The sequence below is a fragment of the Sorex araneus genome, chromosome 6 (genome assembly GCF_027595985.1).
Source record: "Sorex araneus isolate mSorAra2 chromosome 6, mSorAra2.pri, whole genome shotgun sequence".
Taxonomy (NCBI): domain Eukaryota; kingdom Metazoa; phylum Chordata; class Mammalia; order Eulipotyphla; family Soricidae; genus Sorex; species Sorex araneus.
Genome location: NC_073307.1, coordinates 161,327,128 through 161,397,143, shown reverse-complemented (window position 1 = coordinate 161,397,143; position 70,016 = coordinate 161,327,128). Strand labels below are relative to the sequence as shown.

Below are 70,016 nucleotides of genomic sequence, written 5' to 3'. Positions count from 1 at the left end.
TCGGGCCCCCTGGCAGCCACTTCAAAGGGCCCAGCACAGGGGTGAGGCTGGAACAGCGTGTTCCAGCATGAGTAATCAGCCTGTGGAAGAGGAGCTGAACCGTCACACTCCGAAGCTCATCTCCTAGGAGATGAAGCCTCCATATGGCCCTGCTAAATATAATAAGATGCTAATAAGGCAAAGCAAAGTTTTTCATTATGCTCACAGACCAGATTCAGTCTCTTCATGATGACAGGGCACCAGCCACGGAGGATGTTCTAGAACAACATCCCTGGGGAGGCTCCAGGTTGTAAAGCCTGAAAGATCTACTCGACACAACAAATAAATTTATAAAGAAGGAAGCTATGGGGCCAGCGCAATAGTCCGGCGGGGAGGGTGTTAGCCTTGCACGCGGATGACCCAGGTTCCGTCCTGGGTGGACCATCCTGGTCCCCTGAGCACCGCCAGGAGTGACCTTTCAGTGAGGAGCTAGTAAGCCCTGAGTATCACCAGCTGTGGCCCAGAAAGGGGAAAAAAAAAAAGGAACTAAACCTATTAGCCCCAGAACTTGGGTTCAAGTTTGCTTGGAAATCTTCGACTTCCTGAAGAAAATGCAGTTCATTTATCTCTGACTCAGATTCCTTAACCTCGGCTGCTTTGAGGAGTTGCTCCTGGAACTGCTAGTTAACATCTAGAATCCATTTTTGCATCTTCGTAACAGAATGTTGACTTCCCAGAGAAATGCTCCAAAACAAGATAAAGGGGAGAAAGAAGGAAAAACATAATCTGTTCTTTTTTATTATTATTTATTTAAACACTGAGACTCACTAAGTTGTTTGCAATTGGGTTTCAGGCATAATATAGTGTCCCCACCTTCAGTCAAGAAATCTAAATTCTTGGGGGTTGGAGGATAGCGGGTAGGGCGCTTGCCTTGCACACAGCCACTCAGGTTACATCCCGGTGTCTAAGACAGTCCCCTGAGCACTGCCAGGAGTGGTTCCTGGGTGCAGTCAGGAGTAATCCTTGAGCATCACTGGGTGTAGCAAAAGGAAAGAAGGAAGGGAAGGAGAGAGGAAGGGAGAGAGGAAAGAAGGAAGGATGGGAGGGAGGGAGGGATGGACAGACGGACAGAGGGAGGGAGGGAGGGGGAGGGAAGGAAGGGAGAGAGGAGGGAAGGATGGGAGGGAAGGAAGGAAGGAAGGAAGGAAGGAAGGAAGGAAGGAAGGAAGGAAGGAAGGAAGGAAGGAAGGAAGGAAGGAAGGAAGGAAGGAAGGAAGGGAGGGAGGGAGGGAGGGAGGGAGGGAGGGAGGGAGGGAGGGAGGGAGGAGGGAGGGAGGAGGGAAGGAAGGGAGAGAGGAGGGAAGGGAGGGAGGGAGGGAGGGAGGGAGGGAGGGAGGGAGGGAGGGAGGGAGGGAGAAATCTGAATTCTTAAGCCTCCAGCTCTTTTTGCTGCTTCGCCACAGGTTCTAGCTTGCTCTTCCGCAATCCTGCAGGTATTGCTTTCAGCACATTCAACTTCCTGATACCAGGTGATTCACCCTCCGCTATTTGCATCCCCTCTAGGGGTGGGGAGGGAAAGAGACTGCGGGCGGGGAGGGGGGGGCGGGGGTCACCTTCCGGTCCCCAACGCCGCGCTCTACTGCCTTCTGGTGGGATGACCGGGTCCTGGGCGCTACCTGTCTGGGCCAGGCAGAGGCTGCAGTGTGGGGAAATGACCACCAGAGGTCAGTGTGGGACCAGCACAACCTGGGGAGCCCCCAAAGCAAAAACCTAGGAAGGGGTGAACTGGGGCTCACTCAGGGCTGGGTTTCTGACTCAGGCTTTTCACTAAGGCTTGAATGAGCAGGACTGAAAGCGCGAGTCGGAATCGAGTAAGAATAAGCTTGGTGTGGTGCCAGGATCTGCTTCAGACGTGCCCACCGTGGACGGGGCACAGACGAAGCCCCTGCCTCAAATATTGTCAAGAATTCAGCTAACAGGGCTGTAGCGACAGCGCAGGGGTGGGGGTGGGGGCACATGTTCTCTGCCCCTCTCTCGGCGCCTGTGCTCTAGGGGGCCAGGTTAAGCCTCTAAACTGAGCCCGGATGGGAGCCCACCCACTGAGCAGAGGTGGGAGGAGCCTGAGTGGGAAGAGCCGGGGCTGGACCAAGGGTCTGAGCCCACCCACCTTCTCCGCGGGTAACTCCTGCTCTGTGCATCCACGGCACCGCAGCGCTGGCGGCTGCCTGAGCTCACCTTCAGTTGGAGAGTTAATATAGTGATGTGATGGTTAACACATGTGATGGTTAACACAGTCGGGCGGTAGTTTATACAGCTGTATGATAGGTAACACGTTCCATTTGCTCTCAGTGGAACGAACGTCTCCGAATGCAGCAGCTATGTGTACCTGGGTCCAGGAGCAGGAGGAAGAGAGCAGCGTGGAACGCCTTCAAGAGCGTCAACGAAGTGGTTAAGAGAACGAAGAATCTCCGACTCCAGGCACATCTTTTCGATTCCACCATTCTTCCTGCACTAACATACGCCTCAGAGACCTGGGCCCTATGCAAACAGGATGAGAATGTCATTTGGGTATCCCAAAGAGGAATGGAAAGAGCTGTGCTAGGAGTATCACGTTTCACTCGAGAGAAGGAATCCGGATTTCCGACTTCCCTCGACAGTCAAGAATCAGGGACACTGTCTCGTTTGCCAAGGCGTCGAAAGTCAGATGGGCCAGACACATAACGCGATTCAGAGACGACCGCTGGGCTACAGCTGTTACCGACTGGATTCCACGGGATGTCAAAAGACCGTGTGGACGCCCACCAACGAGATGGTCAGACGTCTTCGTCAAAACCCTGAACGAACGAGTTGAGGCTCTTCCTGTTCCTGGAGCGAGCAGATATCATTGGGCTACACTAGCACACGACAGGGACAAATGGAGACGTTACTGGCACCGGCTCGAGCAAATCAAAGATGACGAGTGATACAAGTGATAGCTAATATAGTTACATGATAGTTAACATGATGATACTGCCCAGCCCTCCCCCAGCTCCTCGCCACATCTACAGAGACTTCCTGAGTCCATACAGGGGTCCACACTTCCTGCCCTTGCAGTTCTTTGCCGAGACACCCAGAGCCCTTAGCCACGGCCCCTGGCGTAGACAGCAAACCAGTCCCCCTGCTGCTGCCTCTATGGAAACAAGTGCAAAGGGTTGTCCCCACTGAGAGCTTATCCCTGGAGAAGGGTCACCTCGGAGGAAGGGAATGGTATTCGCACATGCTCCCGCCCCCCCCAAACACCCACTCGTCCAACCAGATGAGGGAGGCAGGGGCCTGCCTTGGGGTGCTGCCTGTGGCCACGGGGCTCCTCTCACCCCACCCTCATGTCCCCCGGTGCTGGCTGAGCTGCTGACCCCAGGAACCTAGCACTGCTGCCGCAGGTGGGAGAGGAGAGAGCAGGGAGGAGAAGGGGAAATGGGGGACAGGCAGAAATGGGGACCAGGCTCAACCTTGCAGACCGAAGAGGAGACGCCTGTGGACGTGGCCAGAGCAGACCCACTCGGGGTTGCCTGCCCGCCTGCGGAGCCTGAGGACCAGAGCAGGGGTGTGGGCCGTGGCGAGTGAGGTGCAGGCAGAGTTCTTTCTTGTCCACAGTTTTCTAAGACTTTTTTTTTTTTGAGAATTCATCTTTAGGTTCTAATTTCTTTTTCTTTTATTTTTATTTTTATTTTATTAATTACCGTGAGATAGTTACAAGCTTTCATGTTTGGGTCACAATCACACAATGATCAAACACCCATCCCTCCACCAGTGCACATTCCCCACCACCAATATACCTGGTATACCCCCACCTTTCCAACCCTCCCCCTGCCTCTAAGGCAGACAATATTCCCCTCTCTCTCTCTCTCTCTCTCTCTCTCTCTCTCTCTCTCTCTCTCTCTCTCTCTCTCTCTCTCTCTCTCTCTCTCTCTCCTTTTGGGCATTATGGCTTGCAACACAGACACTGTGTTTGGTCCATTATCTACTTTCGGCACACATCTCCCATCCTGACCGATTCCACCAGCCATCATTTTCTTAGTGATCCCTTCTTTATTCCATCTCCCTTCTCCCCTCCACTCATGAAACAGACTTCCAGCCATGGGGCAATCCTCCTGGCCCTTGTATGTACTGTCCTTGGGTGTCAGCCTCATGTGATGTTATTCTATGCTCCACATATGAGTACATTCAAAGTGGCCCTGACTCAATTGGTAAAGCATCTGCCTCAGGGCCATGTGCCAAGTGCAAACCCAGGGCACTCCTGTTTGAGACTCTGGGAACTGCAGAAACCTGCCAAAATAGCTACCTCTAGCGCCATGTAAGCTCACCTATCGACCTTGCTCCAGAGACTCTAAAAAAAAAATCTCGAAAAAGATCAACAAGCCACAGAAAATATTTTTGGGCACCTGTGCATGGCTGAGACATCCAGGCATCCCAAAGGGGGTGGGTGGGTCAGCCTGGTGCCTGCCCAAACAGATTCCCAGCAGCCTCTTGCTCCCACAATCCAAAATCGCCACCATGGCCGCCCCCTCCCCTCCCCAACCGGAATCCATCATCTCAGGATAAACCTCGTGGAGAAATTAACCTGCTGAAAATTCAGGTGCTCAGGTTTTGTGACTGAAATCTCCAGGCTTATTCGGAGTTGGAATAGGCTACCTCCCCCTCCTCCCTGTACTTCTGGAAGCCCCAACAGTCACATCCCCACCACAAAGCCACCACCCAGTTAAAAATTTAACTCCAGGGCTGAAGTGATAGCACAGCGGGTACAGCGTTTGTCTTGCACTTGGCTGACGCTGGTTTGATTCCCACCATCCCATATGGTCCCCTGTGCACCACCAGGATTAATTCCTGAGTGCAGAGCCAGGATTAACCCCTGTGCATCGCTGGGTATGACACGCAAAAAAAAAAAAAAATTAACTCCAGCTGTATCACTCTAACAATTCCTCACAATCTAAACTGTACAATACTGATAAACCAAGATAGCACACCTGATTGGATGGGATGTAATGTAGAAAGCAATCAATATCCATCAACAAAACATTAACACAGAAGACTTGATCTGTTACAAAACCTTACTAGTAATCTTACTAGTAATACAAAATTACTAGTAATCTTAGTAATCAGGTTACTTCTTAAACCTTAGGAACCTTAATAATCTCTTACATAGGATTTAATGTTTCCATGGTTAGATACAACAATTTACTCTAATTTTCTTCTAAAGAAACATCTTTTGATCATTCTGTTAGCAAATTATTGGTAATAAGCAATATTGAATAAATTATTGAGGGTCTGCCTAAGAGCAGGCATAAGAAGAGGTTGGGAAAACTGGAGACAATGGCGGAGGGTTGGTGTAATGGTGGTGGGGTTGGTGTTGGAATAGTGAACGCCTGTAACAAATCTTCATGAACAACTTTGGTTTTTTGGTTTTTTTTTTTTTTTTTTTTTTGGTTTTTTTTTTTTTTTTTTTTTTTTGGTTTTTGGGTCACACCCGGCGATGCACAGGGGTTACTCCTGGCTCTTCACTCAGGAATTACCCCTGGCGGTACTCAGGGGACCATATGGGATGCTGGGATTAGAACCCGGGTCGGCCGCGTGCAAGGCAAACGCCTTACCCGCTGTGCTATCGCTCCAGCCCCTCATGAACAACTTTGGAAGCCACAGGGCTTATATAAAGTGTAGGGGGAAATTTTATATGCACAGGCCTTACCTATTTTATTCATGTAAACTCCACAATATATTAGCACGGAATTGTTTTGAACGTTTTACTAATGACAGGTAAGACACGATAATTACCATTAGGAGATCCAAATATAAAATTAAATTTAATATAATATATTTTGGATTCCAGAGTTAAGAACTTATGCATGCAAATAAGAAGCCTATATGTAAATGAGAATAGGCATTCTATCATATTGTATTAAATGGTTTTAATTTTCTTATTTGCATAGGTCAAAATCATACAGTAATCATAAATTGGCTCTTACTGATTTATTTTTCTGATCCATTCTATTTGCTATTTCTTAAATTTTTGTTGGAATGAGCAATATAAAGTAAATTTGTTAAGTGCCTAAGGAACAGGTTGGGATTGGGAGGGCAGCTGGGGATACTGATGGAAGGAAGTTCACACTGGTAGTGTTGGAACACTAAACTGTATAATGGACAACTTTGTAAATCATAGTGTTTTTAATAAGAATTATTTTTAAAAAATAAATAAAAGTTTAAAAAATCTGACCCCCCTCTCAAAAAAAAAAAAAAGACATTGAAATAATTGTGCAATAAACACCTAGTTTCAAAAATCACCAAAGGCCATGAAGAGAGCTCAGTGATCTGGAATGCAGGGGGCAGCCCAGGTTCAATCCCTGATACAGAAGAGTCCCCCGCGCATCACCAGGAGGGACCCCGAGCCTGCTTGAATAGCCCCAAAGTGCCACCTGGAATGATCCAAAAGCAAGCAAAGACAAGTAAAGAAAAATTGTTGGTGTGTGTTTGGTCCTCGGTACCCCATATGGTTCCCTGAACCCCACCAGGAGAGAACCATGAGCAAGGAGCAGGAAGGAAGAAGGAAGGAAGGAAGGAAGGAAGGAAGGAAGGAAGGAAGGAAGGAAGGAAGGAAGGAAGGAAGGAAGGAAGGAAGGAAGGAAGGAAGGAAGGAAGGAAGGAAGGAAGGAAGGAAGGAAGGAAGGAGGAAGGGAAGGAAGGAGGGAGGGAAGGAAGGAGGGAAGCAGGGAAGGAAGGAAGGAAGGAAGGAAGGAAGGAAGGAAGGAAGGAAGGAAGGAAGGAAGGAAGGAAGGAAGGAAGGAAGGAAGGAAGGAAGGAGGAAGGGAAGGAAGGAGGGAGGGAAGGAAGGAGGGAAGCAGGGAAGGAAGGAAGGAAGGAAGGAAGGAAGGAAGGAAGGAAGGAAGGAAGGAAGGAAGGAAGGAAGGAAGGAAGGAAGGAAGGAAGGAAGGAAGGAAGGAAGGAAGGGAGGGAGGGAGGGAAGGAGGGAGGAAGGGGGGGCACAGAGTGATAGTACAGGAGGAAGGCGGGCGCCCCAGGTTCAATCCTGAGCCCCTGCGTGGGGCGAGTCCCTGAGTGCGGAACCAGGAGTAAGCCCTGAGCCCCTCCAGGTGTGGCCCCAAACAAACAAACAAATAGATAAAGAGCCAGTCCAGGTGGGATCCCATGCAAGGGCTGCAGCTCCCCTAGTGCCCAGAGAGCCTGCAGGGTGAGTCCCAACAACGCAGCAAGGCCACACAGCCTGCAGGCAGGAGGGCGGGGTCCGGGTGCCCAGAGGAGCCCTCCAGAGCCCCATCTAGAAAGACACAGGGGAGGAATTCAGGGAGAATTCTCACGCAAGAGGGATTTGACCTGACTCTGGCTGCTTCCATTGAAAAGAGGCTTGGGGGGCTGGAACGATAGCACAGCGGGTAGGGCGTTTGCCTTGCACGCGGCGGACCCCGGTTCTAATCCCAGCATCCCATATGGTCCCCTGAGCACTGCCAGGGGTAATTCCTGAGTGAAGAGCCAGGAGTAACCCCTGTGCATCACCGGGTGTGACCCAAAAACCAAAAAAAAAAAGAAAGAAAAGAGGCTTGGAGGGGAGGATGAGAAGGACCCCAAGATCATCCGGGGTCTGTTTACCGGGCTCCACCGAGAGAGGCTGGTGGGGGCTTGGCGCTGGGGGTGGAAGTGAGGCATGATCATCCCCTGCTTACATTTTACAGATGAGAAAACTGAGGTTCGAGGAGTTTCATGCCGCCTTAGCCAAGGTCTCAGGTCCAGGATGGGGGCAGGGGGGCGGGTGGGGGGGGGGGGGTTACTCTATTTAATCATGGTAAAATGGGCCAGGGGAGAAGCTCAGAGGGAGAGCGCTGGCCTCGTGTGTGAGGTCCTGAGTTTGATCCCCAGCACCAGGCGAGTTTTTCGGTTGTATGTAACAGAGGCCCCGTTACACATACTCCCACACCCGCAGGAAGCAGCAGGGCGTGTCCCTGCGCGGGGCTGAGCCCAGCCTACAGGCTGACACTAGAGAGAGGCTCAGAGGTGGGCGCGAGTCGGCCCCTGCTGCACCTTCAGGCTCTGGCTGAGTTGCGTGAATGATGTTTATCCCGTGGCTAGATCTTTCTGCCATCTTAAACAGGAGCTCCGTACCCACTGAACACAGCTCTCCCATCCCCCGTACACCTTGTTCCTGGCAACTGCCCCTCTGCTCTCTGTGTGCTGTTCGCCTGCTCCAGGGGCTGTCTGGAACTGCATGGGATCATACAGCAGTGGCTGTTGTGTAACCAGCTCATGTCTTCAGTGTTCATTCGTGTTGTACCCCGTGTTAGAATTTCAATCCTTTCTAAGGCTCTGTAAGCGTGAATGTGTGTGCACGTATGTGTGAATGTGTGTGCATGTGTATGCATGTGTGTGTGTGCGCATGTGCGTGTGTGTGACTGTGTGAGCGTGTGTGCCTGTGTGAGTGAACATGTGTGTGCATGTGTGAGCGTGTGCATGTGTGTGCGTGTGTGTGCGTGCGTATGTGTGTGTGCGCGCGGGCGATACGAACGTGCGTGTGTGTGCGTGTGGCACCTGGTTTGTTCCTCCTTTCCTCAGCGGGAAAGGTCCAGGATTTTTACCAAGCGGCCACTCCGGCTGGTTCTGCAAGGAAACTCTAGGGAGGCCTGCGCAGTACTGCCTACGGCCACGAGAGGGCGCCGCGGACAGCTCGCGCGGGCTGCAGGCACAGGGCTGGGCGCAGGAGGTGGAACCAGGAGCCCAGACCTTTGCACTAACTCTCACAGTCTACACCCAGAAACGTGCAATCGGGGAGCAAGCTGAGTGCAGGGAAGACAGACTCCAGGATCAGCCCCCTGCGAAAAAAGAGAGGCAAAGTCACCGCTGTAATCTTGGGGACTGTCAGCGCCCCCTGACGGCACACACACACACACACACACACACACACACACACACACACACACACTTCACACATGCTGAGGGACCGGAAAGCCCAGCAGTGCCCATCCCATCTACGTAACACTCCAGCCCGTGACAGGCATGTGGTACTGATGAAGAAATTGACGCTCAATTATCAGATCAAGCATTGATTATTTAATTTTTTTGCTTGCTTTATTTTTTTTTCTTTTTGCTTTTTGGGGTCACACCCGGCAATGCACAGGGGTTACTCCTGGCTCTGCACTCAGGAATTACCCCTGGCGGTCGGTGCTCAGGGGACCCTATGGGATGCTGGGAATCGAACCTGGGTCGGCTGCGTGCAAGGTAAACGCCCTCCCCACTGTGCTATTGCTCCAGCCCCCTTGCTTGTTTTTTTTTGTTTTTTTTTTTTTCCTGAGGCCACACCCGGTGGTGCTCAGGGCTTGCCCCTGGCTCTGAGCTCGGGGCCGTCTGGAACTGCACGGGATCATACAGTAGTGGCTGTTGTGTAACCAGCCTTCAGTATTCATTCATGTTGTACCCCGTGTTAGAATTTCAGTCCCTTTCTAAGGCTCTGTACGCGTGTGTGTGCATACAGAGTGTGTGTGTGTGTGCACGTACGCGTGAAACTTGGGGCTGGAACCCAAGTCAGCCGCATGCAAGACAAGCCCCCTCCCCGACACGCTGTCTCTCTGGCCCCTTGCACCAGTGATCTGGTACAAAGGGAAGAGACCAGATCTGAAACGCCCCACCTGGCCCGAGAGGACATCTCTTCTGTAGGCTGGGGGACTGGATTTCTCCAACAGACATCATGAGGAGTGACGTCAACACACACACACACACACACACACACACACACACACACACACACACACACACACCATCCCTGGGGCTCGGGCCATCCAGAATGATAGGAGGCTTCTGAGGCTGCTCCACCACCCTGGCCTCCCTCCTTGCAAGCACCAGGTTTCCAATAACGTCGCCGAGGCGGGGTCGGGGCTGTCTCGGGAGCCGCCTGGCGTGGACCAGACTCCCACCGCGGGCGCTGGCTCTCCTTTCCCCCGCATGCCCCGTTCCTGGCTCGTCCCTTCCCCCCCACGGCAGCCGCGTGCAGCTGGGCCTTTGGCTCCGAGTCCAGGAACTGACATTTATCCCCATCAAATTTCATCTTGTTCATTCATCTGACAAACATTTGTTCCGTGCCCACGCCGTTCCCGGGCTGGGGATGCAGCTCGCGCGGCCGGTCCCTGCCCTCGGGAGCCCGCTCCTCCCGCACGGCTCCTCCCCCAGCCCCCGCGGGTGGGTGTGGTCTCCAGGACCCTCCCGAGGTGGCACCCGTCTTGCAGGCGGAGAAACGGCGGCGGGGTACAAAAGCTCCCGCGGGGACCGTGGGATGTGGCTGTGGCCGAGCTACTGCCTGCAAAGCACCAGCCCCCACAAACCGACTGTGCTCCCCGCAACACTGGGTGTTGGTCTGTGATCCCCGCACACCACAAAGTGTGTGGTCCCGGGACCGGGCAACCGTGCTAACCTTCAAGGGGAAGGAAAGAACGGCAGCGGGTGGGCTGCAGGTGATGAGAAGTGCCTCAGCTCTCGGTTGGTCCTCGGATTCTTTTGGAATCAGAGTCTTCCCCTCCCTGAATGGGGCCTCCAGGGCCGGAGCGATAGGACAGCAGGGAGGGCGTTTGCCTTGCACACGGCTGACCCAAGTTCGATCCCCGGCATCCCATAGGGTCCCCTGAGCACCGCCAGGGGTAATTCCTGAGTGCAGAGCCAGGCGTGAGCCCTGAGCATCACAGGCTGTGACCTCAACAAAGCAAAGAAGAGACCCTCCATCCGAGGGTCTCAAGCAACGTGGCCGACTTTGCCCTCCAAGTTTTATCCCGCTGGGCAGCAGAGACTGCAACAAAGGCGGCGCCCTCGCCTCCACACCCCCGTCGGGTGTGAGCTGCACCCGGGTGGAGCAGATATCAGAGCCCCCCCCTCCGAGAAGCCATTGGCCGTTCTTCACCGGTCCCAGATCCGTCCCCCGCCCAAGGCGCTCGGCGACTAGAGTTTGCCAACCAACCGGGTGCTTCCCTGTAAGGTTCTCTCTGCCCATCTGCCTCCCCAGAAGGAGGCTGGAGGCCCAGGGCCCGAGAGGGCAGGTGAGGTGGGGGGGCTCCCACCACCCCCCCGGCGCCCTCTTGCATTTCTGTTTTCTCTCCCAGCCATCTGCTCCCCGGGGGCTCAGCCCACCTCTCCCGGGGGCTCTCCTGCCAAACAGAAGGAGATTGTTCAGGTGGGGGGCAGGATGTTGGAAGAGGCCACACCACCAGACGCAGTGGGGGAGCCCACCTCCAGGGCCATGGGGGGCCCACCCTCCTCCGCCTCCCTGCATTTGGAGCTAGGATCATTATGACATCTTGCTAGTGAGGGGTGGGTAGCTCTGCTGGGGGGGTCGGCAGGGGGCCCAGGGCGGGGCCAGCTAGCCCTGTTTCCTGGCAGAGACCGCGGCCCAACCTGAGCGCAGTGCCCTGTGGCCAGCGGCCAGTGGCAAGTGCGTCTAGATCACCAGCAAGGGCATGACCTCAGGCCCATGATCCACATGCTAAAGAGCAAAAGGCTGCGTAGAGGAGGCATTCGGAGAGCGGGGGTGGGGGGATTATCTGGGAAGGCCTCTCAGAGGAGGTGACCTTTTGAGGAAGAGCTGACTTTGGGAGCTGCAACCGCCCAGGGGCTCAAAGACCAGGAGTGTGAAGCAGCCCCCAGTCCATCCACCAGCTCACACTGCACGGAGCAGGCCAGGGGGACGCCAGGGGCTCTGCCGAAGCCCCCTGTAAGAAAGCTCGAGGTCAGCTGTCCTCTCCCTTCGGCTGGCCTCCTCACGACCCGTGCCGTGGGATCTTCATTTCCTTCCTCTCTGCCACGGCTTTCCACAAGCGGCCCAGCCCTCAGGAGCTAGCAAACCACAAAGGCCCTGCTTGCTCAAGCCTGGGGGCCAGGCTGGAGGAGGTGTGAGGACAGCCGCAAGGAACTCCCCCCTTTGCTCCCTCCGGAATCTCTGTGGTGGGGTTTGGGTCTCCCATAGGTGGTGGAAGCAGCAGAGACAAAGAGATTCCAGAAGGTGGGAGGAGGGGGTCGCCTACACAATTGGGAAACATCGCATGAAAGTCCAGATTTCAAGCTATTTTTAAAATATCTGAAAATCTGGCAACCCCCGGAGCCTGTACATCCCCATGGCAACGGGGCTGCTGCGAGCGGCCCCTGCCCGCCCGGCGCTGGACATGCGCTCTGCAGTCTCCGAGGACCCTGCCACACCTGGCGCCTCCGCCTCTGGGCCTCGGAGTCCAGCCACCCCCGTGAAGGCATCTGATGCGCAGAAAGCCAAGTCTGGGGACCAGGACATTGTCCGCCCTCAGCTGGTGGCCAGACTGAGCTCCCCACCCCCACCCTCAAGACCTCAGGACAGTTGCCCAGCGCGGGGGAGTCGCTGGACTCGCATCAAATGTTGTTTGCGCGGGTGGGTGGGGGGGTGCCTGGGATGCAGGGGCGGGGAGGGGGCGGACGCGCAGAAACTCCTGGTCCACAGGTGGCGGTGGTGCAGCTCCAGCTGTGACCAGCAGGGGGAGCCTGTCCCCGCCGTTCCCTTGGAGATGCTCTCAGGGCCTGGCCAGGCCTCCTCTGCCCTTCGCCTGTGTCCCCTGCCCTTCCCGACCTGGGACCGCGGAGGGACCAGCCTTCCTGGCAGGATTGCCAGGCAGCGATTGCCAAGATCAGAGCATTTTCCAGAGGCTCAAGGAGAGCCTCAAAAGGCCAGGAACCAGGGGAGGAGAAGGGGGCGCGTGCAGGGCAAGAGGACCCGCTAGACCTCTGAGCACAGAGGGGCAGCCCTGGAGTCTTCGAGCACCTCCAGGCCCTCCTCTGCGGGCCCCCCGAATCCTGAGCACTACTTGAGAGAGCCCTCAAAGTAATAATAATAATAATTTATTTTAATGCATTTGCTTTTGTTTGGGGGGTTGGGGGAGGGGGCGGGAGGTGTCACACCTGGCTGTGCTTAGGACTTACTCCCGGTTCTGTGCTCAGGGGTCACTCCTGGTGGAGCTCGGGGGACCATGTGGGGCGCCAGGGATTGAACCCAAGTTGGCTGTTTGCAAGGCAAATGCCCTCCCTTCTGTACTATCTATCCCACCCCTAATACTTTTTAAAAAAATCATTGAATCACTGTGAGATAGTTACAAGCTTTCATGTTTGAGTCACAATCACACAATGATCAAACACCCATCCCTCCACCAGTGCACATTCCCCAACACCAATATCCCTGGTATAACCCCCCCTTTCCCGCCCTCCCCCTGCCTCTATGGCAGACAATATTCCCCATTCTCTCTCTCTCTACTTTTGGGCATTATGACTTGCAACACAGACACTCAGAAGTCATCATGTTTGGCCCATTATCTACTTTCGGCATGCATCTCCCATCCCAACTGGTTCCTCCAGCCATCATTTTCTTTTTGATCCCTTCTCTATTCCATCTGCCTTCTCCCCTCCGCTCATGAAGCAGGCTTCCAGCTATGGGGCAGTCCCCCTGGCCCTTGTATCTACTGTCCTTGGGTGTCAGCCTCATGTGATGTTATTCTATACTCCATGGATGAGTGCAGTCCCTCTATGATACTATCCATGTCCCTGCGGGGGACAGGAATTGAGGCACACGGCGCACGCACCCCAAGCTGCAACGTGCCGGGCACCCTCTGCTCATCCCATTCAGGTATCCGGCCCGTGTCAGGGCTTCTTCCCGGAGCCGCGATTCTAACTGGGCCAATACTTTATTTTTAAAGGCCAGAGACCCATCTTTTGTCCTGGGGCAAAAGACACCGCTTCCGGTCCTCCTTCTCCCAGCCCCCTCATTCCCTGGCTTCCTCCTCTTCTTCTGGGGTGGCTTCGGAGTGTACACCTGACCCCTCAGGGCAGACCCTCCAGTTGAGTGTCATGTGTTCTGGCTACAGAGAAGGACAGGGACTAAGGTTCCTGCCCCCACCTCATGTGGTCCCTCTGCACCTCCAGGAGTGACCGCATAGCCCAGAGCCAGAGAAAGCCCTGAGCACTGCAGGATGTGATTCAGACCACACCGCCTCCCTTGCGCCTGCCCCCCACAAAAAAAAGGGGGAAAGAAAAAAAGGCACGTATTGTGTACTTACTTGGCTCTTAAAACTGTTGAAACTTGCTAGGCCCCACTGGAACCAGGCTGTTCCATCCCGGCTCCCAACCCGCCCCTGGTGCCGGAAATCACTCCTTCAACCTGCCCCCGGTGCCATCTTGCCACACACACAGCAGTTAAGAGTCCCGGCGGGCACCACGATACCGGAGAATTCTCCAGGCCCCAGACCGAGCCGATATCACCAGGTCACCCCAGATGGAGCAGATGCAGTCTCCCCGTCTTCTCCAGAAGGAATCCCGGCGACCATGAGCTTCTACAAGCATGGCTCCAGTTTGTGGGTATCAGGACTATTCCTAATCAACCTTTCCTGATACGCAAAGTGAGCAATGGAAAATAAATGATCTAGCAGCTGACCCTGGAAGACAGGCTTGAACGGTGGTGGGAATATCCGAGCAAAATAGAATGCCCCAAAAAGAGAGAGAGAGGATCTGAGCAATGGTCTGCCATAGAGGAGGGTAAGCACTGGGATGGAAGTGGAGGGGGTAATGGGGATATTGGCGGTGGAAAGTTTGCACTGGTGGAGGGACGGGTGATCGATCATTGTATAGCTGAATATCAAACATTTTTTAAAAATTTTGTAACTACATCTCACGATGGCTCAATTAAAAAATTTGAAAAAGGAAAAGAAGTTTGCTAGACCCTGCAAGTCAACTTTAGAAGTCTTGTTTTATTTTTGTGTTCTGGGGGGAGATCCATACACAGATCAGGGCTTACTCCTGGCTCTGTGCTCAATCATTCCTGCTGGGTCTGGGGGATCACCTGGGATGTCCAGGATCAAACCCTGGTCAGCTGCATGCAAGGCAAGTGCCGTCCCCACTGGCCCGGGGCCTGGATGCTTTGTTTGAAATCCCAGAAAATGCCTCCTCCCACCTATGTGTTCATTGCAGCACTGTTCACAATAGCCAAAATCTGGAAACAACCCAAGTGCCCTAGAACACTTGGTTAAAGAAACTTTGGTACATCTACACAATGGAATACTATGCAGCTGTTAAGAGTTAAGAGAGATGAAGTTATGAAATTTGCTTGTAAATGAATAGACATGGAGAGATGCTAAGTGAAATGAGTCAAAAAGAGAGGGACAGACATAGAAGGACTGTACTCATTTGTGTACATATAGAATAACATCACATGAGGCTGACACCCAAGGACAGTAGGTACAAGGGCCAAGGGGATTGCCCCATAGCTGGAAGCCTGCTTCATGAGTGGAGGGGAGAAGGCAGATGGAATAGAGAAGGGATCACTAAGAAAATGGTGGCTGGAGGAATCAGTCGGGATGGGAGATATGTGCCAAAAGTAGATAGCGGACCAAACATGATGACTTCTGAGTGTCAGTGTTGCAAGTCATAATGCCCAAAAGTAGAGAGAGAGTATGGGGAATATTGTCTGCCATGGAGGCAGGGGGAGGGTGGGAAAGGAGGGGGTATACAGGGGATATTGGTGGTGGGGAATGTGCACTGGTGGAGGAATGGGTGTTTGATCATTGTGTGATTGTAACCCGAACATGAAAGCTTGTAACTATCTCACAGTGATTCAATAAATTTTTTTTAAAAAAAAAGATAGCACTAAAAAAAGAAAAAGAAGAAGAAAATACCTCCTTCCTAGAGCCCAGCTCTTAGTCCCCGTTACACTGAGGTGTTCACAGGCACCATCACCTGCCCATGACCACAAGGCCAGAAAATTGGGGATTAAAGCTGCAACCCCAGGCTCAGAGGACCTCCCTGCTCCGCCCACAACATGGAGACACACTGTCCTGTGAATAACAGTGACTTGGGCCCAGGAGATTGGCCTCGGAGGACATAAGGTATCCCTTACTTGAGTCGAGTCTAAAATCACACACACACACACACACACACACACACACACACGCTGACCACCACCACCCATTCGGTGAGCACTAACCGAAGACTGGAGCACTAACTGAATCCAGCCTCCTAAACGGGTCCAGGGAGGTGAGCTGCTGGCCCGTGGAAACCCTCCATTCTCCCCTGGATCCCTCCCCACCCTCGAATGCTGCAGCCTCCGGCAGTAGCCCCCACGGGGGGCCATGGCAGGACAGGAGGCAGCCATAGGAAGCCGGGATCCTGCAGGGCTCCGGGGCCCACTCAGCTGGACAGGACCTCCGTGAGGGGCAAGAGAGCAGTAAGTTCGGGCCCCCGAGGGCATGGCTCTCTTGGCCACCCCAGGGCTCAGGGGTTCTGACTGCCGGCAGTGGTCCAGCACAGAGACCACCCTGGGGGAGAGGCCCCGCTAGGCTGTTCCAGCCAATCTGCTTCCCACCAGCCCACCAGTCCATGCATGCCCTCCCCTGGTCCTCCTGATGTTCCTCCCAGATCACCAAGTCCCATTATAAATGCCACCTGCTGGGTGCCAGCCATAGTGGCCTGATCCCTCGCACCTGAGCATTCTCTCCCTCTTCTGAGAATACTGGAGCTGTGTGATAAGCAGGTGCTCATCCAGGTCACCCCTTCTCTATGCACAGAATGAGCCAGTGCACTGAAGTAGACTTTATGACGTAATTATTTGGGGGTACCGTCCTCTCTAATAAGTAGACCAGAGATGGAACAAACACCCTAGCTCCCAGCAAGGGACCCTGTACAAATGAAGGATGAGACACATGGATGGATGGATGGATGGATGGATGGATGGATGGATGGATGGATGGATGGATGGATGGGTGGATGGATGTGTGGATGGATGGATGGATGGGTGGATGGGTGGGTGGATGGATGGATGGGTGGATGGATAGATGTGTGGATGGATGGATGGGTGGATGGGTGGATGGATGGATGGGTGGATGGATGATGGATGTGTGGATAGATGGATGGATGGGTGGATGGATGGATGGATGGATGGATGGATGGATGGATGGATGGATGTGTGGATGGATGGATGGATGGGTGGATGGGTGGGTGGATGGATGGATGGGTGGATGGGTGGATGGATGGATGGATGGATGGATGGATGATGGATGTGTGGATAGATGGATGGATGGGTGGATGGATGGATGGATGGATGGATGGATGGATGATGGATGTGTGGATAGATGGATGGATGGGTGGATGGATGGATGATGGATGTGTGGATAGATGGATGGATGGGTGGATGGATGGATGGGTGGATGGATGGATGGGTGGATGGGTAGATGGATGGATGGATGGATGGATGGATGGATGGATGGATGGATGGATGTGTGGATGGATGGATGGGTGGGTGGGTGGGTGGGTGGGTGGATGGATGGATGGATGATGGATGTGTGGATAGATGGATGGATGGGTGGATGGATGGATGGATGGATGTGTGGATGGATGGATGGATGGATGGGTGGATGGGTGGGTGGATGGATGGATGGGTGGATGGATAGATGTGTGGATGGATGGATGGGTGGATGGGTGGATGGGTGGATGGATGGATGGGTGGATGGGTGGATGGATGGATGGATGGATGGATGATGGATGTGTGGATAGATGGATGGATGGGTGGATGGATGGATGGATGGATGGATGATGGATGTGTGGATAGATGGATGGATGGGTGGATGGATGGATGGATGGATGGATGGGTGGATGGATGGATGGGTGGATGGGTAGATGGATGGATGGATGGATGGATGGATGGATGGATGGATGGATGGATGGATGGATGGATGGATGGATGGATGGATGTGTGGATGGATGGATGGGTGGGTGGGTGGGTGGGTGGGTGGGTGGATGGATGGATGGATGTGTTGATGGATGGATGGGTGGATGGGTGGATGGTGGGTGGATGGATGGATGGATGGATGGATGGATGTGTGGATGGATGGATGGGTGGATGGGTGGATGGATGGATGGATGGATGGATGGATGGATGGATGGATGTGTGGATGGATGGATGGGTGGGTGGGTGGGTGGATGGATGGATGGATGTGTTGATGGATGGATGGGTGGATGGGTGGATGGGTGGGTGGATGGATGGATGGATGGATGGATGGATGTGTGGATGGATGGATGGGTGGATGGGTGGATGGATGGATGGATGGATGGATGGATGGATGTGTGGATGGATGGATGGATGGGTGGATGGGTGGATGGATGGGTGGAAAGATGGGTGGAAATATGGGTGGATGGATGGGTGGATGTGTGGGTGGGGGATGGATGGATGGGTGGGTGGACAGATGGGAGATAGATGGATGGGTGGATGGATGGATGTGTGGGTAGATGAATAGGTTGGTAGATAAATGGATGATGAATACATGGACAGATGAGTAGATAAGTAGATGGATTATGTGTGGGTGGACAGGTGGGTGGGTAGGTGGATGGTGATTGCATAGATAGATGGAGGAATGGGTGTATGGATGAATAGATAGATGGGTGGATTTGTGGATGGTGGGTGGATGGGTAGATAGATGGGGGTATGGATAGATGGATGGTGGTATGGATGAATGGGTGGATGGATGGATGGGTGGATGGATGGATGGATGGACGGACGGATGGATGGATGGATGACGTGTGGATGGATGGGTAGGTTGTTGAATGGAATAAAGGAAGGAGAGATTTATTATTAGAGAACATGCTTGGTGAGACCATAGAGAAGGGGGGCTGGATGAGTACCTGCTTACCTGTAAACCTCAAGGAAAAGAAGAAAGCACCTGGCGAGCTGCTAGTCCCACACGGATGTCCACTACTCTGCTGACCTGGGAGGCAAATCCTCCTCCAACTGAAAAGAGAGCATCGGGAAGGGATTCCATGCAAAGAACCAGGTCCTCTGTCTTCCTGACGGAAGGAATTGTCAGGAGACTAAATTACCACAAGGAGATACTGGGACAGGGAGGTGGATGTGGAGTCCCTTTGTGCTCAGGTTCTTTATCTTTGTGGGAGAAAGAATTCGAGGACAAGACAGAGCAGGTAAAACTAGATGTACGAAGCCACAGTGCCCCACGGTGCCCCACGGTGCATGAGTGAGAGATGTATGAAGGGACAGTGCATGGGTATTGGGTGAGAGATATATGAAGGGACTGTGCGTGGGAGCACAGGTGAGGGATATGTGAAGGGACAGCCCCCCGCGCCATGGGCGAGAGTCATGCACTGGGTGCAGGGCTGTTTGTAAGGAGGGAGATACCTAAGGCAGGAACAGGCTAAGGAGGTGGACCTGAGCTGCCCACTTGGGCCGGGGCTTGAGATTTGCACATGGGTAAGGACCAATCTTGCTCAGGCAAAGCACCGTTAGCAGCTGGGGGCGGTGAGTTAATATGTCTTTCGAGCTTAATAAGGAGAAGAGTAAAGTAGAGTCAGGGTTCCAGCAGGGTTCCACCGCGCATGCCACAGCTCTGCAAAGTCCTCTCTCGATCAGTAGCTGGTGGCCATGAGTCCATCTTGGTTGAAGTGCCAAGGCCCCCGATTTTTCTTTAGACACATCTCAGTCCGTTCTGTTTCTCCTAGCGTTTTGTGTGCTGCCTCTTCTGTCCCACGAGGAACAGACAAACAGACGAGCAGACCCGGAGCAGGGACAGTGACTGGCTGTTGCAGGGAAAGGTCAGTGAATCCCCTATCATTGTTCAAAGCACCCAGACTCCCTTGTGGCCCCAAGGGATCAGCTGAGCGCCTTTAGAACCGTTGCTTTCTTGGACCCTTCCCGCTCAAGCCCTGTGTCTGGGCTGGGACCCAGCACAGAATCGAGGAAATGGATGAGTCTAGACAAAAGATGAAAAAAAAGAAAGAGGAAGGCCAGAGTCATAGCACAGTTGGTTAGGGCATTTGCCTTGCATACCACCAACCCGGGTTCAATCCCTGGCATCTCACATGCCAGGACCCAAGGTATAGTTCCAGAATATAGAGTCAGGACTAAGCCCTGAGCATCGTGTGGTGAAGAAGAGGAAGAGGAAGAAAGAAGAAGAAGAAGAAGAAGAAGAAGAAGAAGAAGAAGAAGAAGAAGAAGAAGAAGAAGAAGAAGAAGAAGAAGAAGAACCAGAAGAAGAAGAAGAAGAAGAAGAAGAAGAAGAAGAAGAAGAAGAAGAAGAAGAAGAAGAAGAAGAAGAAGAAGAAGAAGAAGAAGAAGGAGAAGGAGGAGGAGGAGGAGGAGGGGGGGGAGGGGGAGGAAGAGGGGGAGGGGGAGAAGGGGGAGGGGGAGGGGAGGAGGAAGGGGAGGAGGGGGAGGAGGAGGGGGAGGAAGAGGAGGAGGGAGCAGAGGAGGAGGGGAGGAGGGGGAGGGGGAGGAGGAGGAGAGTAGGAGGGGGAGGAGGAGGAGGAGAGGGAGGAGGAAGAGGAGGGGAGGGGGAAGAGGGGAGGAGTGGGAGCGGCGAGGGGGAGGAGGGCCAGAGTGATGGTATATTGGGTAAGGCTCTCGTCTTCCACACACCCACCCGAGACCGAGCTCCAGCACACATAATGGTCTCCCGCGTCTCGCCGGGAGTGATTCCTGAGCACAGAGCCAGGAACAAGCCCCCTGGAAACAGCCAGATGTGAGCTCCCCCCAAAAAAAAGTGGAAAAGAGAGAAAGGAGGGGGAAATGTGGAAAAATGGAAAAGTGGGAGAAAACAGAAAAGGAAGGAAGAAAATCTATGTCCATATCTCGAACTCTAAAGTGCATCTTAGCCTGTAAAATAATCCAAATGTACCATTTGCATCAAAATAAAATGTTCCTTTCAGCATACAGGATTTAGGATCTGGCGAGTTTAAATGTGGTGGATCCTCGTCTGAGGTGCCTCTGCACATGGGTCCTGGTCCCGGTACCAGAGGGCAGGATGAGGGCAGGGGAGGGTGGTGGGGCGGGGGGAGGGGGGAGATGCTGGCCGCGTTCTCTCAAGCCCCTTGCCCCTTCAGCCAGAGCCTGCCTTATATAACCGTCTCCTGGCCCCACGGCACTGTGCGAGGCGGTTTCTGGTGTTTGACTTGTTTGTTTTCTAAGCCACTTAACTCACGAAGAGAAACAGCGAGCTCGGAGGGAGGTGGTTTGCCCCCAGCCTGGCCGGCAGAATTCCTCAGTGATGATCCGGGGGTGCAAGCCCAGCCTCCAGGGCCCTGGGGGCACGGCCCCCCACTGGGCAGCTTGCAGGGCTCCAAGCCTAGGGGGGAGGGCAGAGAGGGGAGGGGGGGCACCAGCAGGGTCCTCTGAACCACATTCCTCCAGCACAGAAACAGACCCTTTGCCCAGGCCCAGTTAGAAAGCGGGGGACCAAGGGGGCTGGGGCTGGGGGGCAGCCGCCCAGCTCCTCTGCAAGCCTCACAGTCGAAAAAAAAAAAAACCAAAAACTTCGTAAAACAACCCCTTGGCTGCCCGGGAGCATAACTGCATCTGCCTTTGATGATGACTCTGATCTCCTGGCCTCGGGCGGCCCTGAGAACATCAGTTACTGCTGGGTTCAGGTGGGAGCAGAGAGAAGGCGCCGGATGCCCCTCCCGCCTCCCCCTGCCCTGCAGTGGGGCGCTGGGGGAGGTATATACGGGAAAGGGGGAGGCGAGGGGGGAGCAGAGGAGGCTTCGGGGGCCGGCTGGACTCTGCCTGGGCGGAGGAAGGGGCCTCTTCCTAACCATGAAGAGACCAATTCAGACTCCCGGAGACACTAGCTGAGAGCAGAGGGTCAGCAGAGCCCCGGGGTCACAGCTGACGGCCCTGCCCCACATCCGCTGGGGAGCGGGGGGGGACCACCCTGAAGTTTGCGCCACTTCTCCAATCCCCGGCATCCTTGCTGACGAGGCTAGGCAGAATACAGGGGTGTAGGAAAATTCAGGTGGACCCCATTTGGCGGCCCCAAATGGGGGCTTCTGATGAGGCAGGCGCTGGGAGATGGTGGTGGCAGCTATTCGGTCTCCTCTCCTCTCCAGGGAAAGGGGTCTTGAGGGAACACCAACAGAGCCCGGAGGAGCCGCCGGACTCCACCACCAGTGCTCAGGAGGCCACTGGGGGGGCCAGGCCTGGACCGGCGGGCCATGCGCGCCCTGTTTCGGCCCCAGAGAGGCGTTTTATGGGACCTGTTCGGGGTTTGTGTGTTGGATGCCAGAAAGTGACAGATGAACATGAGATAAGCTTTAGCTAAAGGGAGGGAAGCCGGGGTTCTCAGAGACTCGGGCTGGGGTACCCTCGGCGCAGGGAGTATTTCCAGGGGGGCCTTTGCTGCCTGGATGTCTCCTAACCACTTGCAAGAAGCGAGTCCAGGATATCTAGTCGGGGTGGGGGTTGGCCCTGCTCAGCCCGGCGTCCTCTGGACGTGGCAGGCGTCAGGCCAGACCCCCTCCTGGGCTGCCGCGGAGGGGAGCCTCCTGGACACTCCCCTGAGTGGCCACGGCCGCCCGCCCTGTGCCGAGAGGCCGGGCCTGGTGGGCCCTCCCAGCCGCTGCCGGTAATCCTCCCAGAAAGTCAGACATTAACCCGGGAACAGCTTATGCCTTATATAAGCCCCCTGGGGGAGGCACAGACAGGCCCCAGAGCTCCGCGAGCCGGCCACAGCGCCACTGCCCCGGGACCGAGCGCCGGCTCCCAGCACAGTGCCCGCCGGGCCAGCACCAGGTAGGAGAGGACGGCTCTGGGCCCGACCCACAGGAACCCCCGGGAAGCCCCCTCCCTCCCAGCAACCGCCCCCGGCCCCTTTGAGAGCCCCCGTGTGTTAGGTCCAGCCTTGGGATGACCAAAACCAGAATCTTGTGCTTAAGGGGACTGTTCTCCATGTGTCCTCAGCTGCCCACTCTGTCTGTTCGGGGGGACCTTCCCCCATGGACATCCTCAGCTGCCCACCCTCTGTCTCCTAGGAATGATCAGAGACACCCCCACCCCCCCATCCTGTGTAACTAACTGACTCTGAGACGGGGCCCCTCAATCTCTGCTGGGAGCCCCTGATCCAGCACAAGTGTGTATGACCTGTGCAGCTGAGCCGACACACTTAGACCCTTGAGACCACACACACATGGGGGCACACATGGGCTCATGCCTGCACACGCCCACACACATGCCTGTACAAGCCCACATACATGCCTGCACAGAACCATATACATGCCTGCACATGACCACATGCATGCCTGCACACGCCCACACACATGCTGCACACCCCCACATACGTGAGTGCACACACACACAGAGGCTCATGCATGCATGCACGCACACACACATACACGCATGCACACACCCCACACTCACGTGCACAGCCCCACATGTACTTGCACACGACTGGGCACACATCCCTGCACACACACACACACACACCACATATCATGTGCACATACCCACGTGCACACACACACACAGTCAGACACCCGAGCTCTCCTCACTGTCCTCCCAGGAATACAGACACATCCCCGCGGGCCCCAGGAGGTGGAGGCGGGGCGGCACGCAGCTCCCCCGGGACCCCACGCCGCCGCCGCCGGCTGCAGCCCCGCGTCAGTCTAGGGGTCCCCACCCCTTCTCTGTCAGGCAATCTCTCCGTGGCCGGGCGCCTCGGCCGCCGCTCTGGCGCCACCCGCCCGGCGCCATGACCTTCTCGGAGCTTGTGGACCGCGTGGGCAGCATGGGCCCCTTCCAGCTGCTCAACATGGTGCTGCTGGGCTTCCCCATCCTGGGCATGGCCAACCACAACCTGCTGCAGATCTTCACCGCCGTCACCCCCGCCCACCACTGCCGCCCACCCCCCAACGCCTCCTCGGGGCCCTGGGTGCTGCCCACGGGCCCCGGCGGGAAGCCTGAGCCGTGCCTCCGCTTCCTCTACCCGCCCAATGCCAGCCTGCCCAACGATACGCAGGCGGCCACCGAGCCGTGCCTGGACGGCTGGGTGTACGACATCAGCACCAAGGACTCCATCGTGACCGAGGTAGGCCCAGAGGCGGCCCTGGAGATCTGCCGTCCCCCCATCTCCGGCCGGGCCCCGCCTGCCACCAGGGAAGGGTCGGGGCAGCGGCGCACGAGACGGCGGCGCCCAGAAATGCAGAGTTCCAGCTCCCCAGGGCTCCGGGCGGTGGCCTGGGAGGGGCCTGGAGCTGGGATAAGAACGTCCCCAAATACAGTTGCCAGGGAGCAGGGAAGGAGGGGAAGCCCCGCCACGGCCATGCAAAGGGCCCCCCAAAATGGGGCCGGAGCGATAGCACAGCGGGGAGGGTGTTTGCCTTGCACGCGGCCGACCCGGGTTCGATCCCTGGCATCCCATATGGTCCCCCAAGCACCGCCAGGAGTAATTCCTGAGTGCAAAGCCAGGAGTAACCCCTGAGCATCGCTGGGTGTGACCCAAAAAGCAAAAAAAAAAGGCCTCCCAAAAGACTGGAGGGGAACCAGGTGAGAATGAATGAGGAGAAGAAGGTGGGAATCTGCCCGCAGGGTCCTCCCCCACACCCCCTGCTTCCCAGGCCCGGCCCCCTCACTCAAGGACCCACCTCCCATTCACTGGGCCCTAATTATTCATGGAGCCTTTTGCATGGTCGCTGGGTACCACAGCCTTCAGCCAGAGTCAGAGGCGAACAGACAGGGGCCCTACAGATCATACAGCCGGCAGGACACTTGCTTTGCAGGTGGCTGACCCGGGTTTGATTTCCTGGAAACCCATAGCGAGTGATTCCCATAGAGAGTGCAGAGCCAGGAGTCAGCCCTGAGCATCGCTGGGTGTGACGTAGCACTGTAGCACTGTCGTCCCATTGTTCATGGATTTGCTCGAGCGGGCACCAGTAACGTCTCCATTGTGAGACTTGTTGTGACTGTTTTTGGCATATCGAATACACCATGGGGAGCTTGCCAGGCTCTGCCGTGCGGGCGGGATACTCTCGGTAGCTTGCCGGGCTCTCCGAGAGGGATGGAAAAATCGAACCCGCATGCAAGGCAAAAACGCTCTACCCACCGTGCTACATCACTCCAGTCCGGAGTATGGCGTAACCGCCTTAAACCTCCCTAGCAGGACGACCAAGCCTTTAGCATCATCAACCTGTTCTTTTCAGATGGGGAAACTGAGGCTCAGGGAGGTGAAGGAGCTCATTTAAGGTCTCCTGGCCAGTAAGGGGCATGGACTGTCTAGCCCCCGTCCTGTTGCCTCTCCGCCGTGCTTGCTTCTCCTCCCTGGCTCTCTGCTGTGCGAGCCTTAGGCAATGCCCGCCCCCTCTGTGGGAGCGGCCCTCTCATGCTGGGACAGGCCCAGCAGGTGGCGTGAGTTGGGGGGGTCTTCCGCTGTCTTGCTGGGCCTCTAGCAGCTGCATCGGTGCCCGACTCGGGCAGAGTCATGGGCCCGGAATGGATGGATGAATCTGCTCCCTGGAGCAGCTCGGAACGCCCAGGGGGCCCAAATCGGGGTGGGGGTGGCCTGCCAAGCCAGGGGAGCATCTGGGCAGCATGGCTGGAGTCAGTAGGATCTCCCCAAAGAGTCGAGTTAGCAGTGCTCCCCCGGAGAGGGAGCGGAGGGTGTGAAGTCAAGTGCAAAGTCCCAGAGACACTAAGGGAGGAAAAACGAGAGTCCGAGGAAGGGCAGAGGGTTGAGCCGAGGGGCACGCAGGCCATGGGAAGCGGAGCTGGAACGGGCCCAGAGGGCCAGGCTGGGACCCCAAGGGGAAGGGCTGCCCCCATCCCCACCCCCGTGCCGGCCCCCAAAGGCATCTGATCACCACCTAAGGGTTGGGGGCCCCCCGACCTCGGGGTGCAGGGCGGCGGGCGGAGAGCCTTGGTCCAGCCGCAGGGAGGTGGCTGAAGCAGGTGCGCCCCAGGAGACTGGCATAGCTGCCCGCAGGACGGGCCGGCGGGGGCAGGGAGAGAGGGACCGAGTCGGGCTCTGGAGCCCTGGCGGCTGCGTGGACATCTCCGATGCCTCCTTCGCCGTCCACAGGTTTCCAAGCAGGGGGTAACGCACAGCACATCTGGGCCCTGAGGAGACAGAGGGGACGCTTATTCCACCTCCTCACCGGCGTAGCTGATTTTTAAGTTATACCTGCGCTTTGGTTATCTGCTGAGAGTTGGTTGCTTTTTTTTTTTTAAGTTTCTCATAATGGTCCCACCTGACTCTTTTGATTAAAAAAATAAAAAGCAAAGCAAAAATTAAGGTGCTGGAGAGGTAGGATAGCAGGGAGGGCGTTTGCCTTGCCTGGAGCTGACCCAGGTTCAATCCCCAGCACCGCATACGGTCCGCTGAGCACCACCAGGACTGGACGGATCCCTGAGCACAGGGCCACCCTGAGCACTGCTGGGTGTGACTGCCAACTCAAGCAAGCAGGACCTGACTGACCGTGGACCTGCGCTCCCCCGCCCCTCCCCCAGTCTCCGGTTCAGGTCACGCCTCAGTCACGGAGCAGAGATGGGCAGGAGATGCCACCACCTGGGGTTTTGTTGTTGTGTTGGTCAGTGCGAGGTCACCCCCAGCAGTGCTCAGGGCTTACTCCTGGCTTTGCACTCAGGAATTACTCCTGGCGGTGCTCGGGATTCCGGGGATGGGATGGAACCCCGTTGGTCACGTGCAAGGGCCCTTCCCGCTGTGCTATCATCGTTGCAGACCCCACCGTCTGGGTCTGTGTGACCCCCCCTCTATGCCACTAGCCACTGGGACCTCCACTCACTCTCTTACTCCTCACAACAAGCCATGTGAAGAGATGAGAAGGTGTGGCCTTTTTTGGGGGGGGAGGGGTGGTTTGAGGGTACAGAAAGGGGTTTTGCAGGTGCTCAGCCCTTCCTCTTGGCTCTGCACTCAGGGATCATTCCTGACAGGGCTTGGGGGACCCGATGGGATCCCAGGGTGAGATGGGATGCAACCTGATAGGATCGAACCCAGACCTGCCGTGTGCAAGGCAAACTCCCCACCCACCCACTGTACTATCTCATTGGCACCCCAGAAATGTATTTCTTTTTTTCTTTTTGCTTTATGGGTCACACCTGGCGATGCACAGGGGTTACTCCTGGCTCTGCACTCAGGAATCACCCCTGGCGGTGCTCAGGGGACTCTATGGGATGCTGGGAATCGAACCCGGGTCGGCTGCGTGCAAGGCAAATGCCCTCCCCGCTGAGATATTGCTCCAGCCCCAGAAATGTATTTCTTAAAGGGTAGAGTTGGGAATGAAACGCAGGCGTCTGGCTCCAGATCTCATCACACACACACACACACACACACACACACACACACACACACACACACACACACACACACAACCAAGCAATCTTCCATAACGACCCATCACCAGCACCCCCAGATCCCTCCTCCTCCTCCCCCTCCCCACACCTCCCCGTCCACGGCATCTCCCACGGGGCCCAGGGTTCCGGTCACAGGACAGCAGGTCGGCGGGCCTGGGCTGTCGGTCACCTCTACCCGGCGCTGCCCAGCTCAGCACCAGCACTCAGGCCCTGGGTCCAGTCAAGCAGAGCTTCGAAGGCCAAGTTCCTATCCGTGGTCCAGCAGTTAGGACAGGAAACCCCGCATCTCGCCAAGCCAGGGACCTGGCGTCCAGAGGCCGTTCAAAGGACTCGGGCACATTCCAGACAGGCATGAGGGCCCAAGTTTAATTGCCAGCACCCCGGGCCTCTCTCTAGCACCCTAGGGGCAACCCCCAGTTTTGTTGGGTCCCAATATTACACAGTTCCAGGGCCTGAGCACACACACACACACACACACACACACACACACACACACACACACACACACACACACTCCAAAACAAGGTTTTCCCCAAGCCTCGGGGCCCTGCATCCTTCTCCAACAGAAGAGCGGCCAGCTTGCCAGGGGCTCCCTTTCCTTAGCTGCCCCCAGCCCCAAGTCGGGACCCCGCCATGGCTGCGTCCAGCCCCCACTGGCGTCTCCAGATGCCAAAAAGGCTGCAAACCTCCCGCCCCACAAGCCTGAACCTCAGCCGCCACGGCATCTCCCACGGGGCCCAGGGCCCAGGTCTCGGGACAGCAGGACAGCCTGGACAGTCGGTCACCTCTTCCCGGCGCTGCCCAGCTCAGCGCCGAGGCTCAAGCCCTGGGCCCCGCCAGGCGGAGCCTCGCAGGCGAGTTCCCGTCCCCGTGCAGCCCTTTCTTGCTGTTGAGAAGAGGCTGAGGAATAGGAGCCGTCCCAAGGGTCCCGGCCCAGCTCGCCCCAGCTCAGCCGGCCCCGTGCCCCCCCTTGCATCCTCAGAGATGGTGACCTGGGGATGGAGGTCTCACACACACACACACACACACACACACACACACACACACACACACACACACTCACACACACACACTCAGTCCCCTCCCGTTAGAAGAGAAGAAGAGAAGAAGGAGCCTCCCTCCTGCAGGGGGGAGGCTGGAATGTGGGGGAGCCATGCAGGGTGCCTCCCCTGGTCCTGATCCCCTTAATCTCCCCCTGGCAGGCTGGGGCGGGGTGGGGGGTGCAGGGGGGGGAAGCATACATTCCTTCCCCTGGTTGCAGCCCGCTGGAATTTTTCACAAGGAGCTTTCCTGGGCCATTAAGAGGAAAGAAAGGCCTTTCTTTGAAGTCTAGCAAGTGGGGGGGGGGCATTCCCTGGCCGCTCTGGGCTGCCTCAAGCACTGACCCCGCCCATGTGCGATGTGGCCCCCAGGGGCCTGGGTCTGTAGGCACCTGTCACTCCTCTCCCTCAGTTCCCCAATGGGGCCCACAGGAACCCTCCCCCCACCCAGGGCCCCCTCCCTCCAGACGGGTCTCTGAAGTTTGCCCAGAGCCCCCGCCCCAGGAAGCTGTTCTCTGTCCCGGCGACCTCCCCTGCCCACCACTGGTCCCCCGCCCCACCAGCTCACCCCCTCCTCCCCACCCCGGGGACATCACCTGCCACCTCCCTTCCTCTCTCCCTGGCCACAGAGCAGAGATACCCCCACCCCCCAGTGACAGCCCCTCACCTAGAGGGTCCTGAGAACGCGCCCAGAGGGGGCTTTGGGGGTCACACACAGTGTGCAGGGCCCGGGGCCGCTTCTCTGTCCATCCATCAGGACCCCCAGCTGGACTCTGTCCACAGCCCACAGGACCACGCAGGGCCGGGGTCCGGGAGGTGCCTTCCTGGGAGTGGGGACAGGGAGTCCCGCTTCAGGCCCCAACCCCCTTCCCCCCGCACCCCTGCCCCGGTGGGCCGCCTTCTCAGCAGCCCGGGGGAGTCATTAGAAAGCGTGGGTGGGTGGCGTGCTGAGAGCTCTGGGCTCTCTGTTCCTTCGTGCAGTCCAGGAAGCAGGAACTCATGCTCTGCCCCTCGCCAGCCTGCAAAGCAGACAGTGGCGGGCGCGGGGTAAGCCCCCAAGAGTCAGGGCTCGAGCCTTGCATGTGGCCGACCCTCATTCATTCCCCTACAGAGTGAGGTCTTGAGCCTTGCATGTGGCCGACCCTCATCCAATCCCCGGCACCATGCGACTTTCCTGGCATTAGCAGGCAGCCCTGCCGGTCACCACCAGACATAGCTCCGATGCCTCGACCACCCTCAGGTGGTCCTGGTGGTCCCCAGCACCACAGGACCCAGCAGCACTTTATCCTCCGGGCCTTAGCACTAAATCACCCACCCAGTTACGAGGATCACTGGGAATTGCCCCAGGAGCCAAATGGGAGGCACCCCCAAAAAACTGAATCACAGAGAAGTTAAGTAAGCAGCCTAGGAACACACAGCAACTATGTGACAGCGCTGGAGTTGCACATGCTTTCGCCTCTCCCCAGGAACCTCAACCCACCCCCCTCCTCTCTGGCCTTTGTACCCCCACGCAAGGCTGGGTCAAGGGTCTGGAGTCCCCGGGAGCCAGGCATCTCCTGAGTCTGATGTTTCTAAAGGTCCCCAAGCTCGAAGAAGGCTGTTCCCCTTGACCTCGCTCTGGGTGTTCGGACCCCGTGGAGGAGCCCCCGGGTCACACAGCAGAGTCCCCTCCCGCCGGCCGTGGCTGACTTTTCAGTGGCAGCCTCGACCTCCTCGGCCTGCACCTCTGCGCTTTGGACCGGATCTCAGGCCCGGCAGCCTCCAGCCTCCCGCCTCCCGCCCCCCTCCAGCCCTTCCCGGGGGATAGGGCTCTCTGGAGGCTCCCGCGCATGCGCGAGTCTGTGCCTTTGGGTGAAGCGAGAGAAGAGCGGGGAAACGGTCTTCTCTCTGCCAATCAGGGCCTGGGTCCAAAGGAGACGCACAGCAACGGTGCCTCCTCCCAAGGGACTCAGGTGGGAAGCCACCTGGCCGGCAGGTCCCATCTCTGGCCACTCCCTGGGCATCAGTTCGGCCGGCTAGGCAGGACCGCAGTGGGGTTCCTGCACTTCCCTGCCGGCTCGCAGCTCCCGGGACATCCCTGCACACCAAGGAAGGATGAAGACGTTCAAGAGCACTGGACGGGGATTCGAGGCTCGGGAACGCTGTGTGGAGGCATCTGGGTTGACTCAGAGCGGCCCTGGCTAGTCCCAGTTGTAGGATCGGCAGCTCAGGGCCACCTGCAGGACAGATGTGCCCACGCTTTGGTCAGGACCCCTCGGGAGCTGCGTCCACCATGAAGCCACGGAGAACACATGCATGGGCCTTGGGACCGTGTTTGGCACGTTCTTCGGAGCTCTCAGATTCCAGCGTGCCCAGGCGCCAGCGGACCGTGGGCCAGGGCCGTTCCCTGTGTGGTTGGGAAGCCGGTCCGGGCCTCCTTGGGATCTCGTGCTTCCGTGTCCGTATATCGAGCCTGTCCACCCAACGTACTCTCTGTCTAAGAGAGTGATAACACCCCCCGCTTCCCCGTCCCGCCTTCGAGGATGGCTCGCTGAGACATCAGCAGATTCCCTAACCTCTCAGACTCTCTGCTCTTTCAGTGGAATATTAACATGATCGGGTCTGGGCAGGAATTAGGGGTTGCCCGGGGCTGGACACTGACCTTGATCTTTCTTTGGAAGTGCTGTCATGGCTTACTTTCATCAAGATAACATGCCTGGACCAAAGGTCTACTACAGCTGGGCAGGGCGCTTGCCTTGTACGCAGCCAACCTGGGTTCAATCCTTGGCACCCCGTAAAGTCCCCCCATGCCCTGCCAAGAATGATCCCTGAGTAGTGCAGGAGGAAGCCCTGAGCATCACTGGGTATAGTCTCCCAAAAATGACATTCTTGGGACACACACACACACACACACACACACACACACACACACACACACAGAGATGGTGTGTCTGCTGGTGTAGGAGCTAGAGAGGAAAATGCAGTCAGATGTAGAGATGAAGACAATGGGGTGGGGTGACATTTTCAATAGGGTGATCAAGGCAGCACTCAGGAAACAAGGATGGGAAGAAGGTGAACGGCCCCGCCAGAAGGCAGGCGGAAGGAGAACATTCCAGTCAGGGCAAATGGTACCCACCAAGACGCTGAGGTGTCTGCCCTGCTTAAGGAAAGATGCCTCCCCCCAAGTGTAGCCTGAGGGTGGAGGTGCCTTGAACACAGCTAGTCAGCCCTGGGCCCTAGCAGGGGTGGCCCCAAACCCAGAAGGACCCATTTCTAAAGGGATTAACTAGTATGCGGGTCAGGGAGAAAGTCAAATTTCCTTCTGCAGCATCACGTACTTTAGTGGGGGTGGGGGCGGGGGTGAGCTCCCAGGAGGGACTCGGGGGGGGGTGTGGGGGGACAAGGTGGCACTCTAGACCTGGGAGCTATTTTCTTTCCCCCCACATTTTTCTATTCCCATTTTATTGCCCACAAATTCATGGTCCCGTTCGACTTCAGGGTCACCTGAGAAATGTGTCATTTCCGGAGAAGAGGGAGGGGCGGGAGAATAGAATCCAGGGGGCGGGCTACAGTAGATTTTTCCAAAGGAGCTTCCCACCGAGTGTCTTAGGGTACCAGGAGTCTCTCTAGACACCCCCTCAACAACTCCCTCCCCCTCCTTACTACACACACACACACTCACACACACGCATGCACGCACAATCTTGGCTGCTAGGAGTGTCTGCTTGATTCTCCAGCCATGGCTGAACCCCTCTGAGAGAGGATCTTAGAGAGAACCTAAAGTTTCTCTGCACCCCATTTCCCTCATTCCCAGCAGAGCTTGGGGATGTGTGGCTCCCCACTGCCCACACACACACACACACACACACACGCACACACACAAACACACTGCTTGATTTCCAAAGCATTCTTGTCGCAGCATTCCTGGGGAGCAAAATTCTCTCCTTCATTACACAAGTAAGTCAGAGCACAGGGCAAAGGGTGTGTGTTGGGGATTAGCAGGGGATTAGGCTTGACAGGTAGGCAAAGCCCAGAGGACGGGCTTCCTAAATCTCTGTTCACAGGCCTCCATCTTTGCCAGAGGGGCACGAGTGCCTAGGCCAGACAGGATGTGCGCCGTGGTTTGAGAAAGTCATTCCGGTTCTCAGAGAAGGGATGGGCAGTGGGCATGAAGGCAGAGTCATCCTTGGGGCCTCAGTTCCCTTATCTGCAAAATGGGGGTGATTGGGGTACAGCCTTCCCCATCGCCAGAGGCTTGTGAGGACTAAAGAGTGAAGGCGGGGCCATGCCCCTCAGAAGAGCGCCCCCCACTGGCACGTCCTGTTATTGCCTTCCAAGTGTACTTTTCTGCCTAGAGAGAAGTAGCAGAAATGGAAGAATACAGACTGGAGGGATATTCCCCGCCCCGGAATGGGCTCTGAGGCCTGGAGCACGTGCTCTGCACACGGGGTTCCCTGGGTTTTTTTCAATACCACTTGGTCCCCAGCAGTGTGGGGGGTGGCTCTGGTGGCCCCCAGCATCCCTGCACTCAAGCAGCACTGGGTCAGGGCCAAGGGCAGAAATCATCCAGCAGCACAACTGAATATTGACGAGAGGGGGTCCAGGGCCCCTGAACTCTACTTGGGAGTCCCGTGTCCCACCAAAATAAAACACAGCAACTTGGGGCTGGAGTGATAGCACAGCGGGGAGGGCATCTGCCTTGTACGCTGTTGACCTGGGTTTGATTCCCAGCATCCCATATGGCCCCCTGAGTACTGCCAGGAGTCATTCCTGAGTGCATGAGTCAGGAGTAACCCCCCGTGCATTGCCAGGTGTGACCCAAAAAGAAAACAAAACAAAACAAACAAACAAAACACAGCAACCCTGGAAGTCCCAAAGGAGTTGCCTGGTGCCAGAGCGATAGTACAGCAGGAAAGAGACTTGCCTTGCATCCTCGGACCTGGTTCAAATCCCAGCATCCCATATGGTCCCCTGAGCCCCTCCAGGAGCAATCCCTGAGTGCCGAGCCAAGAGTAACCCCTGAGTATCACCAGGTATGACTCAAAAAGAAAAAGAAGGGGGAGGGCATTCCTGTCGCATAGACTGAGCCCTTTCAAAGAGCAGGTCGGCAAATCTGGGCAGGTGGGTGGAGCATCAGCAGCTTGCATGGGTGCAACTGTGCAGGGCTGCAGTGGACATGGAGCATCTGGAGTGCTCAGGGCACCAGGGAGGCCAGAGGCGCTTCCTCCTTTGAAGGGAGGCCCCAGAAAGGTCACAGGGAACTTCCAGGCCTGGAGAGAAGATTCCACAGAGCAAGAGGAGGAAATCCCATTTGAGGGCGGGTGGGGAGTCCAGGGCCTCTAAGGCCAAGGCGGGTCCAGTAGGGAAGGTCCTACTGGGTTTAACGACAGGTGGGGAGGGGCAGGATGGAGAAATGACAGGAGCTGAGGCCGAGGAGGGGGTGACGCCGAGCCTGCAAGAGAATGGCCTGTAGGGTCAGGGAGAGCCCCACGGGCTGGAGCCCAGGCTCTGCATGTCAGAAGCCCCTGACCCCTAGCACCCCTAGGAGCGACCCCAAACCCGAAGCCACGAGTTGCCCCTGACACTGTCAGGTGCAGCCCCCACCCCTTTTTTTTTTTAATTTGAGGACAAAGGAGAGAGGGAGTTGACTTTTTTTCTCATTCAACTCTTTTATTCAAATAATTTTGTTGCATCTAGGGAGAACTATATAATTATGTGTGTTGTAAGTTCTATGAAATAACAGTGAATATAGCCTCTTGAGAACACATTAAAATATATCTTTGAGGAAACTTTTATGAGGACACATTTTTTTTCTTTTTTTTTTTTTTCGGGGAGGGGGTGTGTTATACCTGGCAATGCTCAGGGCTTACTCCAGGCTCTGCACTCAGGAATTACCCCTGGCTGTGCTTGGGGGACTATATGGGATGCCAAGGGATTGAACTTGGGTCTGCCACGTGCAAGGCACATGTCCTCCTTGTTGAGAACATTTCAAATAGGTGGCGTATTTGCCTCAATTTTCAACAGCAATGTAACCTTCTTTGCTTCATTTGAAGGCTCCCCAGACTTAACGGAACTGTTCAGATACAGTGGGTGCACTTGGCAAGGACGGCGGGGAGGGGTCTTGGGAGAGCAGGGTCTGAGCATAGAGACCAAGGGACAAGGAGCAATGGAGTGAGGAGGAGGACGGATGTCCCCATGGAGGCCACAGAGGCAGGGACCGGACGTGGATGTAGGGGCTCCGGGGTACAGCGAGCTTGGAGGAGGTTGAGGGCTGGCCGGGAGGGGACAAGAGTGGATTTGGAAGCCAGGGAGTGGGTGACACAGATTGAGGGATGCTGCCACCCCCTGGTGCCATTTGAAATCAGTGACTGGCAGACCGAGGCTCCCGGGGCCAAGCTGAGAGGGGAAATGGTGTTTGGGGGCTGGGGGCGGCTCCGGGCTTAAGGGGTGAGTCTCCGGTGGGCACGGCTGAGCCCCCAACATGACCTGTCTCTCCCGTAGTGGGATCTGGTGTGCCACTCGAACAAGCTGAAGGAGATGGCCCAATCTATCTTCATGGCGGGCATCCTGATCGGCGGGCTGGTGCTGGGGGACCTGTCCGACAGGTGAGAACCGGGGGCCTCCCCCTAGAAGGGCACAGGCCTGAGGGACACCCGGCCCCTCCCTCTCCTGCCTGAGTATCCGCCCAAGAGCCGGTCCTGGAAGGCGGGGGAGGGGGGAGGAAGGATGGATGGTCTTTGCAGAGTGCCCTTAAACAAGACCTAATCCTTTTCTGCGTTTGTTGCTCCTGGTCGGGGTCATCGGGAATCAAAACCAGGACAGGACTGTGGGAGCCTCCTTTGTGGATCGCAGACTAGCCTCTGTCCCAAAGTTCTGAAAACTTGGGACATCCAGACGCCACCTGGGGGGACGAGAGAGATAGTATGGCATCAGGGAAGGGTCTGCATCGTGGGTTCCTTTGGGCTGGCAGTGGGGGTGTCTCAAGGATGTCAGACACGGAGTACTGGCCCCGTAGCGGGTGGCGGGTGGAGGGGGGGTGTTTGACCCCTGTTCAGTGGGCTAAGCGGGGGGTAGAGAAGATCACTCATTAACCCGGACCTCTAACTGCAAACTTGTCGAGAAAAACAATCACCAGCCAGGCTCTGTTTGAGGAGGGAGTTACATGCCCCCTCTGGCCCTCGGGGAGGTGGGGGTCCGGCCCTTTGCCCAGCAGCCTGCAGAGTCACTGGCCTTGGCAGTTTCCCCGCGGCTGACCCGCCTGCCCTTCTCTCTCCCTGGAGCCCAGGTTTGGCCGCAAACCCATCCTGACCGGTAGTTACCTGCTGCTGGCCGCTGGGGGCTCGGGCGCCGCCTTCAGCCCCACCCTCCCCTTCTACATGGCCTTCCGCTTCCTGTGTGGCTGTGGCATCTCGGGGATCACCCTCAGCACCGTGATCCTGAGTGAGCCCCGGGGGCCAGGTGGGGGGTGGGCACGAGGAGTGTGGGAGCTTCGATCGCAGGGTTCCCTGTCCCCTGGACCAAAACGGCCACCTAAGGCCTCCCGCAAAAGGGACATGACATTGGGGCTGGAGCCATAGCACAGCGGGGAGGGCATTTGCCTTGCACGCGACTGACCCGGGTTCGATTCCCAGCATCCCATAGGGTTCCCCGAGCACCGCCAGGAGGAATTCCTGAGTGCATGAGCCAGGAGTAAGCCCTGAGCATTGCCGGGTATGACCCAAAGAGCAAAATTAAATAAACAAATAAATGAATAAAGGGACATGACACCGAGAACCAGATGGTTGAGGACCTGAATCCCCTGGTCATGAACCCTCATTTCGTCCACACATATTGGGGGGTGACCAGACATGTGGTCTGGAGACTCAGACAGGCCTTTCCGGGGCCTCCCTTCTGGGGTCCCCATTTGAAGCACCTGCAAAATAGGACAATGACACCCCCCCCACAAACAGACACACACACACACACACACACACACACACACACACACACACACACACCCTTCAGGACCAAAGGGTGCAAGGGCTGGAGCTGGTGCCCCATCACCGGGTTGTGCCCAGGGCCCAGCCGCTCCAACGCTGACCCTCGGATTCCTTCTGTAGATGTCGAGTGGGTGTCCACCCGGATGCGGGCCATCATGTCCACGGCGATTGGTTACTTCTACACCGTCGGCCAGTTCATTCTGCCCGGCCTGGCCTATGCCATCCCCCAGTGGCGCTGGCTCCAGCTCACCGTATCCATCCCCTACTTCATCTGCTTCCTGCTGTCCTGGTACGTGGTCCTCTCCGGGGCCCCCCTGACGCTCCCCACTGGCCAACCCTGCCTGTCCCCAGCTGCCACAGCTCTGGTTCCAGGGAGGAGGAATCCCACCCTGGCCTGGACGCTGGCAGGGGACAGACGCTGAAGATGAAAGAGAAGCGCTCAGGGGCCGGAGCGATAGCACAGCGGGTAGGGCGTTTGCCTTGCACGCGGCCGACCCGGGTTCGATCCCCGGCATCCCATATGGTCCCCCAAGCACCGCCAGGAGTAATTCCTGAGTGCAAAGCCAGGAGTAACCCCTGAGCATCACTGGGTGTGACCCAAAAAGAAAAAAAAAAAAGAGAAGGGCTCAGGTGGAGAGCACAGGAAGCCAGAACTCAGTTTCACGGGGGGCGGGGGGGGGGGAGGTGGTGTCTAGGAAGCGACTCTGACACTGTCGGGGTGCCGGGAGGCCTGATGAGGCTCCCCCCAACCCACCCACAGAGTGAGAAGCTCAGAGACCGAGTGGGCGGGCCCAGGAGCCGGGGCCAGCGCTGTGTGGGCAGGCGTCGCCCGGGGAGTCTGCATTTTGAAAGAAAGGCTCCAGGTGTGGGGGACTCGCGGGGTGCGAGGTGCAGGGAAGGGGAGGCGGAATGCAGCGCCCCCCACCCGAGAGCTGGGTCAGAGCCCGCCCGAGGGGGCCGAGAGCTCGTCACAGCACGCAGAAGACCAGCGACAAAGATCTTCAGAAGGTCTTTGCAGCCGGAGGCCAGGACACATGGAGGCCAGGGGCTGAGGGGCTCGCTCTGTGCTCGCCCCCCGCAAGGCCCGGCCCGGCCTCTGATCCTCCGGGCGTCTCTTGCTTGAAGAGGGAATAATGTCCCCATTTCCCAGACCAGACCACAGAGGCTCTGTCCCCCAAGGTCACCCCAAATGACTCAGGCTTGGGACCTGGGTCCTTCGTGCAGAGACGAGAACAGAAGATCCCCGAGGCAGTGTGTGGGGCGGGGGGACGAGGGGGGACAGGAAAGGGGTCAAAGGCGCGTACTTGGAGTGCTCAGGACCCCGGCTCCGTGCCCAGCGCTGCGTGGGCTCCCCGGAGGCCTCCAAGCCCTCCCAGGATGGCCCTGGTGACCCCCAAGATCTGGAGCTGGGTCACATCCTCGGGCACCCTCACTGACCTCCACTGAGCTTGGAGGGCCAAGTGTCACTGAGAATGAATGGCCCCCTGAGCACTGCCGGGCGGGACCCCCAGAAGAGAAGTACTGAGAGGAGAGAGTACTCTTGGGGCGATTGAAGCCATCCAAGGGTCCCTCTGGAGGCCAGAGGGCAGAGCGGGGAGGCAGGTGGCAGAGGCAGGGGAGGGCAGGGCCAGGACCCTTCACTGTGACGGGAGGAGGCCCCCCAGGCTCTCTAGGGAGAGGGGGGCGAGGGTGCTGCTCTCTGGTGCGTCTGCTCCCCTGGAGTCCCCGACAGTCTGGGTGAGGATGGGCGGGCGGAGAAGGCTGTCGGGGCAGAAACAATAGTGACAGGCCGGGACAGCAGGCCCGGGGTCCGGCAGTGGCCTGAGGCCAGGTGACCAGCTCCCAGGTGCCGGCGGCCACAGCCAGAGCTGACCCCGTCTTGGGCTAAACTCTTCCTGGGAACGCTCCTTGCTCCGCTCTCTCCTCTGCTCCTCTGGCACCGCCAACGCTCTGCCAACCCCCCCCCCAGCACTGGAGTGAGGGAAACCCGGGGGCGGGGGGCACCGAGCTGGTCCTCCGCGGGGAGAATCCAAACATCCTCCAAGCCACCCCAAGGCCCTGGACGCCGACCTCAGCTGCCTTCCCCAGCCCAGCCGCCCGGGGCCTTCCGCCCGGCCCCCTTCTCCCCCGGCACCTGGACGCAGCCCAAGGAGGCAGGGAGGGAGGGGGACGTGCAGGACCCTCCAGCTGTCCAGCCTTGAATAAACACGCTGTCCTGCCTCGGGCCCCACCTGCCTTGGCCGAGGCCCAAGGCGCCCAGCGAGGAAAGACACCCCAGGATAACAATCCAGCCCCGAGGGGGGCCGGGGAAGGCTCCTCTGCCGGGGGGCGGGGGGAGACGAGAGCGCCCGAGTTTGTACTGGCTCCGGGCTGCCCAGGGGCAAAGCCAGGCCGCGTCTGAGTCCCATGGCCACGGCAGTAAGGCCGCTGGGGCTTTCCGGCCCCGCGCTTGGTACTGGCTGATGGAGACCCCCTGCCTCTTCAAAGGGGTCTTCTGGGAGGTGGGAAGAGCCACTGTGACTCGCTTCTGGTCCCCAGGTGGGTCCCAGAGTCCGTCCGCTGGCTGGTCCTGTCTGGAAAGTCCATGAAGGCCTTGAAGACGTTGCGCTGGGTGGCGGCCTTCAATGGCAGGAAGGAGGAGGGGGAGAAGCTCAGCCTCGAGGTAGGCGCCCTGCGATCTCCCCGCCCCCCCCCCCGCACCCCCTACCCCCATCCGCTCACAAGCCAGCCACACCCCGCCACAGCAAGCAGACGACTCTGGGGGCTCCCAAGGGTCGTTGACGGCCGCCCTCCCCTCCCTCCGCCCCAAGGAAATCAAACTCAACCTGCAGAAGGAGATTTCCCTGGCCAAGGCCAAGTACAGCGTCGCCCACCTGATCCGGACGCCCATCCTACGCCGCGTGACCTTCTGTCTTTCCCTGGCCTGGTAACCCCCTGCTCCTGCCCGTGCTGCCGCGCCCCCACCCACCCACCCACCTCCGCCAGGGCTGGGGAGAGGGACCAGGCTTCCTGCCAGGGCACCTGCAGGGGAGTCAAGGGCATCCCTCCCTCTCCAGCCCAGCCCGCACCGCCCTGGAATCCTGCTGCGTCTCTGCCCCGTCCACAGGCTGCTCTCGGGGTCACCCGCGCCCTCCTTCACCTATTCCTGTCCCTGCCTCCTGCGGTGTCCCACCCCCAGTGGACCCCCATTTCCCCCGCGCCTACCTTCCAGAGACAGGCTGGTCCTTGGGGTCCCAGAACCAAAGCCAGGTTTTGTCCCGAGTCCCCTCTGCCAGCCGACGTTCCTCAGCTCCCTCAGAACGACCTGGTTCGGAAAACCTCCTCCAGGCTGGCCACCGCCCCTCCTCAAATCAGGCCCAGTTTGTGTAGGCTCCCATAATCCAAAGGGAGGAGAGGCAGGGCCCTCTGACCCCTGTGCGTTGCTCAGCTCCCCGCCCGTGCCCTCCCAATCCCATTCTGGTTTTGGTTTTGTTTTTTGCTTTTGGGGTCGCAACCGGCGATGCTCAGGAGTTACTCCTGGCTCTGCACTCAGGAATGAGTCCTGGTGGTGCTCGGGGTTCCAACCCTGTTTGGCCACACGCAAGGCCAACGTCCTCCCCGCTGTACTATTGCTCTGCCCCCGCCCCACCCACCCCCCATCCCATTCTAGATGTTAGACTATTGTCCAGCGGGCAGAATCTACTCACAGCCACCCCTGGTCTCTGCCTGTCCCCGGGATGTTCTCCAGAGTCAGTCCCCAGGCGCCCCCTTCTCTGCCACCCCAGACATAACCAATCAATCCCACCATCTTTTCCCTGAGTCCAGACACACCTCAGTGTCCTGCAAGCAGTATTCAAGCACACCCGCCCCATCCGTCACAGTCGGGCCGGCAAAGAAAGCTCTTCATCAACCTAGCGACCCAAGGACCAGGACGGGAAGGGGCCCCCGCTGGCCACAGATGCCCACCCATCTCCCCTCCGCCTTTCAGGTTTGCCACGGGTTTCGCCTACTACAGCTTGGCTATGAGCGTGCAAGAATTCGGAGTCAACCTCTACCTGCTCCAGTTCATCTTCGGAGGGGTCGACATCCCTTCCAAGTTCATCACCATCCTCACCATGAGCTACCTGGGCCGCCACATCACCCAGGCCTCTGCCCTCCTTCTGGCGGGAGCATCCATCCTGGCTCTCACATTTGTGCCCACCGGTGAGGACCTAGGGTCCCTGAGGGAGGACAGCCAAAGTGTCTTTGGGCCGGGGGGGGGGGGGGCGGGCAGCCGGTGGGCAGCTGGAATGGGGGGATGGGGAATGCTCCAGGTAAACCTCACAAGCACAAGCTTCCCCATCATGCCCCTGGGAAAAGTCATACTTTCATAGAGATGCCTTTGTGCTGATACACCTGCATCCTTCCAAAGGAAATTGGGGATATTTTCGTACAAGAGAAAGCTAGGAATGGGAGTAAGCCATCAGTCCAGGAAGAACATAAATGCCAACGGGGGGCGGGCTGGAGCGATAGCACAGCGGGTAGGGTGTTTGCCTTGCACGTGACCAACCCGGGTTTGATTCCCAGCATCCCATATGGTCCCCTGAGCACCGCCAGGGGTAATCCCTGAGTGCATGAGCCAAGAGTAACCCCTGTGCATCGCCGGGTGTGACGCAAAAAAAAAAAAAAAAAAAAAAAAAAAAAAAAAAACAGGATCTCCGCCTGCAAAGAATAGGAAAGGGGTGTGTGTGTGGCGGAGGGGCGGTGCAGTTCCTGGGCTTAATGACCTATCGGAGCTGAGCTTCCCGGTAGCCCAAGCAAAACAGGAGAAAAGGTCAGCTGAGGAGTGTCCACACCCAGGCAGCCCCGAGCCCCAGGGACCACCCACGGTCTTCCCTCTGCAGACATACAGATCCTGAGGACCGTCCTGGCCGTGTTTGGGAAAGGGTGCTTGTCGAGCTCCTTCAGCTGCCTCTTCCTCTATACCAGCGAGCTCTACCCCACGGTCATCCGGTACGCCCTGGGCCTGAAGCTTGCCCAGCTGGAGGATCCCAGGCGGGGGGCGAGGGAGGGAGGGAGAGGGGGAGAGGGGGAGAGGGGGAAGGGGAGGAGAACCCTGCGGTGTCTTCCTGCCCCTGCCCAAGCCCCCCAGAATCAGCCTACGGGAAGGCCACCCACAGGCCGCCCGTCTCCGCTCTGGCAGGCAGACGGGCATGGGCATCAGCAACCTGTGGGCGCGCATCGGGAGCATGCTGGCGCCCCTGGTGAAGATCACGGGGGAGCTACAGCCCTTCATCCCCAACATCATCTTCGGGACCGTCGCCCTCGTGGGAGGCAGTGCCGCCATCTTCCTGCCGGAGACCCTCAACCGGCCCTTGCCGGAGACCATCGACGACGTGGAAAACTGGTCAGTGTCCTGCCGCGTAAGCCCCCCACCTGCGATCAGAGGCCGGAAGCAAACCCCTAGCCCCAACTTCCTGTCCCCCAGGTCCCTGCAGGCCAAGGAGCCCATGCGGGAGCCCGAGGCCGACAAGGCTGCCCAGAGGATCCCGCTGCAGCCTTCTGAGCCAGGCCCGCGCTCCAGCTGAAGACCGCACGGCACCCCCTGCGCCCCCACCCTCCAGAGACTAACCGCAGCCAGACGGCCCGCCCCCTGCGCCCCCCAGTCTGCCTCCAGCCTTCACGGGTGTCTGATCAGGTCTGCGCTTCCTCGGACACGTCTTCTGGGGGGCTCCGTGAAGGCAACCCCCCCAACCCCGCAGCATCACAGCCCGGAGCTCACGGCGCCCCCTAGGCTGCTCCGTGGTTGGGACATGGGCCACCCCCCACCTTCCACCCCTCCCCCTCTTCCTCCCTGCACCCCAGCCCCTGCTGTTCTATCCAGACTCTTCCCACTGGCCACCTCCCTCCCATGGCCCCACCTTCTCCCACTCTCCAGAACACTCCCCGGACCACCAGACTCAATCCTAATGAAGACAACATCATCCCCTTCTTGACAGCCCACCCACCCACCCACCCACAATGCCTTTCTTCGATGGAAGGTTCCAATAAAAAGCAATAAGAACTCATCAGCCCTACCGGTGGGGAATGGGGTGACCTAGGGATGTCTTCCTACCTACTCACATGTACTCACCAGCCCCTGTGAACGGGACTGATATGAACACGTGTGTGCGTTTGCGGCCGGCAGTTGTGACAAGCTGACATTAATGACACCCCAGACTGCGTCACTGAAACAGCCAACGCTTCCTCTCACGGCTCTGGGTGCCAGGACACCCCACTGAGGTCTTTCTTCTTCCCAGCTTGCAGGGAAGAACCTTCTCCGTACGCTCTTGAGTGGTGGAGAGAGAGCGTGCAAGATTTCTGGGACCCCGTTCGATAAAGAACGCTAATCTCATCATGAGAACCCCGCCTTTGGGACATCAACTAACCCTGTTTCTCTCCCAAAGACCCTTTCTCTGAGTCTCACAGGGCGTCAGGGTTTCAACACAGGCAGGGACCCGGTGCCGTCATAGCAAGGTCTGCACTTGGGAAAAGCAGGTGTGTATCTGCAGTACTGACTCCCTCCCTTGGGTCCCCTCCAGTCCTGAGTCCATGCCCCAGTCTCACATTTATTGGACAGACTTTTCTCCGCTTTCACTGAGAAAGCTGCAGTCATGCTGAGGTCCCCAAGTTCCCTTCGATGGCAGAAGGTCCAACCCTCATATCCGGCTTTACATCCTAACATCCTCTGCCAGCCCCCAGCCCCCAGCCTCCTTGGCTCTGCCCGTTTTCTCTCTCCTGGGTCCTTCCCCTCACCAGGGAGACAGACCCAGGCTTCAAAGAAAAATCAAACAAGCATATCCTCCTCGGCTGTTCTAACGCTTTCTCGGGATCACACTGTCCCTTTCTCCCTTCTCTAGCCTAACTTCATCAAGGAACTGTTTGCTTCCCTGCCTTCACTTTCCAATCTCAGAAACTCAGACTTCCCTGCACCACACACACACACACACACACACACACACACACACACACACACACACACACACACACACGCTGCACACAGAATCCAACCCCAGGATATGCATCACCCACCCGTGCTGAGTCTGTGGGCTACCGGTCCTGTTGGTTTCCTCCCTCTTCCTTGGGTTCCGAGATGCCACGTAGCAGTAGCTCCCACCCCCACACTCCGCTCCTCGAGAGCCTTCTTTGGGACTTCCTGTCTGTGCCACAATCCTGCCCCAACCCTTTTCTCAACGGTCTATGATCCCAGAATCCCTGACCACGACCCTCTCTGGTCATGGTTGACTGGGCCTGATGGAAATGAGGGGCCCAGGCTCCCGGTGGACGCGTCTTTGATCACACATTCCTCCCGGTGGTACCTTTTGAGTTACAGAAGGTTCTAGATCGGCTCTTAGTCCTTGTCCTGGGCAGGCAAGTTGCCATGAGGCTGGCCTGGACAAGAACAGAGCAGAGAGAACAAACGACCACGTAGACCCTCCCAAGCAAAGCGCCAGCCAGGCCTTTGGCACTGATTCCTCATGAATTCCAGATGCCAGTTCTTCACCATCCCTGGAGGCCCTCTCTGGATTCCAGTCACCGTCTCTGAATCCACCAATAATTTCTCCCTTTTGTTTATCCTTAACAATAAACAATTGTTTTGTTATCTCCCTTTTGTTTTGTTAACAAAAACTTAACCGTTTTTGTTCCTTGCAACCAAGCAGTTCCAAACCCATCTCTTCTTCTTCTTTGGGCTTCCCAACACCGACCTTCCTCAGAACGCCTTCCTGGAAACCGTTCCTCTGATATTCCCATGGAAATAGAACATAAACTAGAACGTGTGTGGTTTAGCTTCCTAGTAATTATATTTAAGTTAAATTTCTTTATAATAAAATTAATCAAGTTTATTTCACCCAGCATATCCATGTATTACCATTTTATTGCAATTATATGCAATCAATATATAATTCCTTGTATTTTTTTTTGGTTTGTGTGTGTGTGTGTGTGTGTGTGTGTGTGTGTGTGTACACTATGGCTCTGGTCCCACAATCGGTATAAACTCTTTAATGGAGTATTTTATAACCTTCACTTGACACTAAATTGTCAATCTCTGGTCTGTATTTGTCAATTTGGACTACACATCAGTGATTAATAGTGACTCGGGTTACCAAATTGGACAACTCAGACACATCACCCTCCCCTGGGGCTTTGATTAGCAGTCCACAAAGCTAATTACTCTCGAGTCCCGATCCAGATATTTGATCTTTGTCACTCTCTTTATTTTATTTTATTTTATTTTATTTTATTTTTGCTTTTTGGGTCAAACCTGGTGATGCACAGGGGTCACTCCTGGCTCATGCACTCAGGAATCATTCCTGGCGGTGCTCAGGGCATCATATGGGATGCTGGGAATCGAACCTGGCAGCATACAAGGCAAACGCCCTACCCACTGTACTATCGCTCCAGCCCCTGTTGCTCTCTTTATTTGAGAGACGCACTTGCCTCTTTGAGAGAGCTTAATAAAGGAGAAAGAGCCTCAGAGAGATCAACAGGCTGAGCACATGCAGGAGGTTTGATCCCCAAAACCTCATGGTACCTGAGTCCCACCAGGTGTGGCCCCCAAACCAATCAATCAATAAACATGAAAGCGGTTATACTGCACCCCTGGTTTAAATTTTCAGTCATTTCTCATTAACACGAAGGTTCTGATCATCTATCATGATGTCAACCTACCCCAACCTTTTTCTTTTGTGGGGGGAGCACAACCAGCAATGCTCAAGGCTCACTCCTCGCTCTGCACTCAGGACTCACTCCTAGAAGTGCTCAGGGAACTGTATGGGATACCGAGGATCATACCTGGGTTGGCTGCATGCAAGGCAAGTGTCCTACCTGCTGTACTACCACTCTGACCCCCGCCTACCGCAATCTTCTCTCATTGCCCTCCTTCTCATCCTCGCCTTTGCTGCTGTTTGTTTTGGGTGCTGCTGGGATCTATCCTAGGATTCCAGATACACGCCTGAGCTCTGCCACTCAGCTACATCCCAGGGGCTTCATTGCCCTTCCACCTTTTAGGCCGAAATCCAGGCTCATATATTCACTTTCTGAGCTGAGCACCCTAAGCTTCTCTGACCTCTAGCCTTCACACAGGCCCCTCTCGGGACTTCTCCCCGCCTGCAGCCTCTGGGAGCCAGCTGACAGCAGGGTTCCCAGGCTCGCCCTAGACTTGACTGGACCTCCACTGGGAAGATGCAGTGAACTGGAAGAGAAACACGGCTCCTCATCCGTCTTTCAGGTGTTCAGAATTCTGGTCCAGCCACAATCACGCTTACACTGTCTCAGGAGGTGAGAGACATTCCAGAAGTGGAAAAAAAAAAAGTTGGGGGGGGGGGCTGAGAACGATGGTCATGTGGTCAGGACTCCTTGGGAACTGGCCTGCGCATCAGATTACACTGACTTCATCCTCTCTTGCACTTTCTCGTGCTCCCATACTCCTTCCTCTCTGTCCCTACGATGGGCTTCCAGCTGGTTTAGTGAGTAACCAGCCAAAGTGGGGACCTCCCCTGGACACTGTCCTCCTGCTGAGCCCCCTCATTGGTCACTGGCCTCTTGTCCAGACTTTAAATTGTAGTTTGGGATGACTTTCTAATTTTTGTGTCCTTCCTTTGGGGTTTTGGTGGCGGAGGGGAGAGAAAAGCCATGAATCAACATGCTCATGATTTGGTCTTGGCTGAGAATGTGTCTCTGGGCCTGAGAGACAACAACTGGAGTTTGTCCGTCTTCCCACCAGGTCAATCATTTCCTTTTTTTTTTTTTTTTTTTTTTTTTTTGCTTTTCGGATCACACCCGGTGATGCTCAGGGGTTACTCCTAGCTCTGCACTCAGGAATCACTCCTAGTGATGCTCAGGGAACCGTATGGGATGCTGGGAATGGAACCCAGGTCGGCCACATGCAAGGCAAATGCCCTACCCATTGTATTTCCAACTCCTACTTGGGGCCTGTGACCTGGGCAAGGGTGTTTTCTTGGATTTGTTGACTCCTGTCTTTGAAAAGTCTTCCACCATAATACAACTTCAAATCACTGGAAAGCCATTCATTTCACAGAATAAAATTACACAACATTATTGCATGCAGTGCCCTGAGTATCCTCAGTTATAGTCACCCCCCACTAAAAAAAATATACAAAATCATGATGTTGGGATGGAGCCTTAGTACAGAGTGGGGGTCTGCCTTGCATGCAGCTGACCCAGGTTAGATCCCCAACATTCCATATGATCTCCCAAGCACCACCAGGAGTAATTCCTGAGTGCAGAGCCAGAAGTCACCCCTTATTAGCATTGCCAGGTTGGCCCCAAAAGAAAAAAACGTCATGGGGCTGGAGCAACAGTACATCGGGTGGGGCATTTGCCTTGCACACAGCCAACCTGGCTTCAATTCCCAGCATCCCATATGGCCCCCTGAGCATCGAGAGGAGTAATTCCTGAGTGCAAAGCCAGGAGTAACCCTTGTGCATTGCAGGGAGTGACCCAAAAAGTGGAAAAAAGAAAAAAAGTCATGACATCTCAGAAAATCAAGGGGACATGATGGCTGCTGGCACGGTGGAAGGAGCCGAGGAATTAAGAGAAGTGAGGGAACTGATGTGTGCTCAGGGACAGTGCCCCTGACTTATCCGGGCCTCAGTCTCTGTGTCTACATGATGCATTTTATTTTTGTTTGTTTGGGCGTTCGGTTGAGTTTTGGCCATACCCAACAATGCTCAGAGGTTACTCCTGGCTCTGCGCACACACACACACACACACACACACACACATACACCATATGGGATGCCGGGGATCGAACCCAGTCGGCCATGTGCAGGGCAAGCATCCTACCTGCAGTACTATCACTCTGGACCCTACACAATGCATTTTCCCGGGCATGGCATTCCCCTCTGATGGCCTGGGGCTCTTGGCCAATGGACAGTCTCAGGTTTGGTCCCTTCTCAGTGAGCCTGGCCAGCACTGCCATCCACATTCCAAACAGCTCAAGGGAGCCCAAGTCTAAGTATTTCATGACCCATAAAGTCCCCCAACGGACAGCTCCCAGCTCTGCAAGCCATGTACTGCAGTAGTCTGGAGCAGAGGGACACACACACACACACACACACACACACACACACACACACACACAGGCTTACCCCACAGTCCCGGGAGCCAACCACCATTCAACCTCTGGAGTCTCCCAATGAGACTTTCCCAGGCTCAGTCTGACTCAGAGCTGGCCAGGAATTAGACTAGAAGCGCTCCTCCAGGACACAGTTGGGCACCGGCTCAAAGAGGGGCCCACCGTCTCCCCCACTCGCTCAGCACTCCGCCTATTCCTGCTCGAGGGCCCCAGGTCCTGGCAGGAAGTCAGGCCCGAGCCTCCTCAGCTGTTTGTCCAGCTGTTCTCACACCCCAGGTCACAAGGCTCTTATGTACCTTGGCCTGGAGAATGTTGTCAGGCATCTGGACCCCCTCTGGGTCCCAGCCCAGAACCAACACTGGGGAGGAGGAGGGAGTTGGGCCGAGGCTCATCCTGCTCCGGGCCTCCCCTCCTCTCCCCAGTGCCTAGAGCAGAGGGTCTTCCAGATCCCTCTCAAAGGCGAGTTTACCTCTTCAGAGCGACGGATAAGAATCTGACTTTGCCATAATGCCCAAAAGTAGAGAGAGAGTATGGGGAATATTGTCTGCCATAGAGGCAGGGGGAGGGTGGGAAAGGGGGGTATACTTGGGATATTGGTGGTAGGGAATGTGCACTGGTGGAAGGATGGGTGTTTAATCATTGTGAGATTGTAACCCAAACATGAAAGCTTGTAACTATCTCACGGTGATTCAATAAAATTTAAAAAATTTAAAAAAAATGTTTAGAAGAAAGCACCTGTCATAGAGGCAGGCTGGTGAGGAGTAGGGGTAGCAGGAAGGAAACTAAAGACATTGGTGGTGGGAAATGTACACTGGTGGAGGGATGGATGTTGGAACATTGTACAGCTGAAACTCAACCATAAACAGCTTTGTAACTGTGTATCTCACAACAATTCAATACAAAATAAATAAATATATATATCTTTTAAACAGAAAAAAAAAAAAGAATCTGACTTTGACACAAGACAGGGTAGGTCTAAACCTGTGTAAGAATTCATGTAAATCCCAGAGTGATTTTGTGGTGGTGTTGCTCTTGGTTGTTTGTTTGTTTGTTTTGTGGGTTTGAGGGGGTCATACCCAGAAGTGCTCAAGGTTTACTCCTGACTCTGCACTCAAGGATCACTCCTGGTGTAGTATGGGGGGCCATATGAGGTACCAGGTATCTGGGCGGCCTTGTGCCAGGCAATCGCCCTGCCCATTGTACCATCACTCCAGCCCCCATATCCCAGGGTTTTCATCGATAACAAATAAACTCCCAAGATACTACTCAGGCGTGCAGGCAGCTTAGTGTGTGAGGACGAAACTGACACCATGACAGGCCACAGCTAACATTAAGTTTTGACTAGGCCTAAGTTTCTGTTTTCCAGAAACTGAACTTGCAATTTCTGGTAAACGCCCAGTCAAGTAACCTCCCCAAAGAAGGAACTGCTAGATCATCTGATTGGTCATGAGGGGTCACTATGTCCAATTTTTTGAACAACCAGAAACTGACTGTCATCAAATGTTGACTAATGACTAATGACTGTTGCTTGATCACTGCTATCATAGGGCCTGTTTGACCTTGAAACCTATAAAAACTGCTTGTGACTTGAAGTCAGGGTCCTTATCAAGACTCCATTGTGTTGGATGAGACTTGGACCCTAGCTCTAGCTAGCATTAAAGTTTCTTTGCTTTTGCATTATTGTGTGTGGACTTGGTCTCCCCGGCAACCAGGAGTCTGAAATGCGGGCATAACAAGTGATGTGTTGACTCCTTGTAGGGAATTATCAAGGTTATTGTGACTCCTTACCAGAGAAGTCAGCAATTGTACTGCTTCCAGACGGGAATTTGTGCTCATAAGAACTGAGAAAGTGTCCCTTGCCTTCGTGGCACTTGACATCAACTGGACTTTGAAGCAACGGAATGCAAATAATACCCCACATTCAGATCTGGTGAAGTGGAATGGAGGGACAGTCCGTCAGAGCTGGGTTACAGAGTGGGGGCAGTCAGAGATCCTCCAAAGAAAACATGTCATGAATAACCAAGAAGATGGTCACTGTTACCCAAACAAACCCAACCAACTCGCTAGAACATGATGGGGAAGACACAGAAGGCGTCAAGTCCTGATTGGACCATCCTCGTGAGAATCTGGCCAACCCCAGGCAGGAATCATGTGGCACTCTGGAGTCCAAGCTACTCTGCTCTTTAAGAAATAGCAGGGTTCTTACAAATACTTTGGTGGGTGTCATCTGTAAGGCCTTCTTCTCCTTGAACACAACCAACCCAGACTTTATCCCCCGCATCCCCTGTGGTTCCCCCCTGAACCTCCTATGAGTGATCCCTGAGTCCAGAGCTAGGAGTCATCCCTGAGCACCACCCTGTAAGGCATTCAATTTAATTTACTTCATTTAATTTAATTACTTAATAAGCCTGAGCTATCTTCTAAGGTTGGTTCTGTCAACCCTGGAACTATTGACATTTTGGTTCCAGACCCCTCTTGGTTAGGGGGGACTGTGATGTGTGCGTCGCAACATGTTCATCAGCATCCCTCAACTCTATTCACTAGAAAGAAGCCGATAGTATCATCACCCCAGAGGTGGCAGCCACAAATGTCTCCAGGTGTTACCAAAAGTCTCCAGAGGATAGTGAGAGGGCAAAATTACCCATGGTGGAGTCGCTGCTCTTAAAGATGTCCTTTTTACCCCTCTAAAATTAATGTGATATTGGGAGGGATACTGGGATCATTGGTGGTAGAAAATGGGCACTGGTGGAGGGATGAGTACTCGACCACTGTATGACTGAAACACAAGCACGAAAGTTTGCAAGTCTGTAACTGTACCTCTCGGTGATTCACTAATAAAAAAAATTTAAATAGATAAATAAATAATAAAATTAATGTGATATGGACTGGAGCGATAAATAAATAATAAAATTAATGTGATATGGACTGGAGGGGCCCTTACCTTGCAGGTGGTCTACCCAGGTTTGATCGCAGGCGTTGCATAAGATCTCCTGAGTCCTCCAGGAATGATCCCTGAGCACAGAGCCAGGAATAAATCCTAGCACCTCTGGGTCTGACCCAAAAAAAAAAAAAACAAAAAGAATAAAAAGAAGTACTGAATAGTCTTGCCTTTCTACCAGAAACAAGTAATGTCAATTCGTAATCACCAAGCTACAGTGCAAGAGCAACTTTAAAACCTCTGCCTGTATTTATCCCTGCAAGCCTCCCAATGAGACAGACTCAACTATTATGCACGGCTTGCAAACAGGGATGCCGAGCTTCTATGGCATTTAGTAACTTGCTCGCAGCTACGTAGGCAACAAGTGCGAACACCAAATCACCAAGTCCAAGACATGCCTTATATAATCTGCACTATGCAAATTGAGAGCAAAAAGTCGCAACCTTGAAGTCAGAGAGATAGTACAGAGAGCAAGTAGGGTGTTTGCCTTGCACACAGCTGACCTGAATTCAAGCCCCAGAATCCCATAGGGTCCCCCAAGCACCACCAGGAGTAATTCCTGAGTGCAGAGCCAGGAGTAACCCCTGAGCTTCACTGGGTGTGACCCAAAAAAGCAACAACAACAACAACAACAACAAAAGAAGCTGCAACCTTGGGGGCTGGAGTGATAGCACAGCGGGTAGAGCGTTTGCCTTGCATGCGGCCGACCCGGGTTTGATTCCCAGCATCCCATATGGTCCCCCAAGCACCGCCAGGAGTAATTCCTGAGTGCAGAGCCAGGAGTAACCCCTGTGCATCACCAAGCGTGACCCAAGAAAAGAAAAGAAAAGAAAAGAAAAGAAAAGAAAAGAAAAGAAAAGAAAAGAAAAGAAAAGAAAAGAAAAGAAAAGAAAAGAAAAAAGAGGTTATACCTAGGAAGGGCTGGACTCCTCCCACAGACAAGCAGATCTATGTCTAGACTGAGTATGAAGTTGGTCTTTGGACCCTCTCTTTCCAAAACATCCTCTGGGCCTGGGGGCTGACTCAGAGGCTGGAGTTCAGGCTGTGCTCGCAAGGGTTCTAGAAATGATTCCTCTGTGCCATCAGAAGAACCCCTGGGCCCTGCTGGGTATTACCGGAAAAAAAAAGGAAAAGAAAAGAAAAGAAACAGTGTCTGACTTCTAAAATAGTTGCTTACAGGGCTGGATGATAGCACAGCGGGGAGGGTGTTTGCCTTGCACGCAGCCAACCCGGGTTCAATTCCCAGCATCCCATAGGGTCCCCCAAGCACTGCCAGGAGTAATTCCTGAGTGCAGAGCCAGGAGTAAGCCCTGTGCATCGCCAGGTGTGACCCGAAAAGCAAAAAAAAAAAAAAAAAAAAAAAAATTAAAATAGCTGCTTACACATGAACAGAGCTAAGATCCCCAGAAACCCAGAGATCGGCATTGCCAAACTAGTAAATCACAATACAGTGCTCCCGGTTTGATTTGAATTTCCTATCCCTGAATAATCTGGGTGTAAATCTTTCCTGTTCAATAGTAGACACGTGGTCTGGAGTGATAGTACAGCAGGGAGGGCGTTTGCCTTGCATGCGGCCGACCCGGGTTCGATTCCCAGCATCCCATAGGGTCCCCCGAGCACCACCAGGAGTAATTCCTGAGTGCAGAGCCAGGAGTAACCCCTGTGCATCGCCGGGTGTGACCCAAAAAGCAAATAAATAGACACGCGTTTATACTTTTGTAAACCTGACCCTGATCCAAGCCCCAGCCCCACGGGGCCCCCCACAGGCACCGCAAAGTGTGTCCCCAGAATCCCCTGGGCACTGGTCTGGGGCGGCCTGGGAGCATCCTGGCACCACAGGCCCTGAAGTACCACATCCTCAGCGGCCCCAGGCAGCCACGGGTCTCCCGAAGGGGCCCCAGGCCACCTCCGCGCTGCTGCATTCACAGACCATTGGTTCTTGCTGTCCAGCTCCGACTCGCTGCACATCCCCTATTTTCTCTGGAACCCTTCCCAGGGGCAAGTTCAGATCCTGTCCACCGGAAAGCAGAGGAACCCCTCAAGAAGCCGCTTCCGAGACGGGCTCTTCTCCCCGAGAGGACAATCAAAAGGTCCCCCTCGGCCCCCCTCCTGCCCCCAGATATCCAGGTGGGCTCTCCCCTCTCCCTCCCCGCCTCTCCTGCCCTTTATACCCACTTGGAGAAATTCCACTAACCCAGGGCTACGGGGAGGGTTAATCCTTCTGCTACCAAGTCACACTTTAACTCATTCCTTCCTGACCGAGCATTAAAGACGGCTCTCGGAGGGGTCAGCAGGGCTCGGCGGCCCCTGCGTCTGAGCGCTCCCACCCCAGCGCGCGAGGCGAGGCCGGGAGGGAAAGGGAGGGACAGACCCTAGAAGGTAGGAGGAGCAGTGTGGCCAGGCTGCTGTCCCCCCGCAGAGAGCCTCAGACTCGCAGCCCTCTCCCGAGGCAGCCTGAGGGGCTGTGCAGGCAGCGCGCACCGCCACGGAGGCCCCGGGCCTGGGAGTCCCCAGCCCCCGGCCACTCGGCTGGGCCCGGCCCCATGGCCTTCAATGACCTCCTGCAGCAGGTGGGGGGCGTCGGCCGCTTCCAGCAGATCCAGGTCACCCTGGTGGTCCTCCCCCTGCTCCTGATGGCCTCCCACAACACCCTGCAGAACTACACGGCCGCCATCCCCACCCACCACTGCCGCCCTCCCGCCGGCGCCAACCTAAGCCGCGACGCGGAGCTGGAGGCCTGGCTGCCCCGCAACGAGCAGGGCCAGCGCGAGTCCTGCCGCCGCTTCACCGCCCCGCAATGGGGACCCCCCTTCCGCAACGGCACGGAGGCCAACGGCACGGGGGCCACAGAGCCCTGCCCGGACGGCTGGATCTACGACAACAGCACTTTCCCGTCCACCATCGTGACTGAGGTGAGGTGACCCAGGCCCCCACCCACCCTCCCTGAGACGCACACGCGTGCACATACACACACACACACACACACAGACACACACACACACACATTCACATCAGGCCGACTCTGTCTTCCACTCAGAGACAGTCACACACAACATGCACCCACACACACACACACGCGCGCACACACACACACACGCGCGCACACACACACACACACACACACACATGCACACACACACGTCAGGCCGACTCTGTCTTCCACTCAGAGACAGTCACACACAACACACACTCACACACACACATGCACGCACGCACACACCCCCTTGCCATGCCAACTCTGCCTTCCACTCAGAGACAGTCTCACACACACACATGCATGTACACACACGCATGCACTCACATACACACACGCACACACATGTACTCACATACACACAGATGCACTCACACACGCGCGCACACACACACGCGCACACACACACTTAGGTCCTGCCGACTCTGCCTTCCACTTAGAGACAGTCACAGACACACACACAGATAAACATTCAGACATGCATAGACATCTAGAAACTCACAACACACACACATACACCTAAACCCTCACATAGAGACACACAGAGAACACACCACCCCTACACAAACACACAGACACATACAATGAACACACACACATACACACACAGAGACAAACACTCAGACATACATGACACATAGAAACTCACAAAGCGCACACACACACACACACACACACACACACACCTTATCCCTCACACAGATATAGACACAGACACACAGAGAACACACCCCTACTCTAGCACACAGGCACATACATTGAACACACACTAGGACAAACACACACACACACACACACACTGTCTCGAGTTCTTGGGGGCCCAAGCAGGGAAGACGGAGGCTGAGCCCCAGGTCCTGGGCAGCTGTGTCACCTGTACCGTCAAGGAGTATCTCTCTGCTCCGGGCCCCTGGAGCCAGCACAGAGCGTCCGAGGGAAGAGGGTGGCTAAGGGGACAGGGGCGGGGGGTGGAGGGGTGCCCTGCCGCCGGGCTCGTGTGGGCCTGACCCTTGTCCCCACTCCCACAGTGGGACCTGGTGTGCCCTCACAGGGCCCTGCGCCAGCTGGCTCAGTCCCTGTACATGGTGGGGGTGCTGCTCGGAGCCATGGTGTTCGGGTACCTGGCGGACAGGTCAGTCCTGGAGGGGCCCCGGGGCTGAGCTGGGGGGGGGGGAGCTGGGAGGAGGGGAGCCTTCCCTCTGGTCCCGCCGCATGCCCTCTGACCCCCATCCCGGAGTCCAGCCTGCTCCGCCCCCCAGCCCCCTTGTCCTGGGGGGGGCCCTGCTTCAGGCCTCACCTCCCCCACAGGCTGGGCCGCCGGAAGGTGCTGATCTTGAACTACCTGCAGACGGCCGTGTCGGGCACGTGCACCGCCTTCGCTCCCAACTTCCCCCTCTACTGCACCTTCCGCCTCCTCTCGGGCATGTCGCTGGCAGGCATCTCCATCAACTGCATGACGCTGAGTGAGGGGTCCCTTCCCTGGGCCCGCGCCCCCCCAACCCCCGTCCCAGCTCCTCTCCCAGCCCACCCCGCCTGAGCCCGCCCCACCTCCTGGGGTCTGCCAGCCTCTCAGCCTCCTTACGCCAGCCTCCCCTGCCCCCGCCATCCTCACCCCTCATTCAGACCCGGGCGTGCCGTCCCTGTTGCTGGCGCCCAGGACACCTCGTACCCATAGCTGATGGCAGCTGACCGGGTCTAAGGGTGTCGGGGAGCAGCGAGGACGATGGCGAGCGGGAATGTCCCAAATAAAAGGCGCAGGCTCTCAGATCTCCCCGCACCCCTCACCCCTTTCTCTGAACTACCCCAACACTCCCATGATGCCAAGTAAATCTAATATATCAAACAGCTGGCTGACCAGAAGCACGTTTTCCCCCTGCATCTGGGGTGTCCATAAGACGTCAATGAAAAGTCACCCCCCCAGGGCTGGAGCGATAGCACAGCGGGGAGGGCGTTTGCCTTGCACGCGGCCGACCCGGGTTCGAATCCCAGCATCCCATATGGTCCCCCGAGCGCCGCCAGGAGTAATTCCTGAGTGTAGAACCAGGAGTAACCCCTGTGCATCGCCGGGTGTGACCCAAAAAGCAAAAAAAAAAAGTCACCCCCGGCCCCACCCCCTCCCTAGCTCCTCCCAGGAGGGGCCTGAGGCCGGAGGTAGGGGACGGATTTTCTCCAGGAGCACCCCATGAGCAGAGCCCAGTCTTGGCGAAAAAGCCACCTGGGAGAGAGCAGAGCACAGCGACACTCCCCAAGCCACCGAGGCCGGAATCCGCCCCGGCCGGGGCCAGAATCAGGGGCTGGCGGCGGTGGAGTTTAAACTGTGTGAGGAGCAGAGACCCCAGAAAGCAGGCCCTGCTGAGAGCAGGCGGGGGAGGAGGAAAAGGCCCAGGAGGAGAGGGGAGGGGCCAGTCACGGGGGTTCCAGACCCACTTCTTCACCCCTCCAGCCCCGACTCGCCCAAGCTCACTTCCTGCAGTCTTGGGTCAGACCGAGATTGACGTGGCTAGAGGGGCCGTCGGCTCCCCTGTGTGTGGGGGGGCGGGGGGTGGGCATGGGGGGTCTCCGCCCTCCTGGAAGTGACCCCCGTCCGCCCTGACGCCCTCTCTAGATGTGGAGTGGATGCCCATCCAGACGCGAGCCTGCGTGGGCACCCTCATCGGCTACGTGTACAGCCTGGGCCAGTTCCTGCTGGCCGGGGTGGCCTACGCCGTGCCCCACTGGCGCCGCCTGCAGCTGCTGGTCTCCGTGCCGTTTTTCGCCTTCTTCATCTACTCCTGGTGCGTGGGGCCCGGGGCAGACGGGGCGGCCCAGGAGCCCGGGGTGCTCCCGGGAACCAGACCACCTCCCATCTAACGGGGCCTCCCATCCCACCCACCCCTCAGAGAAGGTCCTACCCTGGTCATCTCAGTGCCTCCACGTGACAGCGGGGGAAACTGAGGCTAGAGGGGGAAGAAGGGTGGAGGCCGCGGGCAGACCCAGCTCTCCGGCAAGCTCCTCCACTTCTTTCCCCAGCGCCCAAGGACTGAGCCTCTGAGGTGGGGAGTGGGCTGACACCAAGCTGGGCACAGCTTTGGGGGTCTTAGAGAGAAATGGGTCAAGTCCTGAGCCCCCAGATTTAAATAAACACCCCCGTCAGGCCCCTGAGGAGCCCCCTGCCCAAGCCCCGAGCCTGGTCCTCCCTGGTCCTGAGTCTGGTCCTCCCCCCACCCTGAGCCTGGTCCTCCCCTGACCTGAGCCTGGTCCTCCCCCGACCTGAGCCTGATCCTCCCCCCACCCTGACCCTGATCCTCCCCCCACCCTGACCCTGATCCTCCCCCGACCCTGAGCCTGATCCTCCCCCCATCCTGAATATGGTCCTCCCCCCACCCTGAGCCTGGTCCTCCCCCACCCTGAACCTGGTCCTCCCCCCACTCTGAGCCTGGTCCTCCCCCCACCCCGAGCCTGGTCCTCCCCCACCCTGACCCTGGTCCTCCCCCCACCCTGTCTGTCCCTGGTCCTCCCCCCACCCTGAGCCTGATCCTCCCACCACCCTGACCCTGGTCCTCCCCCGACCCTGAGCCTGATCCTCCCCCCACCCTGAGCCTGGTCCTCCCCCCACCCTGAGACTGGTCCTCCCCCCACCCTGTCTGTCCCTGGTCCTCCCCCCACCCTGAGCCTGATCCTCCCCCCACCCTGACCCTGGTCCTCCCCCCACCCCGCGACTGGTCCTGCTCCACCCCGAGCCTGGTCCTCCCTGCCCTGAGCCTGGTGCTCCCCCCGCCGTAAGCCCAGTCCTCCCCGCCATGTCCACTGCCAGGTTCTTCATCGAGTCGGCCCGGTGGTACTCCACCTCGGGGAGGCTGGACCGCACCCTGAAGGCCCTGCAGAAAGTGGCCTGGATCAACGGGAAGCAGGAAGAAGGCGCCAAGCTGAGCATGGAGGTGAGCCCCCGCCCCCCCCCACGGGCATCCCAAGACCCCCACCAGGACTGCACCCTCACACCTGGAGCCCAGGGGCCTGGCAAGAGCTCGGAGGAGCTCCTCCCTCGCAGGCAAGCGCTGGGCCCCGGGTCCATCTCCAGCGCTGCCGGGGCGGCCTTGTGACCCCCCACACCCACCGGGGACTGGAGCAACGCTGCGCTCTCAGGGCCCAGCACTGAGCCGCCCAGTCCGCGCGGCCAGCTACGGCTGGGAGTGACCACCCCTCGGCCCTCCCCTCAGAGGAAACCTTGAGCCCATCCTGAGCCGTGTCCACCCCCGGCAGGTGCTGCGGGCCAGTCTGCAGAAGGAGCTGACCCTGAGCCAAGGCCAGGCCTCGGCCATGGAGCTGCTGCGCTGCCCCACCCTCCGCCACCTCTTCCTCTGCCTCTCCATGCTGTGGTAGGCCCAGACAGACTGACGGACAGACAGACAGACCCGAGAGACAGAGCCGGCTGGGGAGAGAGAGGAGGCAGGGGTGGAACGGGAGGAGATACACGCCCCGCTCTGAGACAGGCAGGACCCCCCCGCCCCCGCTGCTGCGGGGCCTCTGTCCCGTGTCACATCCCAAAGCAGCATCCGCCCACCTCCCCACCCTCTCCAGCCTCCTCCTTCCTCCGCCCCAACTGGGGGACCCCAGGGCGGACAGAGCTGTGTCCTGAGGGCAGACAGCCGGCTGACTCAGCCAACGCTGAGATTCTGGCAGGTCTGGGGGAGCCTCGAGGCCACTTGGGCGGAGACTGATGTGACCCACAGTCAGCCCGTCGCAACACTCCTCACTCTGCTTCTCCTGCTCCTCTCGGCTCCCGTCTCCAAGGCAACTCCACGCCAGCAGGATCAGCCAGAAGCAGCGCTCCGCCTGTGGGGGCCTGGCTCTCCCCTGGGGCTCCTCTGCTCCCCTGAGCCCTCCCCGGGCCACGCCCAGGCTGTCCCAACAACTTGCACCCAGAGATCTCAGCTTGGACGGCCCGAGAGCAAGTTCAAGACCCGGTTTCCATCCCCGGGCCTCACAGGCCCCCTCCCCCGCCTCATCAAGCGCCCCCAGGAAGGCAATGAGTCAGGAGCCCTCCCTGAGCATCTCCACCAGGTGCTCCCCTGAAACCCAACACACGCCAGAGAAGGAAAGAAAAGTAAAAGTGGCCTGGAGAGCTCGCTGGCCTCCCTCTGGCCCATAGCAACCGCGACCAGGACGCAGACTATTCCCGTAGAGCAACTGACAGGAAATTCCTCGGTCACCGCACACGGCAGTTACCCAAGGATGGAGAGGATGGGAGGGTGACCCCGATTCTCACCCAGCTGTCTGAAAACAGAACAGCTAAGGCAGATTCCAGGTTCTGAACAGGGCACCTGCGCGCCACACACACACACACACACACACACACACACAGGCACGCACACACACACACAGAGGCACACACACACAGAGGCACACACACCCATACACACACACATACACAGGCACACGTACACACACAGAGGCACACACACACAGAGGCACACACACACCCATACACACACATACACAGGCACACATACACACACACAGAGGCACACAAACACACACACACAGGCACACATACACACACACAGGCACACACACGCACACACACACACAGGCACGCGCACACACACACACAGAGGCACACACACACACAGAGGCGCACACACACACCCATACACACACAGGCACACATACACACACACAGGCACGCACACACACACACAGGCACACATACACACACAGGCACACATACACACACAGGCACACATATACACACACAGGCACACATACACACACACAGGCACGCACACACACACACAGAGGCACGCATACACCCATCCACACACAGAGAGGCATGCACACACACAAAGGCAACACAGGCACGCATGCACACACACAGGCACGTGCACACACACAGGCATATGCACACACACAAGCAACACAGGCACGCATGCACACAAACAAGCACGCACGCACACACACAGGCACACGCATACACACACACAGAGGAACTCACACAGACACAGACACGCACGCACACCTACTTTGAGTGAGCTCTGCCCCCAGCCCCAGCCTCGCTCACAGACCCCCCTGCCCCCGTGTGTCTCTCGATCAGGTTTGCCACCAGCTTTGCCTACTACGGGCTGGTCATGGACCTCCAGGGCTTCGGGGTCAGCATCTACCTAATCCAGATCATCTTCGGGGCCGTGGACCTCCCGGCCAAGCTTGTGTGCTTCCTGGTCATCAACTCGCTGGGTCGCCGGCCTGCCCAGATGGCCTCCCTGCTGCTGGCGGGCATCTGCATCCTGGTCAATGGGGTGATACCCCGGGGTGAGCACCCACCCGCACCTTCGTCTCTGGTCTCGCCCCACGACTCGACGCCTCCCAGCCCCTCACGCCTGGGCTCCTGCTGATGCCCGCTCCTCTCTCTCTAGATCAAACCATTGTCCGCACCTCCCTGGCCGTGCTGGGGAAGGGCTGTCTGGCGTCTTCCTTTAACTGCATCTTCCTGTATACCGGAGAGCTGTACCCCACCATGATCCGGTGAGTGGGAGCCTGGCAAGGGGAGGGGCCTGGGGGCAGCCCATCCCCCACTGCACCCCTACATACAAGTCACGTCCAGGAGGGGCAGGCAGACACTCGCAATATGCCGGATGCCGGCGGGGCTGCCCAGGAAAGCCTGGCCTGACCGCAGGAGAGCACGGCAGAAGTGGGGAGGCGCCACTAGGGAGCAAAGAAGAAAACACAGCTGATGGGGCTGTAGTGATAGCACAGCGGGGAGGGCGTTTGCCTTGCACACGGCCGACCCGGGTTCAATTCCCAGCATCCCATAGGGTCCCCTGAGCACCACCAGGAGTAATTCATGAGTGCAGAGCCAGGAGTGACCCCTGTGCATCACTGGGTGTGACCCAAAAAGGAAAAAACAAAAAAACGAAAAAAAGAAAACACAGCTGAGAGGTAGAGGCTTGAGGGCTCTCCTTGGTCGCCAAAGCCCAAGTTAGAAGCTCTGGGCGCTGTCTGAATGCCAGCTCGAAGCCCAAGGACATGTGTGAGACCAAAGGCCACGACACATTGAAGGTGCCCCCATGCTGGAAGCCACGCCACGCTGGATGGCGGGGTTGGAGCTGACCCAGGAGTGAGGCGGATCTGATTTGATTTTGTTTTTTGTTTGTTTGTTTGTTTGTTTTTGCTTTTTGGGTCACACCTGGTGACACACAGGGGTTACTCCTGGCTCTGCACTCAGGAATTACTCCTGGCGGTGCTCAGGGGACCCTATGGGATGCTGGGGATCGAACCCGGGTCAGCCGCATGCAAGGCAAACACCCTACCCGCTGTGCTATCGCTCCAGCCCCTCTGATTTGATTTGAGCTGCCTGGGTCCACCTCCCCTAGGCGCTGTCAGTCACGCAGGCGGCTCTCGGCATCCTCCTGCTCCCCCTTCACGGTTAAGCAGCCCAAGGCACCTGCGGCCTCCATGCGTGCGTCTGTGAAGGAGGAGCCCGAGAATGCAAGGCTGATTCCACGGGGTCTGGGTACCCGAGAGACTCCGGAAACCTCAGCCCATCCATACCAGGAGACAACGGGTAGTACAGTTTGGAGCAGGGCCGGGGGTGTCAAAGGGATACGTGGAGAGGGCTGGCACCTCCAACCCCAACTGTTTACAGCTCAGGGCTGCTGACCAGGGTGCCGGCCACTCAGATAAACATGGCCACAACTTCCAAGACCTGGGAAAGGGGGCATGGGGGGTTGTCTCTGCACTGAAAAACAAAGGGCCGGAGTGATAATACAGCAGGTAAGATGCTTGCTTTGCACGCAGCTGACCTGGTATCAATTCTGGTCCCCCCATGCACCACCAGGAGTGATTCCTGAGTGCAGAGCCAGGAGTGACCCCTCAGCTTCACTGGGGATGGCCCAAAAACAAAACAAAACAAATCCATAAGCCAGGGATATGACTTAAGTGGTAGAGCACATGCATTGTACATGCAAGACCTGAGTCTGATCCCTAGCGCCACCTGCCTCCCCCCGCCCCCAGAACCACTGAGTAGGACCCTTGGTGGTCCTGGTGACAAGCACTACCAGGTGTCACCATACATATGAAAAATAACAATAAGTAAATAAGGAACAGGGTTTGGAATGATAGTACAGTGGACAGGGCACTTGCCTTGCACATAGCTGGCCCAGTTTCAATCCCCAGCACCACATATGATTCCTGAGCACCACCAGGAGTGACCCCTGAATACAGAGCCAAGAGTAAGCCCCGAGCACCATCGGGTGTGGCCCCCAAACATAACAAAAAGCTCCTGCTGAGGCAGAGGGGCAGAGTGTGCTTGCCTTGCAGGCAGCTGACCTGGGTTCAATTCCCAGCACAACCCATGGTTTCCTGAGCACTGTGAAGACTGACCCCTGAGCACAGAGCCAGGAATAAGCAGGTGGTGTGAACCGCAGCCCCCGCACTCCCCAAGAAAGGGACTGTATAGCTCAGGGGTTGAACTTCTGCCTTACGTATGTGAGGCCCTGGGTTTGATACCCAGCATTGCAAAAAATAAGTAAGTAAATAAATCTCTGTTTGGGGGTGGGAGGAGGGGAGGCGGCACGGGAGTTGACCCCGAGGCCTGCAGTGTGTTCTTGGCCTGCAGGAGCCCTGGGTCCCATCCCCAGCACTTTCAGAAGGGACCCCTGAGCACCAAACCAGGAGTAGTCCTGAAGCGCTGCTGGGTGTGGCCCAAACAAGATAGAGCTCAAAAGAAAGATGATTAAAAAGGAGAAAAGAAAAGGGACCAGGGAGGAGGCTCGGCAGGAGAGCGTGAGCGTGAGGCCTCGTACCCGAGCCCCAGCGCTGCTCTCCGGCCACAAGCACCGCTCAGGGCCCTGAGGGCCCCCCCACAGCACATGCGCACAAGCTCCAGGGAACCCCAGCAAGGACACACGAGCCCGGGGAGCAGGTAGGCAGCCACACGGAGAAGGAGATCAAGGAGAAGAGCGAGGACCACAGCCCACGCAGCTCACAGGGGGTGTCTGAGAAAGCTTGGAATGAGAACCCCAGGGGCCTTGGCACGTGAGATTTGGGGGGAAAGAATCCTATAAAACATGATGTGGTGGGGCTGGAATGACAGCACAGTGGGTAGGGCATTTGCCTTGCACTCGGCCAACCCGGGTTCGATTCCCAGCATCCCATATGGTCCCCTGAGCACCGCCAGCGGTGATTCCTGAGTGCAGAGCCAGGAGTAACCCCTGTGCATTGCCAGGTGTGACCCAAAAATGAAAAAAAAAAAAAAAACATGATGTGGGGCTAGAGCCATAGGACAGCGGGGAGGGTGTTTGCCTTCCATGCAGCCGACCCGGGTTCCAACCCTGGCATCCCATATGGTCCCCCGAGTGTTGTCAGGAGTGAGTCCTGAGTGCAGAGGCAGAAGGAACCCCTGAGCATCGCCAGGTGTGACCCCCCCCCCTACACACACACAAAAAAAAAACCATGATGTGGGGCCAGAGACATAGCACAGCTCTTGCCTTACATGTGGTTGACCTGGGTTCCATCCCCCACACTCGATATGGTCCCCTAAAGCCCCCAGGAGCAGTTCCTGAGCACAGAGGCCTGAGAACCACCTGATATAGCCCCCAAACAAACCTGAAAACTGGTGTTGAGGCCTGTGCCTTGCCTGCGGCCAACCCAGGCTGGTCCCCAGCACCACATGGTCCCCCAGGCACTACCGGGTGTGACCTTGGAGGTGCCAGGTCCAAGCAGCACCTCACTGGGCTCCAGCATGAAGCAATACTGAGCTGAGTATCACCAGGAGTGACCCCCAGCGCCTCCCCCCCCGCCCGCCCGACCAGGGCCCCACTAATGCTTAAGAGTCCATCTCTCCCATCACAAAGAAAAAGTCTTCCCCAAAAAAGTTGGATTGGTTTGCTCACCAAATGGGGACTAGTGAATGGGGCCAAAGTGATAGATAGTCTGGCAGGTAAGGCACTTGCCTTGCACACAATTGACCCGGGTTCGATCCCCGAGCGAGTGCCAGCAGGCGTGATTCCCTGAGTGCAGAGCCAGGAGTGACCGCTGAGTATTGCTGGGTGATGCCCCCAAACAAAACAAAAAGAAAATGCGGACAAGTCGGGGTACCAGGGGAGTGTCGAGGTTTCCCGGTGCTCCCCTGGTCCAGCCCCTCACCTTTCCCCTCAGAATCTAACCCGCAGCCCTCCCTGGGGCCCCACAGGCAGACAGGCATGGGGATGGGCAGCACCATGGCCCGCGTGGGCAGCATCGTCAGCCCGCTGGTGAGCATGACCTCCGAGCTCTACCCGTCCCTGCCCCTCTTCATCTACGGCGCCGTCCCGGTGGGTGCCAGCGCCGTCACGGCCCTGCTGCCCGAGACCCTGGGCCAGCCGCTGCCCGACACCGTGCAGGACCTGGAGAGCAGGTGGGCAGCCCCCGGGACCCCCTGTCCAGGCTGGGGTGACTCTGAGACTCGGGCCCAGACCTCTTCTTCCCAACGGGGGCTCTTTGTCCACCCCAGTACCCGTCAAGTTCTACTGTCTCTGGGCTCTCAATGCCAGGAAGTATAGATGTTTGGGGCACGGGGACTAGTGGGGGGAGGGGAGCTTAGCAGAAAGCTCTCTGGCAGCACCCCCAGCTCGGCTCCAGGCCTTGGCCTGGAGGCCAAATCCCAGAACACACACGCGCGCACACACGCACACGCACGCACGCACACACACGCACACACGCACGCATGCACACGCATGCACGCACGCACATGAACGAACGCATGCGCACACACGCACACACTCGCACGCACACACATGCACACACACGCACGCACGCATATGCATGCACACACACGCATGCACGCACGCACGCACTCGCACACACGCACGCACGCACACACATGCACACACACGCACGCACACACACGCGTGCACACACACGCACACGCACATACACGTACACACACCCGCACGCACGCACGCGCACGCACACGCACACGTCCTGTCCACTTTCCAGGAGAAGAAAACCCAGACGGCAGGAGCAGGAGCAGCAGAAGCAGATGGTCCCGCTCCAGGAGGCAGCGCGGGAGAAGAACAGGCACTGAGCTCTGTGAAGGAAACGCCCAGAGCCGTCCGGAGAGTGAGGGTCCCGCAGACCCTGGGCCGCCCACACGAGGGACGTGGCAGCCCAAATGTGGAACCATGGCGACACGGAAGGACCTCCCCTGGGATCCACCATCCTCAATAGCACCACCAAGAACGCATCATTAAAAGGTCCATCTGTGTCTCTCTCGGCTCCCTCCCCGGTCTCACCTGCCAGCGCCTTTTCAGAACCGACCGGCTTCCGGCCCCAAAGGTCCCTGCAGTCCAGACCCCACACACACACTCAACACCCCCCCCCCCAGAGCTTTACAAACCATTCTGGACAACTCTTACCTGACATCACCACCCCAGCCCTCCTTCCCGCCCTCTTCTCTCCCCCCTTCTCTGACCTTTTCAAATATTTCTGAGTTTTAAATAGCCCGAGACCCTCCCCTTCTAGTTAGACAGGAAATTGGCAGGGAATGAAAATGAAAACAGCAGATCAGAAGTTTTATTTCAGTCTCTGAGAGTGCGCAAGCGCGTGCGCACGCACTCACACACACACACACACACACACACACACGCAGTGAGGGGGGAGGGAGAGAGAGAGAGAGACGCCAATAGCCATCACATGAGGATGCAGCTACTAGATTTCAGCAAATCCCATCTTAAAACTCACTTGCCCCTTGCAATTCTGGGGCTGGGGGTCCTCCCCACCCGCTCCCCTAATTCTGAGGGGCTTCCTGAGCTTCCTGGCATCTGGAGGAGAAGAGAAGAGAGAGGGGCGCAGCCAGTCTGAGAGAGAGGCAGCTCCGCGTGCCCAGCGGTGCCAGGAGGATCCTAAGCCCTTCGCTGACAGTAACTCATGTCCCCCTCCCGGGAATCGTTGAGCCATCCGTGCTATTATTATCCCCCGTCTTGCAGAAAAGGAAATCAAGGCTCGAAGTGATTAAGGAGCCGGACTAAATTCACACAGCTAGTAAATTGCGGAGCGGGGATTAGAAGGCAGCTAATCCGACTCCGGAATGTGCATGCCATGGCGACTTGGGCCCCGCTGAGTCTCCTTCCTACCCTGAAGAGGAAGAAAAAAAGCCAGAGGTTGAGTGTTGCCTGGCACACGGCTGACCCGGGTTCGATCCCCCGGCGTTCCATAGGGTCCCCTGAGCACCTCCAGGAGCGATCCCTGAGTGCAGTGCCAGGAATAGGAGTGACCCCTGAGCAGTGCTGGGTGTGACCCAAAAACCAAAACTTGATTTAAAAAAAAAGAAAAGAGGGTCCTGAGCGATAGCACAGCAGGTAGGGCGTTTGCCTTGCATGCGGCCGACCCAGGTTCGATCCCTGGCATCCCATATGGTCCCCCAAGCACCGCCAGGAGTAATTCCTGAGTGCAGAGCCAGGAGTAACCCCTGAGCATCGCTGGGTGTGACCCAAAAAGCAAAAAAAAAAAAAAAGAAAGAAAGAAAGGAAAGAAATGAAAAGAAAGAAAGGGAAGGACTCTCGAGGAAGGACGGGGGCTGGCAGGGTAGGAAAAGACCGGGATAGCCCAACACCAGTTCTGCAAGAGCGCTCAGCCCCGGCTCTCCTGCGGGTAGGGGCGGAGGACCCTGGGCAAAGACAGCCCCATTAGCACCCGCAGGAATGAGGTCGGCCCACTCGGTCATGCTTGTTTGCCGGGCCAGTGCTTGTCACACCTCCATGGCGCCCTTCATCCCCCCCGGAAGAGTCTGCCTCCCACTTTGGACTTTCCCCTTACTCTGGGGCTGAGTTGAATCAGGGCAGCTGGAAGAGAGGAAGGAGGGTTTGGGGACCCACAAAACACTGGCAGAGCTGGTGGGGCAGCTCAGAGGTTGGGTCTTTATCTCAGGATAAAGGGGGGCAGAGCTGGGAGGTGGAGCTATATCACAGCGGGGAGGGTGTTTGCCTTGCACGAGGCCAGCCCAGGTTCGATTCCCAGCATCCCATAAGGTCCCCCAAGCACCGCCAGGAGTAATTCCTGAGTGCAGAGCCAGGAGTAATCCCTGTGCATCGCCAGGTGTGACCCAAAAAGCAAAAAAAAAAAAAAGGAAGGGTCAGAGCTGAGACCACCAGCATCCAGGCCCCCGGGCACATCTGCATCCCAGGTATCCCCTCTCCCCACAGTGCCAACACCCCCCCTTGCTCCCCAGCTTTTCACTCTTCCTTCTTTGCTTTTTCTTTCTTTTGGGGTCATATTCAGTGATATTCAGGGGTTACTCCTGGCTCTGCACTCAGGAATTACTCCTGGTGGTGCTAGGGCAGGGCGGGGGGTGGGGGGAACCATATGGGATGCTGGGGATAGAACCTGGGTCGGCCACATGCAAGGCAAATGCCCTACCCCCTATACTATTGCTCTGGTCCCTCTTTCCTTCTTTCTTCCTTCCCTTATTTCTTTCTGTCTGTCTGTCTTTCTCTCTCTTTTTTTTTCTTGGCCTCTCCCAAAAGTGCTCAGGATTTACTCCTGGCTCTGTGCTCAGGGGTCATTCCTGGCAGGGTTCAGGAGACCCTACACAGTGCCGGGGATGGAACTCAGGTCAACTGTGAGCAAGGCGAGAGCCCCCCGCCCCCCTGCTCTGCAGTTCCACTCCAACCACACCCCCAACATTTCTTGACCATCCCAGGATCCAGTTGATGCCGAATAGTCGCACCCTACCCAGTGGGCACAGAGGGAGGTGGGTGCCTTCACCCTTCATTGGCGTGAAGAGGATGACAGGGCTGCCACCAGGAGTCAGGACAGCCGGAAGGAGCCCTACTTCTGCAGATCTGGGGACCAAAGACTTGATCAACCCCTACCTGCTCCCTTCTGGTGGGACTCACCTGTGTGCTGTGACCCCTGAAGCCTGACCTGCCCCGGCTGCACACTGCCCACTAATCAGGTCCCAGGGATCACCAAGTTTCCCCATGCTGGAACTTTCCACATTCACCTGTCCCCTGGACCAAAGGCAAGTCTGCCTTTTCCCACTGTTAAGTCAGCATTGGGCCCTGCCTGAGCCCGTCCCCCAAGGCGTCACCTCTCCCCAGTCCCCCACCCTGCTGACATCCCATCCTCTGCCTTGGCTCTGAGCCTCAATCTCATGACGTTATCATGGCCCAGTCCCGCAGCCTCTGATACTGTCCCAGTCTCGAGCTCACGTCCTTATCCTCAACCAGGGTTTGTAGCATAAGTACCAGAAACAAAGGAGGCCTGGAGTCATAGTCCAGTGGGAAGGGTACTTGCCTTGCATGCAGCCCACCCAGGTTCGATCCCCGACACCTCATATGGCCCCCAACCAACTGCCCAGGAATGATCCCTGAGCACAAAGCCAGGAGTAAGCCCTAAGTACCACTGGGTGTGATCCACACCCCCCCCAAAAAAAAGAAGCAAAAGAAAAACAGTGTTTGGGGCTGGAGCGATGGCACATCGGGTAGGGCGTTTGCCTTGCATGCAGCTGACCAAGGTTTGATTCCCAGCATCCCATGTGGTCCCCTGAGCACCGCCAGGAGTGATTCCTGAGTGCAGAGCCAGGAGTACTCCTGAGCATTGCTGGGTGTGACCCAAAAAGCGGAAAAAAAAAAGAAAGAAAGAAAAACAGTGTGAACCCCATGCCCCCATATTCCTCCTCTTTCAAGAAAACCAACCAGGGCCAGAGCAGTAGTACAGGAGGTCAGGTGCTTGTCTTGCATGTGGCCGACCCAGATTCAAATCCCGGCATCCCATATGGTCCCCCAAGCCCCCCCAAAAATGATCCCTGAGCAAAGAGCAGGAGGAAGCCCTGAGCATAGCTGCGTGTGGCCCAAAAAACAAAATAAAACAAATCAAGAAAACCATTTAATGGCACTCTGAGATGTGACTGTCTCCACGTGGTTTGTCAATCATAGAACAGAGGCTGACTCCATGATCAAAGATGGGAGAACTTATCTAGAGTAACAGGAATCTCAATTTCCCTGACCAATTTAAGTAGGGTCCACTGCTGATGCTCTGACATTCTTCCCCAAGAGAAAACCACAACCCAACATCAACTTCCATGTGAGCAGCAACAATCCTGCTAGGGCCTGAAGTGGGGTCATGGTAAAGTCTGGATAAGATGTCTGGAGCTGTGGCAGCCACTCTGTGACCAGAGGAAAGCAAGCATATGGATTCAAGTAACAGCTGAGAGCAATACGGTGGAAAGACGGAACTTATCTGAGGGTTTGATGATGTCTTTGAGTCATTGACTTAACCAGTCTGAAGCCACCTACCTATAGTCTAATTGCTAAGTGTGAAAAATTAAATTGAAATCTCCTGATTTTGTAAGCTCTTGTGGGTTGACTTTTCTGTGATTTTTAGCCAGAGACATCTTAATATACTTTTACAATGTTATTGAAATATACTAGACAATTAGCTGCTCGTATTTTCAATGTACAAGTGAGTGAGTTTGGCAGATGGGTATACCCAAAAAGCCATTACTGTACTCAAGACAATGAAAATACCCAAAGCTCCCTCATGCCCTTTCCTAGTGTGGGCACAGCTTCTATTTCTCTTGAGCAAATATCAAGAGGTGGAATAACTGAATAGAATGTAAGAGGTATGCATTGCTTTTTAAGAAATAGCCTATTTTCCGGGTGGACTGGCCCACAGTTGGAAGCTTGTCCAACTTGAGGGGGAGAGGAAAGTTAGGATATAGAAGGGACCACTGTTACCATGACAGTTGGAAATGATCACTCTGGACAAGAATTGAGTGCTAGAAGGAAGTAAAAGGGTATACATGATAACCTTACATTACTTGTACTGCAAACCATACTGATCAGTATGAGAGAAGAAAGAGGGGGGGGGGAATATCTGCCATATAGCAGGTTGTGGGTGTGGGATTGAAGGAGGAAAAGGGAAAAGGGAAATTGGGAACATTGGTAGTAGGAAATGTACACTGGTGAAACTGGTGAAGGGATGGGTGTTGGAATATTGTATGATGTGAAACCCAATTATGGACAACTTTGTAACTGTTCATCTCATGGTAACTTAATTTTTAAAAATGTTTTTAAAGAGAAATTGGTTGTAACACTTTACAGTCCCAGTGGCATTATAAGAGATTTGTAGCTGCTCCCTTTATCATTATCATAGCACCGTCTTTGCCGACACCTGGTATGATGATGCTTTAAAATGTTAGTAGTTCCAGTGAATGTGTAAGTGGTATATTAGTGTCAATACATTTCCATACCAACTAATGATGCTAAACAACTTTTTCATATACTTACTTTCATCTGAGTCTTTCCGTGGGGAAAGTATATGTTCAGACATTTGGGGGGAGACTGAAGAGATAGTACAGTGGGTAGGGTGCTCCCTTGCACACAGCCGGCCAGTTTCAGTCCCCAGCATCCCACATGGGAAAAACCACCAGGAGTAATTCCTAAGTGCAGAGCCAGGTGTAACCCCTGAGCTTCGCCACGTGCGGTTCAAAACAACAAAACAAAATTTTCATTTTATGTGGTTGTTTGATTCCTTATGATTATGGGTTTTTTTTTTCCTTCTCTTGCCTTTATTGTTGTTATTGCCGCAATGACGAGGCATTGTACACACACACACACACACACACACACATACTTGATTGCAGGGCACAGACACTCAGCTATAATGCTCACTAGGGCTCACATCTGATGTGGTGTATCAGGAATTGAATACCCTATTGCATTACTGGGGTTCCCAGCAGGGCCCCTGGGATCCTGCTCGGCCCACGTGGGCGGCACCAGGGCTCAAACCCTGAGCCTCACGCTGATAGGGCAGGCACTTATGCCAGAAGCCCTGCAAGCTTATAAAATTTATTTTAGAAACAAATCCTTAGCCAGATATGTGTTTTTCAAATATTATCTTCAAGTTTATAGGCCTGCCTTTTCATGT

The 70,016-nt window shown here is 56.4% G+C and overlaps 2 protein-coding genes across 4 annotated transcripts; both read left to right on the top strand.

Moving 5' to 3' along the window:
- The first annotated feature begins 22,432 nt into the window (after positions 1-22,432).
- SLC22A8 (solute carrier family 22 member 8) lies at positions 22,433-43,977 on the top strand. 3 transcript variants are annotated; one of them, XM_004621497.2, is made up of 11 exons: positions 22,433-22,564; positions 23,462-23,855; positions 34,654-34,757; positions 35,438-35,592; positions 36,252-36,420; positions 38,670-38,793; positions 38,942-39,057; positions 40,099-40,313; positions 40,994-41,102; positions 41,293-41,496; positions 41,578-43,977. In XM_004621497.2, exons 1-11 carry the CDS (start codon positions 22,440-22,442, stop codon positions 41,675-41,677), a joined length of 1,815 nt encoding a protein of 604 aa, XP_004621554.2. In that variant the 5' UTR covers positions 22,433-22,439; the 3' UTR covers positions 41,678-43,977. The 3 variants fall into 3 exon arrangements, with proteins under 3 accessions (XP_004621554.2, XP_054998166.1, XP_054998167.1); XM_055142192.1 differs by having other exon boundaries at positions 22,510-22,564; positions 23,768-23,855; XM_055142191.1 differs by lacking the exon at positions 23,462-23,855 and having other exon boundaries at positions 22,437-22,564.
- An 8,542-nt stretch (positions 43,978-52,519) lies between these two features.
- On the top strand, positions 52,520-64,363 carry SLC22A6 (solute carrier family 22 member 6). Its single transcript, XM_055142362.1, has 10 exons — positions 52,520-53,076; positions 54,164-54,267; positions 54,444-54,598; positions 55,741-55,909; positions 56,929-57,052; positions 57,375-57,490; positions 59,206-59,420; positions 59,525-59,633; positions 63,301-63,504; positions 64,086-64,363. The coding sequence occupies exons 1-10, from the start codon at positions 52,708-52,710 to the stop codon at positions 64,171-64,173; spliced, it is 1,653 nt and encodes a 550-aa protein (XP_054998337.1). The 5' UTR covers positions 52,520-52,707; the 3' UTR covers positions 64,174-64,363.
- Positions 64,364-70,016: the final 5,653 nt, after the last annotated feature.

What these genes read in the sequence shown, in the direction of transcription:
- SLC22A6 (XM_055142362.1), top strand. Translation starts at nt 52,708, where the DNA reads ATGGCCTTCAATGACCTCCTGCAGCAGGTGGGGGGCGTCGGCCGCTTC. An exon ending in TTCGGGTACCTGGCGGACAG is followed by an intron (nt 54,268 to 54,443) that starts GTCAGTCCTGGA and finishes CCTCCCCCACAG; the next exon opens with GCTGGGCCGCCGGAAGGTGC. An exon ending in CATCAACTGCATGACGCTGA is followed by an intron (nt 54,599 to 55,740) that starts GTGAGGGGTCCC and finishes CGCCCTCTCTAG; the next exon opens with ATGTGGAGTGGATGCCCATC.
- SLC22A8 (XM_004621497.2), top strand. Translation starts at nt 22,440, where the DNA reads ATGCCTTATATAAGCCCCCTGGGGGAGGCACAGACAGGCCCCAGAGCT. An exon ending in GGGAGAAGCTCAGCCTCGAG is followed by an intron (nt 38,794 to 38,941) that starts GTAGGCGCCCTG and finishes CTCCGCCCCAAG; the next exon opens with GAAATCAAACTCAACCTGCA. An exon ending in TCTCACATTTGTGCCCACCG is followed by an intron (nt 40,314 to 40,993) that starts GTGAGGACCTAG and finishes TTCCCTCTGCAG; the next exon opens with ACATACAGATCCTGAGGACC.